Here is a 71,266-nt window from a genome sequence, read left to right as displayed (position 1 = left end):
TGGGCTGTGAAGCGCGTTCGAGCGTGCGCAATACCTCTCTAGGCCGAAAGATTGTACACTGAGTATGCGTTCACAGCTCAATGACTTTGGCATTTTTCGTCAGGATAGATGCTCCCACGAGAAGAGCGTAATGGATATGTGAATAGAATTGGAAATTTGAAATGTTCTTGTCCAATCGCATTTTTCTTTGGTTATCAACGCTTTTTAGCGTCATCACAAGACGTTCAACCCATAATACACTGGTGATTAAAAAATAAGCACCGAAAAACATACACCGATTTTCGCTCAAAAATAAACACCGGAAAAAAACATACCGTAATCATTACCCATGTCATCTTTTTGGGTGATATGTGAATTTCCAGAAGAACAGCGAGTTATCACCCTCCCCTAGGAATACCCTGACTACAGAGCAGGCGACCCGTTTTTCCCCGCGTTAGATTGTGGTGACCACGAACCGTACGGAGGTCACAGGACGTCCGTGAAAAATAAAAAGGAGGCAAACAACGATCTACTCTGTGCACGCTTCATCCCCAATTTCCACGACCCCAAGGCCGAAGGACGTTTGTGTGAAGGATAACGATAAAATAAAACTTTGCGTCAAAAAAAAAAGCCCGTTTTTAAGAGAAAAAAAAAAAAGTAGAAACAAGCACAACGCGTTGACGGACCGCGAGGTTGTGGAACACCTCGCGGTCCGCTTGCCACAGGACGGTTGTCTTCGACCCATAGCTCCAAGGTGAATTTGCCACTTGCGAAAACACGGAGACCTACCCAGCGAGAACCAGGAAAGCAAGACACGCACACTGACGCCTCGGCGTGCAGAATGAAACAGGATACGGGCGCGGAACACGGCCGCGGAAGAACACCTCGCACAGTGCCGATCCGGCCGATCTCCGAACGGACGATTTCGCATTTCGTGGACAGCGAGCGCCACCGCACGGGAGAGAGAGGTACCTTAAAAACGACGAAAACAAGCACCGACACCTTGGTTCTTTATATTTGCTGTAGTTACGGAACAAATTGACTTACATGAATAATTTGAATATTATTCGATTCCGTAATAAATTTAGAAGACATTAAGCGCAATTCTTCTTATGTTTGAATTTAGATAATTTTGTAAATTCGCTCCGAACGCAAGAGTGCCGAATTAGCCGATTTTGACCATTTTCATGATTTTTTTAAAGAATATAATTAAATTTATGACGAAACATCTGTTGCGTTTAGTGTCTCGATAATGACTCAATGTCTTTAAAGCCGAAATTTTCAAGAAGATCCGCGCAGCCGTTATTATGTGAGAATTTTTTTAATTTGGTGAAAAACCTCATGTATTCTCTATGGGGCTCTGAGGTGCGCCCCCTCTTAAGCGCGTTCGCAGATGATAGAGTTAGCGACTCTATTTGCTTGTGGCGCCATTCTCCCAATAGGCTTAGGAAGCAGACGACGCTTCTGTTGTCTGCTCGCTGCGCCTGGAGAGGGTGCCACAAGCAAAAAGTTTCGCTAACTCGGTCGTCTGCGAATGCGGAGACGACCTAACAGACGACCTAAGAGATGACCTAGTCGAGGTTGGGTGCATTTGCAGACGGCCGAGTTAGCGAGGTGGCGCCACATGCAAACAGAGTCGCTAGCTCGGTTGTCTGAGAACGCGCTCAACTTTGACTTTAGCTAGTTTTTTACTCTAATTTTTTTACAGGAAGAGAACTGCGCCTTGAAATTTCACACGGTAAAACTTGCCAGCTTATTGCACATTCGCAGAATGTTTCAGCTTCCGATGTCCAGTTTTCCAGTATTTCCGGCTCGTTTTACAGCTGAAGGTCCGCTTGGGACACCCTGTACATGTACCTTAGCGGGCAACGAGCTGAAAGAGCAATAAGAGCCAATACATAGGAATGGAACTCAAAGTTTAGGTCCCATACTTCGAACTATTCGCCAAATCGAGGCATAACAGAGCTTGTCGGAGCAGTAGATCGGGTGCTTCAGCTCATGTTGCCCGCGGTGGTAGTTAGCTGAATGCGGCAACAAGACTGCTTTAACACTGCGTGGCTTTCGGATGACCTCAACAACAAGCAGCTTTATGCTTACCAACGTTACTAGAACAACTCAGTTGGGAAACTGCTATAGAGCATGTTTTGAAAAAATGGCTCCGATCCGTACCCGAGAACCGAACTAATGGCGATCGCAACGCCGCCATTTCTCCCGCAGCGGCCATTCCGGGAACAGCACGGCTGCACGTATTAATTCAGGTCGGCTCGCGGGAGGGCCTGTGGCGCCATCTCGGAGTGCTATTTCGCAGAAGCTATATAAATCAACTTTCATGGTTTGACTCGCCGCTAAAGGGCGGCGCTCTTACCGTATTTAGTTAGGGCAACAGAAATGCAGCTGTAATGAAAAATAGAGCACTTTAGAATTACAATAGGTTTGAGGTGGTGAGAGAGATTTGGAAAGGGGTCTTGGTGCCTGGGTTGACTTTTGGAAACGCAGTGCTATGCATGAAATCCGAAGTGCATGCAAGACTAGAAATAAAACAGCGCGGAGCAGGTAGGCTGGCTTTGGGGGCACATTGCAAAACGCCAAACCAGGGAGTACAAGGAGACTTGGAATGGGCGTCATTTGAGGGCAGGGAAACTGTGAGCAAGATAGAATTTGAGGATCGGTTGAGGCAAATGGATGGGGAGCAATGGGCACGAAAGGTGTTCAGCTATTTATACATGAGGAGTATAGACAAAAAGTTGAGACAGCGCACTAGGAAATTAAGAGGAAAGTTTTTAGGCTATAGTGGAGTTACGGAAGAGCAGGTCTTAGTTAAGAAGAAAGTTAAGGCCACAGAAAGAGATCGGCGGCTAGAGGAAATGCAAACAAAGACGGCTCTGGAAAGCTATAGATTAAACAAAACAGTTATTGTCAAAGAAAGCATTTATGACAATTCTAGGAGAAGCTCATTGTTTTTTTGGGGCAAAGACAGGTGTTTTGCGAATTAGAACATACAGAGCGAAGTACCGGGAAATGGATACAATGTGCGCTGCTTGTGGAGAGGAGGACGAGACGGCTGAGCACTTGATACTCTACTGTAAAGGGCTTCACCCTATGCCTACCGAAGGCAACATAGATTTAATAAAGTCATTGGGTTTTGGAGACAGCGGAGGAAAAGTGGATTTCAAGACAGTAGAAATTACCAAGAAAAGATTAAGTGAATGGTGACAGAAAGCGAGAGAAAACGAGGTATTTTCTTATTAACTAATGGCAAGGAGGTTTTATAGCCTCACTTTCTTTTCAGTGCGGAGTGAATATAGTTTTCACATTCAAATATTCTAAGCTTAAATGGTAAAATAAATGGCTAGGTGGCGTAAGCCACCGCCCGATCCAAAGGGCTCAGCCGGATTCATCCATCCATCCATCCATCGATTAGAGTTCGCGTCTCCATCCCGTTGCTCGCCCTCCCGCGGCGGAAACAGGAAGCGCTCTAGGGAGGGTCCCCCGATCCTCCTGCTCGGCGGGCACGGCGGAACTGCTCGCGATCATGGTTCGCGAAATGTCATTATCGAATGCAAACAACACTCTTCACTGTCCCAACGTAGCGCTGCAGCCGGTGCGGGATTGTACCTGATTAGAGAGTTTTAGCAAGCGCTATGCGTTTACGTTAGAGTTGCACGTTCCACGTTACGCATTCGCGTCATTGCCATGCGTCAATCCAAGACCGTAATTTTGGGCTTTCTGGACGCGCTGTGTGGAAAACGAAAACCTAACGCAAACACACAGCGCTTGCGTTCGAACTGGAAAGGCTGAGTGTGGCAAAACGACGGCGCGTAAAAATGAAAGGAACTAAATGTTATAAAAAAAACTTAGAATTATTTTTTTCTTTTGTGTGTGTGTGTGTGTGGGGGGGGGGGGGGGGGCATTTGGTTTGGAAGGATATTGGGGCGACTTTGGAAAATTTGTCAATTGTCAAAAGTCGTGACTTCGATAGCACCGTATGCCTTACCCAGAATTAATGTAATTTTACGTGGATTTTTCACATTAGCTAGAAGGTTTTCATTGATTTTGGACTATTTTTATTTTATAACTTGGTAATTAAAAACGCTACCATTGGCACCAGTGGTGATAATTAGCACTTCTGATTGTCATACTTGTTCGCGCGTTTGAAATTAGATCATAAGCCACAAATTATATCAAAGCTTGAAAATTACGTATTAAATTACCTTTATTTTAATATTATTACTAATAATACAAATCGCCCGCAATGTATGCCCCCAATTAACGACACGATCACAAAAATACGCTATCTAACCATGATAGTCTTTCTAGAAATATATCGTTTTTTTTGAGCATATGATAAACTTTGACACCGTTATCAAGATCGACAAACAGTCAAACAATGGATGCAATATAAAGTCCTATGCGTCACACGTTCCTTTAAAAACACACACACACACTTCAGCTCTCTGACTCGGATTCCGTCTTTGGGTTTTTGTACTGAGGACACCGTTTCTTAATGTATACGTTTAGTGAACATATTGTAAAAATTGGATCTATTATGTTATTCTTGTGCTGGGAATAACGCTAAAGTAATTAATCATCTAAATACCCAAAAATTCATTAAAAGGTTCGCAGTTCATTATTTCCCATGACAATCATCTGAGCGCAAAAAGGCAGCAAGAACGCACAAATGTCAGCACTGACCGCGAACGAGTTCTTTAACTAAATTATTACGATGTGAGACACCTCTTTAGTTATGAAAGAATCAGAAATTACGACCTCTACTGAGAAATTAAATCCAAAATATAGATTAGTTTCGGTTTCCCTCCACAATTAAAACATGCCTCTTGGCGTAAATATTACGCTAAACACCCTTTTCGTTTTAAGAATAAATAGGTGACCTGCGGTCATAACACCATAGTTTCTTCATAATACCAGAAATAACTTGTGTCGCTCAGTGTAGCCAGCACACTAGACAGGCTCAGCAGCGGTACGCCTCTCCGACTTGGAGAATAGAAGGGTAGGAGAGGGCATGACGTCAGCCGCGTAGCCTCCACAAGCCATGCTCCCTTGACGCCTCGCCTCTCTCTTATTTTCCTCCTTGCTCTCACCACATCACGTGACCGTAGCTAGCCTTCGTCTAGCTATGGTGGCTAGAAGGGTGGCTAGAAGCCACCATAGTCTAGCCTTCGATCTGATAAAACCTACCGAACGGAGCGCGCGCAAGCCTGCAAGGAATCCTCCTACAATCAACCATCCATCTCGCACGTGACATGTCACGCGCACCAATCGCCAGACAGATCTGCGGTCACGCTGGGCACAAAATCGTTTAAACTTTTTATGACTAGGCTTCACCAATATTGCAACGTGCCCCCTCCTAGTACTTCTAACCTCCTTGCTCTCCGACCCTCACTATACCCGCCATTTTGGAAATCGAGTGGCGCCGCCTATTGTGAATCGGGGTCGCGCGGGAGCCTGAGTTGCGCGTCTGTTTTCCATGTGCCGCCGCGGCACTATTCGCCGAGATCCGATCACGTGAGGAGCCGGATCAAGTGCCGTGCAGGAAAGTAGACGTTGCACGCGCCCCGGCGTACGTTTCCCCGCTTTTGAGCGCGGCGCCGCTATTCGCCGAATTCAGTCACGTGAGGGGCAGGATCAACATGCCGTACAGGAAAGAGGGCACTACGGGGATGAATGCGCAACTCTGGCTCTCGTAGGGGGCCCTATACAAGACCTCTAATTTAGTTTAGTTTCGGTGGGCATGAGCGGCCCGGGTTTCGAGGGTGAGTTTCCCAACTGAGTGTTTTAGTAACTTTGCTACCTACACGAAGAAACGCGTTTGCAATCAGTGTTGCTAATGCTAGACACAACAACCGAACCAAGGCGTGTTTCGAATGCAGACACGAGGCACAGCTGATATGCTCGAATTACCCGTTTCACCTGTATACGCTCACCGAACTGTTCAAAACTACAAAGCGATACCGGAGCTCTGTGCTTGGACCCTGTCCCCGTTCCTACGAAACAATAGGGAATCGTAGTAGACCGTTTTTCTCCTCCGCTACGATATCCGTCAAGAAAACGCCGCAGCTGCGCATGCGCGGCGCCAGCCTTGTCTGCATAGTTCAAGGTCTTGTGGCGGATTGCGGAACGCTATCCGAGTGCTTAGCGGGCTGCGGAGACGGTCCACTACAATTCCCCTATGCAGGCTCTCTACACACACTCCGTCCCGAACTTTTGGGTCGCATTCTTGTCATCTCGTAGGCCCTCTCATGAAAATAGGGAGTTTTCGTAGATCGTTTTCCCCGTCCCGCAATGCAACCCGCTGCGATACCCGGAACTCCACCGTCAAGGCCATCGGCGCGCAGGCGCAGTAGCGGCTTCTTCGTTGCGGAGGGTTTAGCGGAGAGCGAAACGCGGTCTGCGAAAACTCCCTATTAACGGGACGATTAGTTGTGCCAGTGGACGAGTGCGCTCTGCCGTTTCGTTCGTGTGCATCATTCACATGCCACTGTTCGATGGGAATGATATCTCGCCATGGGGCGCGTCTCTTTGCCGTCTTTATGCTCTTGTACTGTAAAGGGCACGCATGTTGGTTGTACAACATTAAAAAAAGACAGTCTGAGGCGTGCCTTTTGCTTGTCATGTTCGAATGTTCAAAGCATGTGTATGAAGCAAACATGTTTCCAACATGAATGCGTGAAGCGTGTCTGCAGCAAACACCGCGTCTTTTGTATGATGTAGTACGAGCAGTGCGTCTTTACACTTCATCATTGCGCCCTGGTGCCACTTCTTCATCACTCATTATTTAGTAAGATGTATGGACGAGTTGGCTGATGAGGCGCCGTCATAGTGTGATGACTTTTCACAAAGAGGAGGCAGTGAGCGAGCTTTGAATAGTCTATGGGGAGAGCAAGTCGTCTACTTCTTGCGCAGGAGTTGTTGCCATGACGTCAGAACGACGCCGAGCTCTGATTGGCTCTGATAGAAAGGATAGTGGATCAATCGGAGCCAATCAGAGATTGGTGTTTTGACGTCACCGCAACCCCTGTGAAAGAAGGTGACGGACTTGCACTCCGTATGTAATCACTGACACCTTAAGAATTTTCAAGCATCTTATTATCACTCTGTAACCAATGAGAATGCGGCGATAGCGAACAAGGACGTCGAAGAACCAATCACGAAGCAAGAAGCGTGAGCATATGGGTGACGCTGGATTAGGCAACTGCGTATGTAATCAAGATAATACAATACGCGATAATTTGCGCTTCAATCTCGATTAATTGTTATCCTGGTGGCTTCATTTCATCGCTATGGTCGCACCAAAAGATGTTGCCTCTCTCGACCCCGGGGTGTGTGAAGACAAACCTAGCAAGCATTCCGAGCCGGTTTTTACGCACAATATAAGAACGGAGACGGGTATTAAATTATCTTTAACAACCACAACGTTTTGTTGTTTTTCTTTGTTTGTTTTTTTGTTTTTTTTTTTTTTTGTGCGCGAGGATTTTAGTGAAGTATTACCTCCAGGGACTGCCGCTAAAAAGTTAGCCAATCCCGTTATCTTGCACGATTTCTTCTCTTTTTCTTTCTCCTTGTGTCGGTGTGTGTGTGCGCGCGCGCGCGTTTATTTCTTTATTTGAGAATACTTCCGGTCAACTTTTGAGTACCGGCAGTATTTGGGTAAGTCTTACGAAAACAGACGTCGCCACCTAAATATCGCCGACAGCTGTTGCACGTAACGATGATGTAACAGTTAGCGACACACATAGCCCGATCTGGACATCAGCGCTTTGCCGCCCTTTATCTCCCACCAATTATGGTCGATCAAAAAAGTATACTAAGTCGATGCCGGAGACTTTGATGGCGACCGTTTATCAGCGTGGGAACAACAGGAGCAACGGACGAGGCTCGAGATTGGGGGCCAAGTGTGTGGAGCATCGAGCAACGCTGGAAAATGGCTCTGATCACCTCTCGTGACTCGTCAACATTCGACTAGTTCCACAAGCGGCAATGCGACTTTTGTCGTCTTGGTTCCTTCCAACAATGATGCACAGGGACATCCAAAAAGGCGCTTCGTGTAAGAGTTGCTCAGCGGTCTACAATAAAGTTCGTGTCCCACACAAGAGGAATGGCAGGTCCAAACACTTCAGAAAAAGGTTTGTCTCACTTTCACGCCAGCAGCGGTCTCAGCTCATCCTCGCAAGGTAGGTACTATTCTCGGCTCAGTATTATTATCTAAAGTATTCTACTATACTTCCTTTAATTATAAGTAAGAGCGCAGCCGACGCCACGAGCTGAGGGGGGTCAATCAAGCAGCCCCACACGCGCGACATCCCGGCGTCCGTCATTATTTTTTGTGTGCGCTCCCACCCGCCAATGAAGCACAGAAAACGCGCAGTGACCTCTGCTGCGCTGTCCTCGCGAAACGCAGCAGAGGCTGGTTGCACTATTTCTCCACGTGGTGCGGTGCGGTCGGAGCCGAGAAGCGCTCCGATTGCAAACCGAAACTTAAAAACCCGTCGAAGTTGCGCTGTTTTTCAGAAGGTCGTAAAATACCACGCGTGTCTTGTATCGTTCTGCAATTTGTTGATTTAGTGTTTTTCTATGATGCTCAGCAAGATTCTAATTGAAACCATGCCCTTAAACTCAATATTTAATTAAAAAATACATTTACACGAAAATAATTAATAACTGAATTACCCCGAACTTTAATAATTTTCCTACATAGGCCACTGGCCTACAACCAAAACGACGCAGACATTTTTTTTTTTTTTTGGTTCGATGCGTAGTTTTCGCAATATCGAATTTGTCCGCTTTTCGTGAAACACCCTCTATATCGACAAAACCAATGCTGCAGAGTAATTAGGTTAATTTATTTATTTATTTATTTATTTATTTATTGTACATACCCTCAAGCGCCGAAGCATTGTAGAAGAGAGGGGAAAAGCAAACAAAAATAAAACAAAATAACAAAACAAAAAACATGCGGCAAGAAATTCAAATATCAAAAAATGCACTGCGACTGGCAAAAGCTCTAAGTAACATCTGTTACGAACAAAATGAGCAAAATAAAATGACTCATGTCGGCTCATCAAACAGAAATGTAAACAAATATTGGCGAAAAAGAAAATAATCGGGTATGGTCGCGATATCTGCTGGAAGGTGGTTCCAGTCGTTTGATGTATGTGGGATAAATGAAGAAAAAAAAGTGTTTGTTTGGCAATGTGTTAGTCCAACTTTATTCTGATGGTCCAGAAGGAAAAAGTAATAGTTAGGCAATGTAAAGAAATGGTCTCGCAGCAACTGGTGATGATACACTTTATGGAACAGGCAAAGTCGAAAAAACGTTCTAGGCAATGACAAAGAGGGTAACAACAAACTGAACTTCATTGATGATATGCTGGCTGCTCGATTATAATTAGACAGAATGAAACGAACGGCGTTATTTTGGACTAGTTCGAGAGCTTTATGTAGATAGAGGCTGCGTATTCTAATTCTGACCGTACAAGAGTGTTATTAAGTAAATAATATTCTATAGCCTGATTGAAATTAGATGTTTGAGAAATAGCCTCCGGAAGTGAATTCCATTCAAAAACGGTACGAGGGAAAAAACAGTTGTTTTGGCGAATATGGGTTGCAAAGAGTTCCTTGGAATGTCTTGCCCTTGTGCTAAGAGGAGTTAAGTAAGTAGATGTTTCTAAGTTTACTTCTTTTGTTAATATGTTACGAAGAAATAATATGTGAGTAATTTTCCTACTTGATTCTAGCGTTGGTATGGTATTTTATCTCATATGTTTTGTGGGGGAGTCTGGTCTCTTGCATTTACCAGATATTAATCTGACCGATTTTCTTTAAACAATCTCAATTTGTTTAATATCTTTTTTAATATATGGGTCACAAATTGCTCATGCATACTCAAGTTTGGACTTAATTAATGTGTTATAATCAAGAAGCTTGATGTTACTAGGGACGTGTGTGAGTTTACGCCTTAGAAAACAGAGTTTCGAGAATGCTGCGGAGCAAATATTTGAGATATGTGTTGACCATGTTAAGGAGTTAGTAAAGGTGATGTTTAAATATTTATAGCTAGGAACTTCTGGAATAGCACAGCTAAGTAAGCGGTACTTAACTAAACGAATATTTCTTTTATTTTAATTTTGAAAAGCACAGTTTACTCGATATTCAAGTTCATGTCCCAATTTCACACCATCTCTCAATTTTGAGGATAGATTCTTAAAGTGCAACATGATTGCCAGCAAAGTTAATAAATTTAAATATAAAACAGCCGTCCGCGAACAATCCTATCGAAACCGAGTGCGGCACTACTTCAGCTAGATCATTAACGTATGTCAGGAAAATCAAGGGACCTAACAAACTCCTTTGAGGTACACCAGATGTGAGAACAAAAACCTCGGAAACATGACCATTAACATCCCCAAACTGAGTTCTGTTTCTTAATTATGCTGCAATCCAAACGATAACACAAGAAGGCAAACTTAAACAATCTAGCTTGTAAAGAAGTTTCCCATGTGATACCTTGTAAAAGGCCTTACAAAAACCTAACAAAAATTACATCAACTTGTCCCGAGTCATCGAGTATCGCGGAAGACTCATGAACTAACGTTACGAGTTGTGTGACAGTACACATTCCCTTCCTGAATCCATAGTGCTTTGGCGATAAGATACCCTTCTTAATTAAAACAATTTTTTTTTATATAGCTGCCCATTACGTGTTCTAGTAACTTGCAACAACTTCAAGTCATTGATACTGGCCGATAATTTGACACTAAAAATATATCACTTTGTTTGCGACTAACGGTATTACTCGAGCTCTGTTCCAGTCGTTGGTACGCCGGTGAGTAACAAAACTTAAAATATCTTAAATAAAAATTCAGCCAATTGCACGGCGTAGACTTGTTCGGTCCCTCTATAAGCTTGTAGGCGTCTGGGGACGGCAGCACTATGGTAGGACCTATTAACTGCAGCTGCAGGTCTGGCGCGCCGTGCTGTGCTTCTGGGTGCCGAGTCGTGGGCCTCCGAGGAAAGACTGGGCGACCGGAAAAAGAGCGGATGCCTTTTGTTAGCGCTTACGCATGAGGGTCCAGCGCGTGCGGAATGTTTCTGGAAGGGCATTCGGGGCATCCTGACTGGTCATAAACAGGGCTATGATAGTTAGTTCTGCTAAACCAGGCGCATGAACGCTCTAAAGAGTTTTTAGGTGAGGGAGGAGGCCCATAGTTTATTTCTGCCATAATGTCGGCTTGAATCTGACTTGCCGCCCGAGCCATGTCACCCAAATTTCGAACATTACGACCTCGGAGATAAAGTTTGAACTGTGGGTGAGGTTTTTGGAATCGCTCTGGCCACCTTTCTCCGGGGCGCAGGTCCGGAGAATAGTGTCCCTTCAATCGCTAAATAGAAAGAAAATGTAAAGAGGTCAATGTGCGCGGGAATTACGTCAATTCCTCGATTGTAGGCAAGGACGAGATGGGTAGGTGAAGTAGGGCCGGCAAATCGAGCTCTATACGTTCATGCGCCGATATCAGATGGGACCTCCGCTCTTATTCGCGCCTCGAACTATGCTCCGTTCAACCTTCAGCTGAGACCAGAAGCTCCGCGTTCGGCGCGAGCTCGCTGGCTTCCGCAGTGCTTTGGTTGCGCGTGCCTGCGCGTTCACACTTGCGTTAGAAAGGGCAGAAAGCTGGCGCTGTAGGCGGAGCTTCTAGTCTCAGCTTAAAGCCTGGTTCGAACAGCTGCGTTTGACTGCCTTTCGGCTGCGAGAAACCAAGACATCCCTGCTGCTTATATCGCGTGCCAAGATGATTCCTTGGGTTGGACTCCCCGTTTCATACGAAGCACAGATGTGCCGGTGACTAGCTTTCGGTTGTCGACGCAACACAGTCAAACGCACTCAAACGCAAGTGTCTGGACAGAGTATAGGAAGTATTCACTGGCGGCCATAGCTGTGTGCGCGACTGCTGAGCGCGTGCTGATGGCGAGCTTCCACAGTCCTTTTGTAACGTGCGTTCCGCACCCTCAAGATTGCCGGTCTTAGCAGCCTATTAATGAGGGCTCGTTCTGAGCATGCGCTCTAAACAGCACCCACAAATATGGCGCCCAGTGAATACTCCTTATAGTCGAACTGAGCCAGCGCCAAGCCACCGCACCGCATGCACACGTGCCCCCGGGATCGCTTCTTCTTTGTCCCCAACGACTGACTTCGACACGACCGGCTGCGCTGCTGCGGAGACGATACCTTTGACTGCGTTCTAACTTATGGCGAAACAAAAACTATGTACAGCGAATCAAAAAAAAAAAAAAAAAAAGTGGTGTATTTTGTTTGTTTCACCGCGAAAGCATTGCCCAGCGCTCATTCTTCGCCCAAATGTGGCACTATACGGTCCGAACCAGATGCCAAAGTTTCAGAACAAACCGTTGTCTCAATCAAAAGTTTTAAGAGAATTTCCGAAACTTTCAATGGGAACATGGAGCCTGTTTTCGCCCGTTTTCGATATCCGGCGCCATTCAACTCCACGTATTCCAGAGTCTGACGCCATTTTCCCATTGCCAATTTCAGAAAATCACTTATACCAATTTTGAATAAGATAACGGCTGAAACTTTGGCATCCGGTTCGGTCCTCTAAAGCTACATTTGGGCGGAGAATGAGCATTCGGCGATGCGTAGTTTATTTTAGAGCGCAGCTTTTAGGCGCCCGTTTCTTCCAGCTTGAGCGGCGTCGGCGTAACCGCGCGGAGCAATACGGGACGTTTCCCATGATGGCGTCACCGCGCATTGCATTATGGGTAAATTTCCCCGCAAAAGTAAGCGGAAAAATTTCCCCGCTAAATTTAGCGGGAAAGTTTTCCCCTAAATGGAAGGCGAGCAGAAGAGGAGGGGCATACCCTCCTCTCCGTACCTTCACCTCCTCCTCCTCAAGAGCTGCGCTCTAATCCGGCGTTATAGGGGATTGTAAACGTCTTTTTTTTTATTTTGCAATATTTTTTTTTTTTTTACATTTTGAGAAGTAAATTTTCATGAGGAAGAGTGATACTACGCCGTATCATCATCAGATGATGATACGGCGAGATGTCACTTTTCTTGACATTTGCACAAGCATCCGCCATTGTTCTTTCTTTTCTAATTTTAGTTCTCCGTCAAGCCCCCGAATTTCAGTCGTCATTCCGAAGCAAAGGTACTGAGTCCAGCGTTACGCAATTTAATGATGGGATAAGCATGCTGATGAGCTTGTAAAGTACTACAACGTCGCAGCGAAGCTTCCGATGTGGAACATGTGATTTCCAGCTGGTCGTTTTCGCTTTAGCCAAAAGCTGTCCTCAAAAAAAAAAAAAAAAAAATCGGTTTTGTCGCGGTTCTGTCAATTTATTCGTAGACTTTAAACGCAGCAGTCACGACAATGCCGAATACATGTGCACAATCTGAACCGAGCAGTTGGATTGTTTGCTCTCTTACTCCGACGCAGAAAACGAGCTTTTTCTCTTTTTAATACTCGGGCGCAACGTTTATCTGCAGCTGTTTCCTGCGCGCGTGCGCAGGAAAATGACCGTGACGGTCATTTTTATAAATAAAAGCGACACTGTATTCACAGCAGATCTGTTCCCCTCACGTACGAACGCCGTAGTCGCGATGAAGCCGGAAACCATGCAAACATCCAGGCCATACTTGGAGCACTTTAGGACTGCACTCGAGCAGCGCTGCCTTATTCAAGTGCTTGAGCAGAAAGTTATAGTCGCACCGAGAAGGTCGGTATACCTCAGCACGAGTGTCTGTCGCCGTACAACCACATTCGTTTTTTGTTTTTTTTTAGGCTTTCCATATTTGTTTTAAAAACATCCGTAAAAGCTACGCTAAAGTACTTTGTTCAGATGTGTTATTCAGCCAGCGGGACGTAATATACCGGGCTAATCTTCACGATAACTCGGCTAATTAATTTAGATAGCTTAATTAGTTTATTAGTGAAATAAACATGTGGTTCCGTTAGAAACTCGTGCAGCGTCACTGAAGACCACTGATTCAGCCGATATTAGAAAGAATCGGCACATGCTCCAAGTCTTTCTACTATCGACTGATTCAGTAATGATGGAAGCGGCATTTTTTTTGTTTTTTTGTTTAGGGTATTGTAACAGGAAAAAGGTTGGTTTGAAAGAAGCCATTGGCCCTTTTAGAGCAGATCCCAACCTGTGTTAGCACATCACTCAACAATTAAACAGTGATGGCATCATTAAATGAGTCAATCTTCGATAATAATCGAGGGTTCGTTTTTTTTATATTAAAGTATATAGGTTAGTACGTTTTGTAAATATAATACATAAAAATATTCATAAAATATACATGACATATCACAATCTTTTTAAAAATAAGACTGAGGTCATAGTAGATCCCGTTCACAAAAGAAATTAATAAGAAGGAAAAAGAGTGAAACATGAATTATAGCAAGATATACTTCAGTTGAGATAAAGTGTCTCTCCCACTCCATTACGCCCATAGTTAATGTAAACTGTTAATATCATTTATGAAATATTCCGGGAAAAAGATTACATGTGCTTTAAAAGGTCGATCAATGTTATTATGCTCTGCAAAGATTTATGAACATAAATAACTCAAGTTCCTAATATCATAAACTGCGACCCCCCTCCCAAATATTACTAACAATTAGTGTTTAGCTTTAAAAGAGACATTCATAATTCTGCAGGGGTTAGACGCATTGAAACCCGAATCGAGTCGGAGATCGACTGCTGCGCGGGAACTAGCTTGACGGCATGTTAAAATATAGGCCTGCGTTCTCTTTGTTTGTTTGTTTTCTTCGGCACCGCTGTCTAAAATGAGAGGTCGACCTACAATCAAGACCAAAAAAGGCATACCTGTAATAGTCCCGAGTATAATTTTCGAACCCATCGCGCTAACCCATGGGTGTCCCTCCACATAAGCCGCTACTCCTAACACACCGATGCGCGCGGTGAAGCTGCATACGAACAGACTTGTGCTCGTTACTTGAAAAATGTAATGGATCACAATTACAAATTACCGAGCCTCAAATGTAATGGATTACCGTTACAAATTACTTTCGCTGAAAAGTAACGGATTACTTTATTCGTTACGTTACAAATTAATTTCACGCTACTTTCTCCGTACACTTATCCAAAAAAACAATACGAAACAATTTTGATATTTTTCAAAAAATGTTCTACAACCACCACTTTTCATTTCTCATACGCCCGTATTATGGTAGTCCTTGTAAAATTGAAATATTGTATTTAAGAGAAAGAGTGTAGGTATACTCCGTTCACCTGTAAGCTGACAAGGCACCGAAAGCTGCTACCAAACCCTCCATCCCGCTAGCTTACGGCATGCGGAAATGACCCCTAGAATTGTGCAGACAAAGCTAGCGGTGCGCATGCTCAGTAGCAGCGTCTACCTCCGCTATGACATTTGGAGCTAAAGAAGCGGTCTACGAAAGCTCCCTTTTGACTCGGGTCTGTCGCCTAAGATTCACAAGAAAAGAAAAAACTTGATTCTAATGTTACGATGTATAGCCTAATGCAGAATGCAAGTGTCCCAGCTTACCTTGATGCGTTTCCGTAGAATAGAGTTTGTTGTTCTTGCTGATGACAATGTGTGTGTTTTTTGGCAAGCAAAGTATGCACTGAAACTCCGGGTTTCCGTTCTCCTTAATGCCCCGAATTTTGAATATCTCATTAAGAGATGGCCATGGAGACGACGGACACTCCACGGCCAAAAACTCGACCAGTCAGAGAAAAAGTGTCGGTTATGGGTTATCGATCGTTGATCGGTTCTCACTTTCATACCAATATTCGTGGAGGCCAGGGGAGGGGAGGGAATAGAGAGTGAGAGAAGCGGTGGGTGGGGGTCCTGACGATGATTTGGCAAGCGCAGTAGGCAAGCGTGAGTAGACACACCATGGAATACATATTTTTACCATGTTCCTTCTTTTCCACTTTTTTCAATATTATGCCGAACAAATATTAAATTATTTTTTGCTTTGTTTAACCTCATCCTGGCGCAGGCGTGGCACAATTCTGAGTAAAAATGGCGTCTTGGCGTGACATGTAGCAGACGCGCTCATCGCGCTATTTGGCGCAGCACCTCTATTACTGATGTGGGAGGCACGGCGGAGCGCTGAAGTAACCACTCGTACAGCACGAGCAAGGCGACTGTTGTGATAACCCGCCAGAGCTATTTTTCAGCCTCTCATCCGCGTTTTCTCCATGCCGGATTTGGGCCTGTCGCACGAGTGGCAACTTCAGCACATTACTGCGCTTCCCACGCGCTGAGTCTATCTAAAAATTACTGATTTAGTGGTTTTCGATTACGCACACCAAGTTTCTACTTGGAACGATGTTTATTTTCATTAATTGAAAAGTTACCGAAACAAATAGTGAATTAGCCAACTGGTCGTGACGACTAGCCCCCCATATTATGTCCCCCCTTGCCGTACAACTCACATGCACAGACTGCATCAGTGTAGATGTCACGGCTTTTTTTAAGACAAATCAGTAAAACCTATAATGAAAAAAAAAAATTTATATTTCAAAACAAATTTTGGGGACTGACATGCCAGAACCAACGGTGGGCATCTATTCAAAGGCACGGAGAATGGTTGAAATGTTAAGCCCTTCGGAAACAATTATGCAGTATATAAGAAACGTAGTTCTCCCTTGCACGCTCATTTATTTAGGAAATGTAATGGTGCAAACAAAAATGAGGAAGCAAAATGCATAACCGGTAATAAATGAGTAAACAAGGTTCATTTATACAACTCAAGGAAACCAACAGCGTCATAGTCTAGGGCGGGACCAAATATAGAAAAGAGGAAAAGTTGAATTGTAAAGGCCACAAGCATAGCTGTTAGTGGCCTATTTTGGAAATGAGAGATAGCAAATCTATCTTCGCGCATGACAAACGACGTCAGTCAGGCTTTTGTTGAGTTCACGGCGGGGATGTGCACACGAGGATCTCGTCAGCACTTTCAATATTACCACCAAACAGGAAAGAAAAATGGTCAACACAAATAACAATTTATTTCTGAATAAGTATAGTTGCCACTCACCCATATGCATCATGGTGGCGATATATGAATGAAAGAAGACTAGCGGGTAAAAGGCAACATTATTTAAAAAAAAAAAAAAAAAAGAGGCTACATCCCCAATACGTTAGCTACCACTGGTTGTAGTCGGTAGTTCTGTATGTGTCAAGTTGTGGCTGCTGCCGTCGTATGCGTAGTATATGAGGTGCTTCGCTTGTTCGTACGCTCCAAGGAATATGAATCCGCCCACAGAGAGGGAGACCACTCGGGGTAGGACGCCGCTGAACAATCTGGAAGGTGAAAATATGGCAAAGAATAAACCTTCCAAAAAAGGCACCAAGTGTTCAAAGTGGTGATTTACCTCTGCTTGGAACATGCTTCTAATAAACACCCACCTCTTGGTAACAACGGTAATGCTAATATTTATTTGTTCTCCAAGCGGCGACAGGAACAGTAGAGAGCACAAGGGCCCATTCCGATCGACTTCTACTCTTAAAAGCAAAACAAAAATTAAAATACAGTAAAACACATGCTGATTTACTCTAGACAGATGCTGTGCGGGGAGAACACCTTACCCGTTTGGTCTGCCAGGGCATTTTGGAATAAAAAAAAAAAACTGTATTTGTGGACAGGAAGGCTTTAACCTCCTTTTGTTTCTAGTGTGTTATTTTTTTTTTTCTCACAGACTGCTATCTCTCGGATAAATCTAGCCGTTCGCCTTGGTGGAGTGGGTTCATCTTGTTTTGATCTTGCCGGCCATCCTGGCTGCTTGCTCCCAAGCGCCTCATTCTTGCCACGCTGCTCTGCGGCAAAGACTTGGGAGGTCTTCAAACCACCTCGTGGCTCCTAAATGCTGGCAAGTGCTCCTGGAGAGTCCTTGCTATGTCTCAGTGGCACAAAAACCTTGTTTAGTGATAAGATAAATTGATTGGTGGTTCAATATCCAAAATCGGTCCACAAACGGGGAAGTTGAAGGCACGTGCTAAAAATGTGAAATGCTAGCTACGACCTACTCCACCGAGGACGGGTAGGCACTCGGTGGCGTGTGTATGCTGTCATATCGCTACTCAGTGTATCTATGCTGGCAGGCAATGATGTAGCATTGGTTCTTGGGTTTACTGTACTTCCAAAATTTCCCTCGTCGCTTAAAACGGTTAATCCCTTGCCTACTAATCACGAGTGTTACTCGTGCCACCCATTACGGACCATAAACCACGACCACGAGCAGTGGCATACCAACTTGTTTTTGAATGGGGGGCAAACCCCCCCTCCCTCCAGGCATGGGGGCGGTATCCTTCGTATCCCTTGGGCGCAGCTGGCCAGTGTTTGCCCTGCCCAGTTGTGGCTGTTTTAGAGGGGGCGAAACACTTGCCTTGCCCCCCACCCTGAAAACTGGGGGGGGGGGGGGGGGGAAGTGCCCCCCTTGCCCCCCGGTTGGTACGCCCATGGCCACGAGTGTGACTCGTGTTTCGGTTTTGCCGCTTGCTTAGCGTGCTCTCCGGCAGATGGCAAAACCATCTCTGTTGCTCCATTCACCTTGGGCCGTTTGCTCGTTTGTTTTGCTGTTTGACAGAGAAAGGACGCTCCATTTAGCAAAGAAAAAAAAAGCAGTCGCTTGAGGGAGTTCATGCTAAAACAACATGGCTTTGACAAGGACGTCCGCTTGAGCCGACAAAGAGATACGAAACCTTCATTTTTGAAAAGAATTGGTGCTCGTGCATATGTGATGACGAACCCTTCAGCCTTGCCGATTTTTAGGAATCTGACAATAGTTTGATAGGCATTTACAGGAGTGATGAAAACAATGTGAATCCTGCAAGCATTTAATTAACTCCGGCGTCTGCAAGTCAGTGGGACTCTGACCAGAAGTCCTGATTTTGAGCAAGATGTGACACCTGAAAGTCGAAGAAATGTTTTTGTCTATTTTAATGCAGATTTTCCATTTAAAATAAAATTTTGCTGTATGTTTCTTGAAGAAAAAAATGAGTAGGCAAGGCGTTAAAGACGCAGCACTGACACACATGTCCCTGCCACAAGTGCCCCAAGGAAAACAGCTTCCTTCTCTCCTTTGGAATTTCGATGTGGTGTTGTACTAAAACATTTATGTCAGGAAACAAAGGGGTTCACCCAACCCTACCTTAGGGGATCATGAGATGCCCCGAAAGATGACGCTCTTAACAAAAGGGAGTGATCCATAGATCTTACATTGATGCACCGACCTGTTTGCCCTATGTACACCTTTCCATTCGTCAATGAGCGGAAAGTTTTTATTTCATGTATTCCAGTTTCTCTGAGGATGGACAAACAGGGTGCAATGAAGAGCTAAAGTGTCACAACAGGCCCTGGTTAACAAGTGACACAAAAGTAGTGTTCTTAGGAACATCAGGAGAAAAACAGTGTGCTCTAGAAATCTAATAGTGTAAGCCATTCATTTGTCTCTAATAAAGATATTTTTAATGGAAAAACTGCAGTTGATATTAATGTACGTGCTGGTCGAGGGTAAGGCACTTCTTCTTTATTATAGGTGACCAGAAGACTCAGGTAATCTAACAAAGGTAAGTATGTAAACAGTGTTTTATTATCTGTGCTTAAGGTAATATCCTGCTTTTGTGCTGTGCCATTTTCTTTTTTATACAATCCTTTCAATGGCCTTGTGCATATAGTACAATAGAATGGCATCCGTGCAGACTACCGTATTTACTTGCATAATTAGCACACCTTTTCCCCAAAAATTGACACATATTTGGGGGGTGCATTCATTAAGTAGGGGGAAAATTCTTGCCTTTACACACTTTGTGTCAACGCCATTCGAGGTGCCAATATGACACAGCAATTGGTACTGCGGCACATCTCTACTGACAGAGGCGCACTCATGGCTGGTCGTGGGTCGTGGGCACGCCACAGTAACCATGCTCTATAAATTGCAAACCTTTTTAAGGGTGCTTTTGACATGCCTTCTGCTGAAGAAAAAGCGCCCTACGAAGCTCACTCAGCACGGAGAACGACGCGACAGTTCTTAGGCCTAACCACTTTCATGATATCACTGTCCAAAAGTGAATCACAGACGACAGCGTGTTCGTTGACGTCAATGCATTCGATGGACGAAGCACGTCCGGGGATGGGCAACTCCTCGACCCCAGCTTCACTCGTCGTGCGCGCCGCTCGATTTCACAGTTGATTTCTTCCGCAACCACGCAATCGCCGCCATTACAAGAGGTTCGGCTTGGCTTGACTTGGCCTGGCCACTTGGTGGCAAAAGAAAATTGGCTTGAAGAGTGGCGGAGCCGAAAATTGAAAGTGTGTTCATTACGCGAGAAAAAGAAAGAAGTCCAAATATTGATGCCCATTGTGGGGGGTGCGTTCATTATGTGAGTAACTACGGTAAATACCAAAAAACAACAAGGGTATCCTTGTGACAGTGGAATTAACACATATTTACTATGCACATGTCAAGACAAAGAACGAGAAAACTAGTATACTCCATTGTGCAGGTCCTGTGCAGCATTGAGGAAGCCATCAGCAAGATATAGAAGAAGCCCCACTTTGTACAAATTTCGAGGGATACAATAATCGCAGGGGGTACAAAAGCAACCCTCAGGGTATCTTTCATGCTTGTCAGCGACTACAGCCGCCGACTGACTTTTTGGACGCTGATAATCCGAACGTGTTCAAAATTTCGGACGAAAAGGAGCAACCGTGATTTACCCGATAGAAATAGTGCATATTCACGACCAATGCTTCGGACAGCTCCAAGTTCAAAAGTTTGATTTTTTTTTACAAAATCGATCAGTGGGAAACACAACGGAGTAGCCACCACTTTAGATTCTATGTTGGCTGTACATGGATTGGCTTGGTTTGGCAGCACTACATGAGTACTGTTAAGTCCTACCACTAGGTGATGCTATGCTACAGCTTTTGTTTCCTTTAGCTGTGCATCATTATCATCATCATTGTCACCATTTTGCTTTGTTCATTCACCATTCTGCAGTTGCGGACTTGTGCCCCTCATCTCGTCTCGGTTAATTGTGTTTCCGGACTACGCTGGCTTGAACGTCATGACCCCGTCCATTATTCTGCCGCCACGAAGTGTCCCTAAGAAGCGTGGAAAGTACTTGACCATAATGCTAGAAAAGGCAGCGATTTTCAATCTAATATCAAGTGATCGAACAAAGTGGAGGCGTAACCTGAATGAAGCAAGGCACTGTTGACGGCTTTCATTAGGCTGCTGAGACGTAATAAAGACAAGCTTTTTGGCCTGCTGATTTCCAGACTGCTCTAGTATACCGTTTTTTCAGTCCCTGCAAAGTCCAAAACATCAGTCGGCGACTGCACTGGGAGAGCGGGAAATTACATCCTTTTCAATAGCAGATGCTTCACTCTTGCACATGTACCTTTGATAGCACTGCACATAGTTTGTAAAATGGAGCCTGAAATTTTTAACTAGGGCAAACAGCTGCAAGCAGGCAGCTAAACTGCCAGAGCAATAGCTCAGCAGCGTCACAAAAACAAAGGATGCTACACGGTATCTTGCAGCCATCACAGCTTGCCAGTCCCAAACAGATGTTTCAGGAAAGCAGTTAACCATTACGTATTCTTTGCAATTTTAACTGTACTCCCTCATTGCTTTTTCAACATGTGGGATCCAGCTGCACTGCATAAGGTGGACTGACATCACATAGAGCGACGATTTCCCTTAGGCCTGGCTCGGACACTAGGTATTATAATGGCGAAGGTATGCGTCTGTACTTAAACAGGTTCAGCTGCACTGTGTAACCATCACGTAGGAGCAATTTGATAAAATGCCCAAGAATGTATGCTTTCAAGCTACATTGTGGCAGAGCTTAAGTGCAGAAAAGATACATTGACTGCTGCACTAGGCATGTGATCAATTAACCTTCAGATTAATCAATGAAAGCTTTAAGTGTGATCAATTGCTTAGAACTGGTTAAGCTTAGAGCAGACACCCTACTAAGTAATACAAAAAAAAAATTTAATGAAACTGCCAATGCATGCCCAGTCGGCAATATGGGTGTAAGATTACTAAACTGATTAATTAACACAGACTGGTTCGTTGGCATCTCAGGGAAATAGGGTACTCTACTTCATGAAGCATTTGGAGTCCTTACCCTTGTAATCCTCTTTGTTTCCATATTGTGGCAAGTGCTTCCCACATGTTTCCACTTGCAAGGTGACTCGATTTCTGGAATTACGAAGAAAGAGCATTTGCACAAATAAGGTTTTCTGAAATGTGTCTATACGGAGACTCTACAACTCCCCTCATTTATACAACTGACAATTGTGTGGTTGTAGGGAAGTGATCATGCCACTGCTAACAGGGAACTCTAGTCACACTTTGCCAAGTGTCAGCAATGTCACCCAAAAGTTTTATTCTGATCAGAGCAAAGAAACCTTCCCTTAGTGCTGCCAAAATCAATTGACTTTATGTAGCCTATCACGTGCCAACAATACCTCAGAGCGATTTAGAAAGTTCCGGCAGCACTTATCAAGTCGTACGTTGCTATGGTAAGAAATCGCTGCCTCTCGGCTCCTTTCAGAACTGAAAGGGAGGATATTTTCTATACAGGACGGTCTCACAAAACACTGTTCCACTTCTGGCTAGCAGTCTGCGGCCATGCTGGTGAATCGTTTCTGCTCTTGTTTGTCTTTATTTTCCTGCGACTCTTTGCATCAATTATAGTGTTGAGAGATAAAAAAATGTTGCAGGTTCTTCTGCTGAAGACGACTCAAAAGGTGTGGTCGGGAACATTTTTCGTTTGCACAAACACCCACTTCATGATTTTGTCAGTCGAAAAGTTATCTTAGCAAATTCGCCAGGGACATTTTGGCAGCCAACGAGCCAGCTGCTCAAGCGCTTGCTCGTCTTAACTATGAGTAACGACCAGCATGTGTGAAAATCTGAACACCAGCCAAAGCTCTTTTATGTTGCCAACCACTCTAGCTACATAGTGTAGTCGGCAACAACACAAAATAGCTCGCACACCAGTATGAATTCTCATGGGGTGTGCAGGGAAATACCCGTGCAGTTTCTATCATTCTTTGAGCATGTGAATCATAATGGCACCTAAAATGACCAAGCCGGACAGCTCTGTAATGCAACTTGAAGCAGACCTTACTTTCATCAAGTGACTGAACAACTACTGGTTTGGTTAAGGTACAAAAATTACTCGGATATAAAAAACACATAAGTGCTGGTAATCACAAGTTTTTGACACAGAAGCCAATTCAAAAACTGGTTGTGGCAATAATTATTTAGCACGATGGTGTCAGCCTTCCTTATAATAGGGAGTATTCACTGGCGGCCATAGCTGTGTGCACTACTGCTGAGCACATGCTGACAGCGAGCTTCCACAGTTCTTTCGCAACGGGCATTCCGCACCATCAAGATTACCAGTTTTAGCAGACCGGTAATGTGAGCTCATCCTGAGCATGCGCTCTGAACATCGCCCTCAAACATGGCGTCCAGTGAATACCCCCATAAAAAGGCTTTCCTTCCCTACTGCAGAGAAGCAATGTGCACAGAGCAATACTACTCCTAGGCTCAAGCCAAGCGGCTACATCGGCCAACTAAATTCTAGCCATTACATTGGTCCATACTTCCCCGCTTACACCATTAGAGTTTAATGTCTCGTCTGATTTGCAGTCACAGCCCCATACCAACAGAAGTGAAATAAGCCCTACCTCAGCCAACATGATCCTCGTCTTGGCAGCATCAAAAGGAGTCGTCAGGCCAGCTGCTATGCCGCCTACAAAGAGAACCAAGTGTGCACTTAAAACTCCAAGAACTTTTGAAAGCACTACTGCAAGACAGTACCTGCAACTGCCCCACTGACAGCTGCTTGCCAGGAGGGTTGATGGCCACTTGCTCCAACTGGCCAGGCTGCCTGCAACGTTAGGAACACAGCACTGAAAACACTTTCGCAGCTCACTTAGTGTAGTTAATGTACACAACGAAGAAGCCTTACGACACAAAGAATGCACTGCCAGTTCACATAACTCTAGGTCACACCACACTGAGTGACCTATTACATCTGACTAGAAGAAGCCCACACATCAAAGTTAAATATCTGCATTTTCCAAAGTCAATTTCCTTATTTCATGCTGAACACCATCCTGAGGAGTTAGCCTATTCTGTTCAAAACACTAATGAAGACGTCCAAAATGCGATCTTATTTTTATTAAGTCATGCCAAAATCCAAGCTGATGAAAGTAGCCACGTCACAGTCCGTAGCCATTTCCAGTCGTTTTCTGCCTGGAGACCCTGTAGTTATTTATCGAGGTCTCGTTTCTAACACTGTACACAGAGTTGGTCTAAGCAGAAACAGAAATGCAGAATGACATGAATGGTGTTTCAAGCAGTTTTTAGAAAAATAACTGATGCACCCCCGATTACCCCTGCGGCAATGCATACCAGTTAAAAAAGACACACACACAGTATAGGGGAGTGAAAGGGCATCATGAAAGATTGTGTTAAAAGTATTTGTACATTACTTTGAAAGTACATTGTATTTAAAGTACTTTGCTCCAAGTACACTGTGCCCAGTTTATAGTATGTTACTGAAGTACATAACCTCTCATTTCTTTGTACGTTACCTCAAGCACTTTTTAGATGTATTTTACCCAACACTGCATTTGCAAAACACATTGTTTTCTCACAAGACACAAAAATTAGTATTATCTTGAGATAAGAACAGCTGCCATGTAACAACAGTTTTATTTAGACTGGAACTTTCCGATATCTAAAACTGCACCCTTGACTAAAAGATATCTTGATAAGCTTCCCAATCTCGAAAAGCATGTCAGCCAGAGTATGGGCAAGAGAAAATTAAATAGCAGGAAGTCAGCGATTGTGACTGCCCTAATGTTCTCAAGCCCGTTAAAAAAAAGTCAGGTCTCAGCTAGGACAATGTTAGTGGATGCGAAGTTTAAAGCAGCTGCGGTAAATTAGCAATGACTCCTCAATCACAATCGTTCTATCCCAGACACCCAATCATTCGAGACGACAGTGATTAAATAAACACAGCTTTAAGCCATATCAACAAACCAAGTCTGGGCTCCTTAACGCAGAGACACTTTAATGGCAAGTGGGAAGACAAATGTTCAGAGAAACTGACCACAAAATGAAAATGTAACTATTCGCAACAAAGCAATCCTGCACTGAGTGCACAAAGTAAACGAGAACCATATGTGAGGATTGCTTCTCCACTAAGCTGTGTCTGCACTTTTACTATCTGTGTGCAGAAAGAAAGGAATCCATGACTTGAGCTAGTTCACACTCAGTGCTGCCACAAAATGTTTAGGGCGCACAATGGAAGGCCAGTGAACTGAACTTCATTAAAGCATAATCTACACCCTACTTTAGGGATCGTCATTCAATCAACAGGACAACTGAGTGGCCTGAACGGCAACACTGCCGATCAAGGACAGGTCTGAACTCAGTTGGCAGTGCAGAACGGGAATTCCTCCAGAAGATTGTCTGTTTACAGATTGCATACCTGCCAAGTGCGGAGAAACCAAATCCGGGAGAATTTCTAAGCCAAGGGGGGGGGGAGAAGGGGGGAGTTGCGGTTTTTAAAAATAAATATTGATAACGAATTTCCATGAAATTTCATTACATTTATATTGCACTGCTCATGCTGGCGAGATACAGCTGGGCCTCGTTATCATTGCAGCCGTTTGTTGCAACGGCAGAGACTCCTTGTTTAAGTAATTTGAGTTCTCCGGAAATTTTTCTGTCAATCGTACAACCATACAAATTGGTCAAAATTCGGGAGTCTCCCGGGTAATACGAAAGACTTCGCAGGTATGTAGACTGACAAGCTCTCTTATGCCCCATGTAGCACAAATTTGGCCTTCGGGTGCAGCAAAGTTCAAGGAATCAGCTAGGGTTTAAAACCTGGTAGACTAGAGGGAAATGCTGAGCCATGCCTCCAACGGATGATGCACACTTCATTTTATCGTGATCGCAGTGTAGTGATGAACATATACGTGAAACAAAAGAAGTGCTACAGGTGAGTTCCCAAGATTTTGTAGCGTGAGCCACACTGGCCGAGGTTGAGCAGTTTCGTGTGGCTCGCATAATGAGCCGTGCTCCGTGCTACGCATGCGTGAGGAGCAGCGACGTCACACGGCGCACAGCTGGCGCGCTGGAGCCGCCGCCGCCACGCGCTCCACCGCCGCTGCGCCCGCTTCGCCGGTCTGCGTATTCCAGAGGAGTGACGTCCTAGTCGCGGCAGACACACTGGCGCTGCCGCGTGCCCAGCTGTGCACCTCCATTGCACAGTAGCCAAGTCTGACGCTGCACCAAAGCCGCTTGATAGCCCCTCTCATTTTTGTATACCACTTCAACCATCAGGCCATTGTGATGAAATAAAATAAAAAAAATATAGAGGTGCGTGCATGAGAACGAGCCCACACAGCTGCTTGCGTGCACCACTGAATCGGGCCACAGCTTGTGCCACACAGACGACAGTGGCAACGACAAGGCTGCTGACACAAGTGTTTGCAAACATATATGTGGCTTGCTCGTGGCATCATTCATACTTGTTCTTGTCTAAGAGAATAAATACACAGGTGCAAAATGTATGCTACAGGGGGTGCATGCTCACCAGCAAGATAACTACAATGATAGGTGATGTGACGTCAATGACAGCCATCTATAGCAACTACTGTGTGAGCCAACCACGAAGAGATCACAATTGTTGCTAGACACACAGAAAATTACTTTCTGCATCAATTGATAGAATCGCTTGCAATAACAATCACAAGCACCACCACCGAATGCGAGTTTGCTGTGTTCATGATCTGTAAGATGTTTTGTTCCAGTGCCCCCAAAAATTAGCAAAAGCATATCTGTCATCTTTTATCTCTTCATCAAGGACGGGCATTCATAAGAGAATTTAGGGTACTCTACTGGCACATGCGCTTAAAGGGACACTGACAGGGTATTTATGCTCGCCAAGGATTTTATTCGTACAAGACATATGAGAGCCCAACTACCCAGAAAACAATTTGCAGCTCACAATCCGCCCAAAAACCGCCAATCAAGAACTGGCCGGTTTGAGTCGCACTAACTCTCTTCTCTGTGATCATGTGCCATTCTCTATTGTTTAGATACACAAACCAAATATAATTGAAGTCATAAGTCATCGAAAGCACACACTCAATATTAAAAATAGAAAAAATATGACACCTGCGGTATTTTTTCTGGCACCTAAAATGCTGCAAATATGTTGATTGAAGAAAAGGTTGCGGAGAGAATCAGAAGCACTCTGTGCCTTCTCCGCATAAGTCTCAACCTGGCGTCGTATCGCAGGATGGGCGGCTGAACGAAGCGGTCTAAGCAATGGTGGAGGACGACGGGCGCGGAACCTTTACTTTTAGAACTGGTGTTTGCGGTGCTGGAGAATCTGTCAAGCTCTTGAAAGAGGGATCTGTTACTGATCAAAACAATTAGGATTTATTCCGTACGACACACCCAACCACCAAGCTGATTTGCACGAAGACGTCGCCGAGTCGTCGCCCCTTCTCCTGGCTGAAGACATCAGTCGTCTTACAAACACGAATTGGTAAGAGATAGAAGAGTGCACGGGCGTCAAGCACAAAGTGTTTAACTTTTCAGTTTTCTATGTAAAGTGTGAAGGTGCACGTTTTTGTCTGCTTCGCACAACCAGAAACCAAAGAGAAAAAAACAAAAAAAAAAAACAATGTGGTTAGGTGTAGCCACGTGACTTCTGGCAACTCTCTCCTCCTCTAGATTTCTTTTTCCTCCCCAGTCCAGTTTTGGTTTCAAGCATTTTTTTTATTGCTTTATTAAAAATGTATGCGACACTGTAGCAAAATATTTATTGGGTAGTCTTCTGACACAATAATAAATCGCCTGGCAAAAAAATATTTTTTTTAAAGGGCATCAGTATTTTTTTAAGACTTATCAACACTTTTACATTTGAATTGCCTAGAATTGAGCAGTCGTATGTCTACAATTACCTCGTGTGCTGCCTACTACCACAACATAATTTCTTACTAAAAAGGACTCCTTCACCAAACATGCTTCCACCTCCCCACAGCAAACTGAACTGCCCCTGCCAGATAAATAAGCGCATACCTTCATCAAGTAGCCCTTCATCAGGCATGTTGATACTGCACATGGCCAATCATTGAATTCCCTCTTTGTGCCCCGCTTTTTACCTTGAAAATCTCCCACAAGGGAAACTGGATGAATGCGAAGGGGATCTCTCGAGCCACGGTGGTGAGGTAGCCACGATAGAATCCTGGTATTCCCTGGGTGCAAGAGTTCAGCATATAACGCACCACTTCTCGCCAAGACCTTTCGAAGAACAAGAAAAAAGGAACCGCGACTTCCATACCTCGGATTTGAAGACTTTTCTAAAAGTCTGCCAGCTGCTGACACTCTGGTTTGCTTGCGTTCGCTGTTTGACTATTTCCACCGGAACTCTTATGATACAGGCAGCCTGGGCAGTGAAAGGACTCAGTCATGTTTTTCAAGCATTTTAGACTTCTGGGAGGGTTTGCGGGTAGAGAATCCTACCCACCACTTCTCCAAAGCCGGCGGCAACGCTGTGAACAACCGGTTGCATGAGGTCCGCTGAGCTTGGGGAGAGCAACTTCTTCACGCCTTCGTATGTGCAGAAGAACACGGCAGCTGAAACAAATTCAGTAGTGATCGATATATAGTGCAAAAGCAGCCAGCAATAAAGAGACGTAAAATCCCCAATTTATTGTGTCACTGCTCATTTTATTGGTTTACTTAACATATCCTCAGCAAGCCGAGGCGAAAACAGGAGTGGTGCAAGCTCTGAATGAAAACAAGTAGGAAATACAATTTTGACATCGACCCTGGAACTATTTGAGTGCTTTTATTAACCAGAGTCAAAAATAAACTTCTAAAGTTCATCAAGCCAGTATCTATATTTCTTTACACAGGTTAAATGCTACAAACAAACAAAAAAACGTTCAAATAACCTTTTTTTTTAGCTAAACATGAAAGGGTTGTATGTTGAACAGAGCAACAAAAGTCAAAATAAAGTTACTGTCAGCTCTAGGTGCGGGACCTCGATTTGTCAGCGCGGTGCAAAGGTTGATCCGAGATCCTTCAACGCACCTTCAATCCACGAAAGACAGCCGGACACACAAGGTTCGTGTACAGCCGACAGTACAAAGGTTTGTCACAAATTCTTACCGGTAGGCGCCGATCCCAGGGCAGCTGATGCGAGTCCGGAGTAAATTTTCGCAAAGCCACCCGCTTTCCAGAAGCCCTGCTGACTCTGTAGCCGCGTTTTGAACGTGTCCAGTGGGAAAAGCACCAGATCCACCGTGGTGCCGGCAGCGGCTCCGGCCTACAAAAATTCAAAACAACGACAAGGTGAGTGGTCCGAGAATTTGGGGAGGCGTGACCGAATGCGAGCATACCAGAAGAGAAACGACGAACGATGGCTTTGTCACGTCTCCCATCCTGGTTACCGGTCGGTTGCTTTCGCATATCTGTCTGAGCAAAGGTATTGCCCAGCGTTTTACTGGGTTTCCTGTTGCGGCGGCGTTAAAAGCTAGCCGGGAAAAATATTTTTAAAACACATGTGCGTACATGGATGCGTGCACGTGCGCGGGAGCTGCGGCCGGAAACAAAAGTCACGTGATACTATGTGACGCCTTATGGCTGTGTTCCTAAGTACGCTCGATATGAGATCAAAATAAACCTTCCGCACCTTGGCGTTCGAAAAGCACGAAAACTTATCCACCGGGTTTGTCCATAAAACTAAAGTTCGTCCCAACGTTGGTTCGTCCTGCTGGTACTATCACGTGCTACAACCCATTGAAGCAACTCGAATAACCCTGGTCCACTCGAGCCAACGAGGTAGAGCCCCTCTACCTCGTTGACTCGAGCGCACTTCAGCAAGTTTAAAATGCAAAGGAACACAGTGTTTGGTAGATGCACCATCTGGCGAAAAACAGTTGTACTTGTTGTATATACAAATTCCACAAACAGCGTGCATTACTAAATGGTAACAATATTGTTTTAGGTGTTTGTATTTAAATATGATTCTAATTAGTCAGCGTGACTTAATGCAATTTATGGAGTTTACGGATTTTACGAGTTTATACCCGTTGTGGCTTGATTTGTCTTGGCTACAGCAAGTACGCGATCCTGGAGTCAATTTATCTCCGCGTCCCCCCATTGTTTTGATGGATACGAAGGGTTTATAAATTTTAAAGCTCTGTTGCTTCGCTATACAGTAATTTTACTGCATTTCGCTGACAATTAGTGCACCATTCACCATCGTGTAAAGTCGGCTCTCAGTAAGTACAAGAGTAGAACTCTCGGCTTTTTGCCGCTGCTGCTGTTCGCATTTGTTCTGAGCATTAGCTGAAGTGTTTGTGTTTATTTCCCGCAATTTCCTACCCTTAATACTGCTTAACCATCCTCTGCTTAATTTTATTGTAACGTGCTTTTAAACGGGTGCATTTGGCGAGGGCCTGAGTGGTCAGGCGGCGCCAGCGCAGTGCGAGCCCACGGCTACACCCTGTCTCATTGTAACTTGGCAAAGGGTGAACGCTACGCCCTACTTTGCGTTCTGACGGCTTCGATGAAGCATAACGCAGCGAACAGCCTTTCACTTCGCAGTAAAAGTGCACTTCGGTGATACGTCATAACCTGCCTTACTCCATTTTGATAGGCCCGCAAGGGCCGTAGCTTCCGCCGTACTGGCATGTTATGTGCCCACGGCCTCCTGGCCTACCCGACATTTCTTGCTTCAGACACTACGCAAGCGACGCGACCAAAGTAATAGATTACGTTTGAACAGTGCAGCTACTACTTTGAGGCATACCCAATAGTTCTTGCTTCAGTCGCTAGATGACGCCATACCAAACAGCATTGCAAATTTCCTGTCCAACAATCGTAAAAAAAAAAAAAAAAAAAAAAAAAAAATTTGAAAGAAAGTTGATTAGCATTTGCTGTCACATACACATTGCCGGCTATCGTCACCATAAGCATTCCCTCAATGTAAACATTCTTACAATCAGATAATTGCATTAATCCATCTAGTCTTGCACTCCAGAGTGTTTCTCTCAAATATATGCTTTTAACAACATATTGTAGACACTGAAATAAAAAACAATAAAAAAAAGAAAAAAAAATCTTAAACGCAGCTTAAATTTATTAATTTGAGCACATCAATAAATAGACTTCCAAACACATGGAAAAAGGGAAAGGAAAAAAGAACTTAAACAGAAACAAGACAATCAACGAGTTCTGCCCAGATATCATAAGCCACTCCCCGGTTTCACACTTTGAAAAGGGAACCGCCACTCGAACAGCAACAACCCCAAGGTCCAACACACAAGGTGACCTCCGAGCCACGAAAGCCTAAGCTCGTTCTCCTACTTCCAAGCAACCGCTTCCCGTTTCCCCCCCTCACCCCAAGTTTTCAAGCCCCCCTCACACAAGCAAAAACTCTTTCATACGATCACTGATAACCAAAGACGGCTGGCTTACACGATTCCCCCGCTCACAGATGCACAAAGTCTTCTTAATTGGCCTTCTAAACAGACCTTTTTCGTTCCACAGAACGGAAGTTTCATCCCAAAGAGGGGAACAAAAATTACAGGAACCAACGTGATTTGCCGATTCAGAACTCTGCGCCTCATTCTTTACACTTCTTTGTGTTCTGTAAGACGGTCATTTAAACACCGCCTTGTCTGTCCAACATAACATTACCCGCAGTCAAAAGGGATCTTATAGACCACCTCTGTGACACAGGTGACGGAGAGATCTCTATGTTTTTTCCCGCAACATCCCTCACGTCCGAAGGTAAACGGGGTAAGCTCGTTCAAACAAAAGTCCGTTTTAAAAACCACATTTACATTAAGTTTGGCCCTTTAAATTCCTTATTTTCATGGTATTCTTCATAGCCTAAAAGCTTTGGGGGCTTTTAGTTTTTGTTTGTGTGAGGGGTGCTGAGAAACTTGGGGCGGTGGAGGGAAATGGAAAGCGGTTGCTTGGAAGTAGGAAATTGAGCTTAGGCTTTAGCGGTTTGGAGGTCACCTTGTGTGTTGGACCTTGGGGTTGTTATGTTTCAGGTGGCGGTTCCCTTTCCAAAAGGGTGGAGCCGGGGAATAGCTTACGCTGTCCGGGTAGAACTCGTTGACCATCTTGTTTATGCGTTTGAGTTCCTTCTTTCCCTTTCTCTTTCTCCATGTATTCGGAAGTTTATCTATCGGTGTGCTCAAATCAATAAATTTCAGCTGCGTTTGAGATTTTGTTGTCTTTGTTCGTTTTTTTTATTGTTCCCCATCTCAGGGTCTACAAGATATTGATTCATTGCCAGCTCGCCTGCACTCTATCACTGCTTACTTTTAACAATGTTGATAAATTGGGACATGTATATTTTGTAGTCTTCTCTCAAAGAGGTCGTACCGTGCAATATGTATACGTACAGTGTAACAAATCGCCAAACACTGTGTCTCGAGTGTTGTCCGATGGTGTTAGAACTCGAGTCAGACTGTTATTCTGATGCATCCCAACAGTTCTTGGCTGCCGGTTTGCTTAATCAGTCGAGGGAAGCCAATGCCACAGGAGTGAGCAGCATGCTTTCTTGCCAATGCTTATGCCTGCGACAAAAACATGCGCTCGGTCTCGTCGTGCTTGCCATTGTGGCACGCTCTCAAGGATTACAACTGTGTTTTACTCATGACTTAAAGGGGCACTGACACCCCAAAGGTCGTATTTATTTTTATTGTCTAAAACGATGCAAGTTGCAGTCATAGACACGCAAAAAAAACCGCATCGCGAAAAAAATTTTTCTTGCGCGCGCGCGCGCCTTTTTATTTTTGGCGTTTGATTTTCCCGCCTCTCGCCTCCTCGCTTCTTTTGATCGGTGACGTCAAAAATCAGGAAATTTAGAAGCTTTGCAGGCGACATCTCTATAACATTTAATTACGGCAATCCTAAAACATGTTTTTTAACGCAATTGCGAACGCACTACGGCCCTTCTTTTTGAAATACCAAAAATCGGGAGTTCGTTGTGGTGCCGTCTCCTGGATTTGTATCCTCTAACGGAAAACAGGCGACACCGCTCAAAACCGGTCCGCCGTAACGCCGCCACTCACTCCTTTCCTCCTCGCTTTGGGTCGCCATGGCAACAACAGGGAGTGGTGAAAAAAAGTCGACTCTCAGGTCTCCGCGATTTTTGACGTCAAGGCACCGGCGCCGATCGCGCGGGAACTTCGAATTCGGCATTTGGAAATTGTTTTTTTACTTCACAAATACTGAACTCCCAAATTTCAAATTTTGAGGGTAATGTCCCGGCATCGTTTTCAATCGTTTCGGATAATAAAAAAAAATATGATTTTGATGTGTCAGTGCCCCTTTAAGAGATGCCAGAACCACAACCTTTGTTTATTAGATGCCTTACATCTACCACATTCAAAGCAGTCTTTCGGAGCTAATTACGTTCTTTCTCACCTTTAACTTTTTTCTTTCTTTTTTTAATTTGCAGTGACGGCTTCGAAATGAGGCGAGGAAAAGCACTTCCCCAAAAGGTTGAAACCACGCCATCTGGAAACGACGTCACACATTACGTCCTCCTGCCAGCCGACGCAGTGGTCCAACAGCCCGAGCAGGCATCCACCAGTGGCACACCCAGCGAAGGGGGCGCCTACGTGATCACCTACCCTTACAGCACGAGCACGAGCACATCCGCGTCCACGGAGTGGCTTCCGGCCATGGCCAACGCGGAAGAACCCGCCGACGACGCCCCCTCCGAGGAGAAGAAAAAGGCAAAACAGCCGAAGCAGCCAAAGCACGCCAAGAAGAAGAGGACTTCGTCGGTCGTGTGGCAACACTTTGAGCATCATGCGTGGGACAAGCTGACGGTCGTCTGCAATCACTGCCGGATGAATGTGCGGCTCGGGAAAGAAGGAGGGTCCGGGAGAATTGGCACCACGGCCATGCACAAGCATGTGCGCATCCATCACCCGCACCTCTCCGCGGATAATTCTGCGGGGGCTGTGGCTGTACCCGCTTCGGAGGCAGAGTCTGCCGTCTGGCACCTCCAAGCGGACGGCACCTCGGAAGAGTACTCGGACACCTCCACCGCGTCCCAGCACAGGGGCAGAAAGAGGGCGTACTCCTCCGTGTGGGAACACTTTGAATATCACGAAAGCAACAAACTACTGGTGGTCTGCAAGCATTGCAAGGTGAACGTCCGGCTCGGGAAGGAAGGGGGCTGCAACCGGCCTGGCACGACGGCAATGCACAAGCACGTGCTCGTTCACCACCACTTGCTTCTGCAGAAGAAATCTGCGAGCAAGCTGGGCTTGGAGGCGGCGGGGAAGGGAGCGCAAGGCGCGACACGTGCCAAGTGGTCCTCGAAACCCACTTTTAAGATACAGGCTTCTGCCGGTCGATCGAAGAGCGGAGAGTCTACCGAGCCTCACCAGCAGTGGGATCTGACGCACCACAGCGCGATGGTGCTGAACCAACGGCTGGCCGAATACATCGCCAAAAGCATGAAGCCTTTCCACGCCGTGGAAGAGCCGGCTTTTGTCGAGCTCATGCAGGTTTGCGTGCCCCAGTGGAAAATTCCGGGTAGGGACTACTTTGCCGGTGCAGCGGTCCCAACCCTCGCTGCGAGCATCAAACATTCGCTGAAAGAATGTCTCAAACCGTGTGTTGGAGGAGCCGTTCACCTTACAGTGGACATATGGTCTAGCCGTCAAGCGAAGGACTACATGTCTGTCTGCGCGCACTGGATGATTCACGAAGACTCGGACGGACAACTGTCCAGGCACAAAGCGGTCCTGAACATGTCCGGCTTCAATCAGACTCACACCGACGGGAGCGTGGCCCACAAGCTAGGCACCGTGATTGCAGACTGGTTCCCTTCCCTGGGCCTGACAGCGCGATACGTCGTCGCGGAAAATGCGCTCACCATCCAGCAGGCGCTCAGTCACGTCCAGCTGAAGCACATCCCGTGCGCCGCACATTCTATGGGACTCGTTGTGAAGGGATTCCTTGCCAGATTTGGGGGAGACTTGGAAGCGACCCTCGAAACCGCACGCTCCGTCTGCTCTCACTTCAGCAATTTCGAGGGCGCGTGGGCTAAGCTCAGTGAAGCACAACGCCGCAACGACCAACCGGTCCGCCGTTTGTTTGAGGATGATCCCTCTTGTTGGGAGAGCACCTTCTCCATGGTGGAGCGCCTGTGCGACCAGCAGGTGGCCGTGACAGAGTGCATGGAGGGGTCGAGCGACGGCTGCCTGACTCCCGAACGGTGGGAGTTGCTTCGGCAAGTGAAGGCCGTGCTGCGGCCGTTCAAGGAGGTGACTTCTCTTCTCACCATGGATTCAGCGACGTTGGGACAAGTGTTACCCCTTTTACGGTTTACAGAGAAGATCCTACAGACCACCATTGAGCGGGCCCAGGAGGGAACCGCTTCCGCATTGTTGTCTCGTCACTTGCTTGGAGAGTTGCGTGCGAGCAGGCACCTACGGGCGGTGAGGGCAGATGTTACCTTCTGGGCCGCCAGTTTCCTGGACCCACGCTTCAGAGACACGTTTGGGACGTACGTCGGCGGCGCTGAAGGTCCCGTGGAGAACAAGTTGGAAGACGTGAAGCAACATCTCCTGGGTCAAATCCTCGAAGCGTATCTTCAAGACAAACGGAGCGGTGACGTCAGAAGCGTAGAGACACCCGCGCTCGAGGCACCGTCGGGTAGCAGCGCGTCCCAGCCGGCTGCAGTCGGCGGAGAATTCTCTTTGTGGCTGTCCAACGCCGAAGAGATGGGACTTACCGTGCCGAGAGCGCAGCAGTCCCCTGACCAGATGAGGATCGAGGCGGCTGCCGTCGCCAGGTCCCAACTGGAGGCCTACATTCAAGACAGCATCATAGACTTCTCAGCACCAATGAGCGACCCTGCACGTTACTGGGAGAGGAAGCGGAACCATTGGCCGTCGCTGTATGCCGTTGCGGTGGCGTACCTTGCGTGCCCCCCCACCAGCGTGCATTCGGAGAAAGTCTTCAAGAAGTATGGGCCGATAGCTGCTGAAGGAAGGAACGGACTGAGCCCAGAGGATGTGAGTGCGTTTTGTTTCATACGCACAAATGCGGCGTGGATACCAAAGGACCCCTTGGCCGCACCACGGGATATCCTCGACGCACTCTTTAAGGCAGCGGAAGAGACACGGTCAGAAGAGAGGGAAGTTCTGGAAGGAAATGAGGATGTACCACTGCTACATAGGGTTGTTTTTGAAGACACGGAATGTTGCTGAACACTCTTGCTAGACGTGTTTGTGCAAAATGTGATTTACGTAGTAAATGTTTTCCTGTAGCTTTCATACCCTACGATGCCAGGCTTCGTTGTGTTCTTTCACAATGCATGCCAGATTGGGGAGGCAGTATGCATGTTGCTTTCCTGCTGGTGTTTTAGTGGGGGTCTTTTGGAAGTGTAGCGAAAGCAGCTTCGGTCACCGAGTTTCATTTTCCTTTTGTGGCATAGGCTCAGTCAAGGTTGCAGCCTGCAGCTGTGGTGACAGGAAAATTAATGCAATTACTCATTATCCAAAGCAACACAGAGCATTGCATTGCAAGGCAGTAAAAGTGTATCAGAAGGACCAAGGAATTGTAACAAAGACACAATATCGTTTTTTTTTTTTTTTTTCTTTCTTTCTTAAAACAAAGAGAACACCAAAATGCACACTTGACTGCAAAACCGATCGATATTGTTTGAGTTAGTGGCTCATAAAAAAAACAACCTAATTTTTTTTTTTTTTTTACATTGTCAATAAATAAAACAGGAAAAAAGGGGGATTCATGTTTTGCAGCAGCTTTTCCCTTCTCCCATTACCCTTGTCAAGCGGCACTCGTTGGGAAGGCTTCCATAATTCTAGAACTATAATTCTTGCAGTGTCACTTCCAAGTTATGCCCGTGACTTTTTGGGGACTAAGCTGGATAGCTCAATATTTATTAATAAAGAGACAAAGCGTCTCTTTAATAGTGCTGAGCGTGAATGCTCCTACCGAAGAAAGCAAACAAGCAAGTCGAATAATAATATCCCGAGAGAGAGAAACAACTTTATTGGAACACCACAACAAGAAGCCGCAGGATAGACGTTCACCTACCGCGGCCTCTTCCTTCCTCCTTCCCCCCCCCCCCCCCCCCCCCCCTCCAAAAAAAAAAAAAAATTGTGTTTCTGAAAAAAGAAGGAATGCAGCGAGGCGGCTTTTCTCAGTTCTGGAAGGGGTGCACATGCGCCGATGTTCACGCCAAGTCGAACGTCGGACGTTCGTTCGCTTTTTGTGGGTCTTCGCGATTTCCGTCTTCTCGTCCGTCCGAACTTTTTCGAATTCACCCGCCATAGCTGGATAGTCTTGGATTCGAGTCGAGATGACCTAAATCAGTCAACAAATTAAACGTTTTTCAGCTTAATTGAAATTACATGTGTAGATCAATATTTTAAAAAAAAAATTATTTGAACAAGTGTTTAGAGCGCTTGATTTGGGTCTTTTATCATAAAATTCTCAACGTTACAAGGATTTCTTTCAGGCTGTCTGCCAGACAAGGCAGTCAGTGACGAAGTCAAGTCAAGCCGCTTCTGGAGCGATCGTCGTTCGGTGGTGATTGTTGTTTTTTTGCCTAGGTGTTTCTAGACCTACTAACCAGTAACAAAAACATGGAAATAGCAAAAACGGCCGAGTCTGAAGTTCGATCGTGGCTTACAGAACTTTATCCAGAAAAGGGAGAGCTTGTTTCACCTGCTTCATCGCCCATCGTCGAAGATGTTCCCACGTAAGGTTCTACTAATAAATTCTACCAAGGCTTTCGGGCTTCGGGCCGGAAGGCAAATATAATTTCCCGAAATTCTACGGGCAGTCGCCTCCCATCAATAACAGAACCAGATTATTATTATTATAATTTTTTTTTTTTTTTTTAAAGGGGGGGGGGGGGGGTAATTTGCATGTGTACATTTTGAGGTCGGTTGGATTTCGGAGGGACGGGGCTGGGGCTAGGGCCTATAGCCTGTTTTACTGAAAGAGGGCGAGAGAGAAGAGAGGAAAGGGCTACCGGTGCTTTCCCCCTTGCTGGTGCGTTAGAGAGAGTGAAAGACCCGGATGAGAGGCTTCGCCTGTGTTGCTTTCTTCTCTGTTTTAAACTCCCAAACTTAATTAGAGCCACAGGCTTCTATGGTGACAGTCCCCCGGTCATTGGGACACCATTGCTTGGTTATAGGGTGCACAAATAACGACAGAAAGCATTGAATACTGTCCAAGAACCTATGTAGCTTACACGGAATCCGGTAAGGTGAGTACGGCTGCAGTGTCTTTAAGCTCCTTCGCTGAACGAACAAGCGAATTTGCGTCATTGCTTCCACAGCAGTGTCGTGCCCCGACTCTACATGGAACATTTTGTGAATGGAGAGTGCACGGAACTTAACACTGTACCGTCGATGAACATGGGGTACACTCGCAAGGTGCGTGCAAGTTTTCTTGTGATAATTGCTGTTTCAGCTTGTAACTTTGTAACTGAATTTATCTTAATATTGACAGTTTGAAGTGGTGACACTGACTCAATTTTATCATCTACAACACTTAGTTGAAGGCAAATTTTTGCTGTCGGGTGTGGCTGGAACTTGTCGAAAAGTTAGTTCTATCGGTTTTCCTGAATCACTATCTTTTGAGTGATACCAGGGAGCCGTGAACCGTCGCAGCGCGACTAGCTGGAAAGAAACCTTCAATTTCTGTTTGCTGAAAGTGGAGTCATGCTCCATGCATCAATGTTGAATCATTGATCGACTCGGTCCAGCAATAGGCGCATCTCGACTTTGCTGTTTCCACTTCTCAACAAAAGACACTCGTCGACACAGGATCCTCAAATAAAACATTTATAAACAACCTTCAAGCCGGAGTGAGCTGCTGTCAATCATTCCACGATAAAACGGTAGACTGTTTCAGGTTCATCAGCGTCAGGTTCCGTGGCCATGCTGAGTGGTTGGAAACGTTGGCGAAAGTGCTCTTCTGGGCACTGCTCCTGCATTGGGTCTGTTAGTTGGGTGCTCCAAAGTTCTGGGTATCTGACTTAGGGCATGTCTTGTGTTCTTGTGTGCCACAAATGGCGTTTTTCAACTCATTCATAACGTTTGCTGCCCTGCATGATATTCGCAACTGCAGCGACGCCAGAAGTGTGGCACTGAACGCACGACCAATAGAAATTGGAGGCGAGTACTCCAAATATTGTATCATTTGACAGCGATTGAATTTCCCTTCTGGTTTGTTGTCGTTTTAGATTCAGTACACTGAGAATGTTTTTGGCATTTTGTGTGGTCCACAACAATGAAATATAATGTGAACAAGGACGCGTAAAATAAGAATATTCCAGGGAACAATCAAAGGCAGCTCACTCCGGCTTGAAGGTGTTTATAAATGTTTTATTTGAGGATCCCATGTCGACGAGTGTGCCTTTTGTCGAGAACTGAAAACAGCAATGTCGAGATGGGCCTATTGCCGAAGCGAGTCGATCAATGATTCAACGATTCGAAATCGAAGCATGAGCATGTTTCAACTTTGAGCAACAAAAATTGAAGCATCTCTTTACAGCTACATTATGTACTAATTTTGAAAAAAGAAGAATCTACGGTAGTCGCGTTGTGACGGTCAACATAGGTTCACGGCTCTCTGGTATCGCGCAGGAGCTCGCGATTCAGGAAAACCAACAGAACTAACTTTTCCACAATTTCCAGCCACACCCGGTGGCGAAAATGAGCCTTCAACTAAGTGTTGTAGATGATAAAATCGAGTCAGTTTGACCACTTCAAAGTATCAGTATTAAAATAAATTCCTTTACAAAAAGTTACAAGCTGAAACAGCAATTATCACAAGAAAACTTGCATGCACATTGCGAGCGTACCACATGTTCATCGGTGCTACAGCGTTCGGTGCGCGCTCCATTCCCAAAATGTTCAGAGCACGGTCGAGAGAATGGAGTTGAGGGACAGTTTTTTTAGTTTATGGACGCAACCCACTGTTGACGGAGATCGGGGTAATCTGGAAAGCGATGGATCTTAAAGACATTGCAGCCGCACTTGCTAGATTCTGTGCAAGCTACATAGGTCCCCGGACAGTACTAGATGCTTTCTGTCGTTATTCCTGCACTCTGTAGCCGAACAATGGTGTCCCGATGACCGGGGGACAGCACATTTCATAGACAACCTTTCGTGGATGCAAGTTTCATGGACACATTTCGGCGACCCTCGTTACGCGAATTGCACGCTGTAGGGACATTTCGTCCCGCATGTGTCACTGGGGCACGTGTTTAATTAATCTACCAAAGTAAATTAGAGATATACTTCAAGTAAAGTAGTAAGTACCCCAGGCAGAATGTACTTCAAGTGAAGCAGTAAGTACCCCAGGCACAATGTACTTGAAGTAAAGTACTGTAAATATAATGTACTTTCAAAGTAAAGCACAAGTACTTTTAAACACAATTTTTCATTGTGCCCTTTCATTCCATAATCAGTAATTTGGGATTTTCGAGAATGGCAGCGAATATTGGATGAAGTCAGGTGGAAGAGTATTTTTACTCTCGCTGACAAACTATTTTAACACAATCAACTTATAAGGCACTTATTTGTATTGGTAAGGATGCACCGTCTCCTTGCGATTTTGGTGAGTAGAATATCCCTCCCAGTATTGCTTCAGAGTTGACAAAGCATCATATTGTTATACAAACCTAACAAGAAAAATCGGGCAATGTACTTTAAAGTTGGGAGAAAAAAAAAAAAAACTTTATATAAGGTACAAGTATTACATGCTCAGAGTATGCACTTGAAGCAAAGTACAAATTTTCTAAACCTACTTAAAGTAGTACTTTAGGTACAATGTACATAAAGTACTCCCCCAACACTGGTTCCTGTATATAGCTACTTACAGAGCCGTGTATACAGAGAGTTTGGTCAATGAGAGGCGCAGTTAGAGCCAGGGCATATACCAGATGCAGAGGGCTTGACATGCTCTCTTTACGAACCAGAAGCCGAAAAGAATCCCCTAGCGGCGGTAGCGAGAAACAGTTTTAATTGTTTTAATAAGCCCATAAGAGTTAAATGTAGTAAACCTTTATGGTTGAAAGTAGAGTGCATGTGATGTTTCGATCATGATCATGCAGAAAGATGTAAGAAACGAATGTGCCGCTCGGACAGGGTGCGACTTGAGTGTGACCCATCGGACGGCTGATTTCCGGCCCTCGGCGCCTAGCGTACGGATTATGTCAATAGTTCCGCTAGTCACACTCTTCCACCAAGATTTTGGATGACCGTAATTGAAACATCACGTGCCCCACATTTTCAGTCACCGAGAGTTACTCCGACGCATTACAAAGTTTGTTTCTTGCGACCACCGCCAGGGTATTATTTCCGACTCCTGGTTAGCCACATTCGAATTTGTGAAGACGCCCTGGAACACGCCCAGCCCGCTTTCGGCCAATGGCGCCTCCTCATTTGTCTCCTATACTTCCCAATGAATGGCCGAACTCTCTGCATATACGGCTTTGGCTACTTACGGTGGCAGAGTTGCGCATTCAGCCTCGGGGGTGGGCATATTGCTGGCTTTCCTGCACAGCCCTGGATAGTTTGCTCGTCATGCGAGGGATTTCGGCGAATAATGGCGGCGCGGATGGCAAACAGAAAAGGACTAAAAGGGGTCGGAAGCAGTGCAACGTCGGCAGAGTGACCGTAATGGTGGCTTCCCTGCCTGGCGCTGGATGCTTTGTTCCTCATGTGCCTGACCTCGGCGAATAGCCGCATGGCAGCTCGAGGAAATCAAATGCGCAACTCTTCTTTCAGGAACTCTAACCCAACCCACCTGTTCACTCTGCTTGCATGGGAGCCGAGAGTTATCAAACTAATCACATGGCAATCACGGTTGCCATGCAGTGACCGTCGGACCCACTGTGATGCACGCTTATGACCTAGTGGCGGGGTTGGGCACTGAAGGGCTCTTCATTGCTGATTTTCCTATACTCTGTTTCACCTTGTGCTGTACTGCAGAAAGGCTACAAGCGCAAGCTCCTTGCTCTATGGCACACCTCGGCGGCACAAGCTCTCGTGCACCAAGGGCAGCTGCCAACGCTATGAGCTCGCGCTTCTAGCCTTGTCTGCGGTACAACATAAGGTGAAACGGAGTATCGGCTATTCCTTTGGCCAGTCCCGGTTTTTTTTTCCCTTCTCAAATTGGCTTTATTGTGGAATTTTCATTTGATCCTAATCCAATTCATTTTTATTGAATTTGCTTTAAATCAGCTGTGCCCATTGAGGCTTTTTATTTTTCAATATTTTTACAAGCCTCACCTTATCAAATGTCCATGCTACTTCGGGGCGAGTCTGCGGCGGCTCGTTACAAAAATGTTAACTTACATGGCCCACCCATACACGCTGCTCCGTGGCCAGTCTGGGGCGGCTCATTACAGAAGAAAAGCGCATCTGAGCTGTCATTGGGCCAATGGGAGGCAACTGCCGGTAGAATTTCGGGAAATTATTTTCCCGGCTGCCAAGAGAATAGACACTAGTACCTTTTTTGTGACTTCTATGAGCTATGGCACATGTGCACTCATATTTTGATGCTTGGATTTTCAGATCTCACGACACTGTCTACGCCAAGCATCCGGTCTGCACATCAGCATCAAAAATAGACGATGCTTTGAGGCGAAAATTGAAGAAAAAGAAACAGTTCGACGGAGTGCGTCACTTCAAGCACACTGGATCACTGCTGGTTCATGCTGCCTCAGGGCAAGTGAACATAGCCCACCCTCATGTAGACACTGCTGACGACTGCGATAGCAAAGTGGGAGCCATCAAGAAGCCTCAGAAACTGACAACCTCTGTGTTAAAAAATTATAAAATTGCCGATATAAAACACTTGTCGAAATCAGCCAAGAAGAGGTTAAAAAAGAGACTACAAAAAAAGACTGACACATGAATGCAAGGCACCATATGTTTCAACCTTTCACATGAAAAAAGAAGTTCTCACATTTCATGTTACTTTCAACAGCATTGATTGTTTCTCTTTCCAGTTTTTCAAGACTGATTGGTGGCCGAGCATGTTAGTGCACCACAGTCCAAAAAAGTGTGAAGGCTCGCACCACAAAACCCAGACACCCTGGGCTCCATTCCTGCCCCTGCCTGTTTCAATATGGATGAGTGTCGTATCGGTGTAATCCCTAGCTGCTACAACGTGATGTACTCTGTTCTAAGGAGCCCTTAACTTTTGCTGTTGAAATCTGTGGACAAAAGTTGAAACACTACAAAAAGCTTAGACTTTTCTTTCTGCTGAAGATTGGATGCATTGTAAGAATCCTGTGGTGCCTTTCCAATGACTTCATCACATCTTGTTATTTGTAGAGGCACCGTATAATAGATTGCATAGACCCGCAAACAATGGGAAGTTGCTGTCTCAATAACCTGGGATCTTTATCGTGTATCAGGCAGTCTGATTACACAGATGCAAGAAGATGCAAGGCTGGTCCATATCAGAACCAGGAGTAACATTTAATGACAATTTTAATAATAATTTTTACATCTATGTAAAGTTATGATCCTGGCGACGTGTGGGGCTAGTGTAGAAAGGTGAAAACGCATACGCTTAACTGTCTGTAAGATGATCATGTCGTGCAGGGTTGATAACAAAGACAGTAGAGCGAGAAAACAAGTTAATTGCGAGACATATGCTGTCTTAAAATTAAGAATGCAAGTGACCAACACAGCACTACATCAAGACAGGTGCAGTGGCCACGTCGGCTCACAAAATGAGTTTTGAGTCGGTTCTGTCCGTGGGGAGTGACAAAAAGATGTTCAGAGGGTTGGAGAGGAAGTCCCCAATGGAAAGAAACTAAAAAGGCTGTACTTGTAGCATAGCTTACGGATATAAAGCATGTTGGGCCAACCTGTACCCCTGTTCACGTGATGCACCCGGGAGAGAGATTCGCACAAAAGGTACAACCCGTCAATATCTTGCAAAATGAGGCAAGCAAGTCGCTGCTTTTCTGTGCTCAAGGGCCAGCCAGATGTACAGCTGAATTCTCCTGGCCTATGGAGGCACAGTAAAACAAATGACTTCAGCATGCAGGGTGCAGGTGACATGAAACAAAACAATTTCCATCTGATCTATGAAATGGGCTTGGGAGGATGACGAAATAGACGTGCAGAACTCGAACTGGGCAAGACTAAAGTGCTGTGAGGAGCATGGAATGCGTTGGAGCAACAAAGTTTAGAGATCCCAGCCATGAAATCTGCGTGCTGCATGAAGGTAACACTTAAGATTAGCAGGGAGCTTGCAGTTTGCAGGGCAGATAGTGTGGGCTTACTTTGAGGCAACAAAATGCACAACAATGGTTTTCGAAGTTTTGGATCTTTAGATTTGGAGTGAGCAGACCTCTGCTAGATGATCTTAAAACCGACTAGTGTAAGAGGGAGAAAAGATCCAGAACATTGGGGTAGAGGATTGGGCATATCCTGTTGCAGCTAGGCATGCCATTTGTAATGAATAGGAGTGTTGATCCATGCTCCAATCTTTGGGAGACTCGATTTAACTCTTTCCTGACCCTGGGAAAAATAGCAATTTTCAAAGGTTCTGTGCAAACGCTTTTATTTTCCTAGCTAATTTGCATATGAAGCAAAATGACTCATAAAAATGTGGCCAATTAGTTGTTCTTTTAAGAGAAACAGGTTGATAAACTGTGAAAAGAAAAAAAGATTTTAAAATTTTGTTTGAAAATACAATGTGTGAAGGCGTATAAATGCCGACACTTCTACAGCTAATTAAATGACATAAGAAAAATGCAGAATATACAAAGTGTACCCCGCACCCACGGCTATTACTTCCGAAGGTTGGTGTACTCCGACATCGTCTATATTTGATTCGTCGGAGAGTTAGCTTCTGTGACACATACAGTCAAACCCGTTTATAACAAACAGCAGGAAACGCACCGATCAGTTCGATATAGCAAAAAAACATTTACAACGAACTTCCACGATGCGTTCGTTGTAAGGCAAGAGCTTCTTTTTCTCTCATCTCTTCGCTTCCACCTTGTATTGTAAGAAAGCGCTAAAATGTTTTTTTCTTTTTTTGCATGCTTGCAGTTTGTTGTTTTAGCTTATCTCCCCTTCTGAATCACTTCTCTTCGTAGGCGACCGCTTTGGGATAAAGTTCTTTTTTTTTTTTATTATTATTAGTGGTGAGAGGGAAGAGAGAAATCCTGGTGCATGTTGCCACACCTTCTGTGGGGTCTTTTTGTTTTCTTCTTTGCGTGCATGCAGCGTTTTTTTGTTTTTTTTTAGCTTTTTTTCCCACTGAATCGTTGCTCTATGTTAACTTTGTTCGCGGCTTGAGCTTTTAGAATTTTCTTTCTTTCCTAGATTATTTTTGGGGGAAGGGACAGGCTAGAAGACGATTGTTTGCACGTTTTTGTAAGCCTTCCGGGGGAAAAAAAGTTAGATATAGCCAATATGTTGTTCGTTATAAAAAGTACTTTTTACGTGCATTTTCATTTAAATTTTCCGAGAGTTCGATATCAACAATTCGCGCTGTACATGGGTTTGTTCTAAACGGGTTTCACTGTACACTTTTCAACGAAGGAATGCTTATATTGGTGAAACACTACACCTCACATCCCCAGCAGAATGCTTTTAGAGCGCAGCTCTTAGGGGCCCGTTCCCGGCTTGAGCGGCGTCGCCGTCGGCGTCGGCGTCGCCGTCGCCGTCGGCGTAACCGCAACCCTCGTAACCCTCGTGAGGGTTACGAGGGTTAATCTCATGAGGGTTACCCTCACGAGGATCACGAGGGCCACGAGGGTTACTTACCCTCGTAACCCTCACGAGGGTTACGAGGGTTAGTTACCCTCAAAAGGGTTACCTTCACGAGGGTTACCCTCACGAGGGTTACTTACCCTTGTAACCCTCACGAGGGTTACGAGGGTTAGTAACCCTCGTGAGGGTAACCCTCGTGGTTACAAGGGTAAGTAACCCTCGTGAGGGTAACCCTCGTGAAGGTAACCCTTTTGAGGGTTACGAGGGTTAGTAACCCTCGTGAGGGTAACCTTCACGAGGGTTACCCTCACGAGGGTCACGAGTACCCTTCCCTCCTCCTCCTCAAGAGCTGCGCTCTAATTCGGCGTTACAGGGAGTTGTAAACGGCTTTCATTTTTGTGTTCTACCTTGGTTTCATCATAGCCTTGATTGCAGTTCCTTCATATTTAGCATTTTTGTCTGCCTTGTTGGGAACATAAAACGTGCACATTGGCTCAGGACAGCATTGGAAATTAGTGATGCTTCCTGACAACCATCTGTTAAGCAACACCTATAAGTTAAACTGGGGTCCATATCACATGAGCGAATGACATTTTAGCGAACAGCGACATTTGAGCGAATGGTCGTTTTAGCGAATAAAGGGGGCGCGCGTTAACCCATCCGCCGCGCTGCGCTTTACGCCGCTTCGCGGCGACAGTCTGCGGCGGCTCATTACAAAAATGTGAACCCATTTGGCCCACCCGAAAACGCCGCTTCGCGGCGTCCGACTATTCGCTAAAGTGTCATTCGGTGAAATGTGGGCGTTCGCTAAAATGTCATTCGATCAAGTGAGTGCCTCCTGTTAAACTGTCCCCAGAGCTTTCGAGGTCTAAAATGCGTGTCAAAATAGAGTCGAATTATATGAATAATGCCATGTTCGTTACGAAGACTGATGCAAGCAGTTAGCTGTGTTAGACACGTGCAACCCCGACTATTTTTGACAGCCCGCCAGCCTGTGATAAGGCTCAAACCCACGTTGAAATTGAAACCTTTTTTCGGCTATCCACGAGATTGCAGAACACAATTCTCCGCATTAAATTTAATTTCTTGACAGTGCTTGGAAACCACCGATCAGTGGCGATCGATGTCCTATGGGCAGTCAGGAACGTGTTAGACTGAACAAGCGTATTGGTAGGAGAATAACAAATTGCAGAAGAAAATAAGGAACGAGATGAAACAAACATCTTCCACGTTCGTTTTGCGTCATGTTTATTGCCACGATTCGAGACAATGTGATGCAGGTTGATTAATGTGGCACCATAATACAGCACTCTGTATTTGACTGGAGAAAAGCTTGGCCATCCCAGCAAAAGGGTTACCTAAATACGAGTCTTTGCTTAATTAAGTAAGTCAACCGGACTACCAGTGTGGCCAGAGAATCACAAGCAGTCTTGCAGCTTCTGTTTTTTTTTTTTTTTTTTTTTTTTAAAGTTGTGCTGGGTGGGGCAGAAGATACCATTCTGGTTGAAGAGACTGGATGCCATGGTATGGTGGAAAACTTGCCTTCATGTGTCTGGGATAGTGGAATATTGAGTCTTATGAGAATGTCGTCTGAAGCCAAACCAATGCCATTAGTTTCGTACAAGTGTTGCAAGAGGGCATGACTTGGTGGATTGCATCTTGCATGTGCTTGGGCGATTAAGGCAGGTCAGAATGGTTTCATGTAGGGTGGGGTAGGGAGTCGAGGAACGGTGCAAGCTGCCTTCCAACCCGTGAATGCTTGGTCCAACGGTGGTGAAGCAGGCAGGGTAGACTATCGTCACTTCTCTGTACTCTATATAACAAATATGTGGCACAATAAATAATTTCATGTGGCATCATCAGTTACTAATGTCCCGCCGATGACTGGGTTGTTCCACAGTCAACCCAGTCGAGCCCAAGTAAATACCTGGTTTTTATCATGCAAGTGTGATGGGCTTAGAATGCTGGACATGCAGGAAATATATCGATCGAGTCGTGGCGTATACACACCAACAAACTGGCCTGCAATATAGCGGCCCCACCAGGCATTCATGCAGACCAGGATAGATTGGCCGAGCCGTGGCCCGAGCATCAGCCTGACACCATTGACTGAAGACACTTTTCATATGAGAAACAAAACTTCCCAACAAGTTTCACTGTTCCTGTGCACATCACATTTCTTGGAACTATAGTCTTATTCCAAGCTTCTTTCCTTTATAAATGGCTTATTTTGTTGGAGTCCTTCATGTAACCACAAAATCATACCAAAATGCAGAACTTGGTGCACAAAGAATTTGAAAAGTAATACTGTGCTGTCTGTATTGCGGTAAAGCTGAGCTCTGGTTGGATCACACCAGTATACACCAACAGTGTTTACAAACAAGCCCACTTTTCCTACAACAGGTGTGGGCACTGCACATGCTCAAAACCCAAATTCGGGTGGAGTGAAGCGTTTGCGCAGTACCAACAACAGCGCCACCGCAGGAGCGTGACGTCAGTAAGTTGAGTTGGTCTATAGCACAAAAAATTGTCAGGTTTTATTGAACTATCGAAACCATATACACAAGAAACGTGTAGGGAACCCGTGGCAGCAGCAGCAAAAGTGCGCCCATTCACAGCAAGTCCTGCATATCAGGACAGCCTCGTGTCGCACTTTCTGCCACAACGTGGAAAAGCCAAATACAAGAGTCGACGAATCGGTTTCATTGCAGCCTGCTCGGAATGTCTTAAATATTATGTCGGCACATTTCTCTTTGCCTCAAGCTTCCGTGGCATCAATGACGCTAAGTTGAACATCTGTGACGGCACCGCGACACTGTATTTAGTAGTCTTCCAATAATTATGAAGTGTTGGATGCAGCAGAGAAACATGAGGTTACATGGAAAACAAAGAGATGCATACACTGATGTCTTTGTAGGATAAACCGTGTACAGTATCCAATAAATAGGCCCTCCGAGACATACAAGTCAGTTTCAAATTCCTAAGCTGCACTTTTGGCATAGACTCCCTTGCCGCACATCCACGGCTGGTCCACCCATGTATCCAAGACTACCAGGTGCCCAGACTAACCGGTTGCGAGTGCACCTCTTGGTGCAGTATGTGCCGCAAACGGTGGTCAAGCCACGCCTCCTTCAACTGGTTAAAGAAAAAAAAGCCATTTGAGTCTCCGACAGCAGCTCTGCAAGATGTGATGTGTTACACGAGTTACTGAGGGATCAAATAAAGTACAGGCTTATGTACAGAACGGAGGTAGTAGGTAGCACTTTGTTCTCTCCTGCAGTAAAAAAAAAAAAAAAAAAAAAAAAGCAACAATGATGACAAATCTGCAGACCATAAATACAACCTGCTGCCTACCTTCATTGCCTCCGTACAGCCCACAACTGTTGCATCGATTTCTCCCCTACTCTCAGCACGAGGGGAACAAACAAATAAAATGCACCTCATTTGCTCCCTGGAAATTTTGCGAACGTTGTCTTTTCTTTGGTGCCCGAGGTAGCCCGGTGCCTCGTGCGAGACTGTCGTTTCGACGTCGCCACATTTCTCGCCCTCCGCAGCTCCGATCCCACACTCGTCAGCTCTAAGCAGGCAAATTCCGACTTCCCAGTTTGCTCCGCCGCTACTATCTCCCATCCCCCGGCACAAAGGAAACTTCTCTCCACACACTCAAATAAAAAAAAAAAGAAATGAACCGACATTGAAAAGCAACGAGAAGAAAAAGTGATGCGGGGTCAAGAGGTTCGCACATCCCAGGCAGAGCTCTCGTCGCCGTCCCTCTTCTACCTGTTGTTGCCCGTCCTGACGCCACTTAGCCGACGACGACGACAAACGCTGCACCGTTTGGTTTCCCGTCCAGAGTTTGCCAAAATGATTCTCTCCGTTCCAAGCGGCGTCGCAAAACGGTAGGCGCAACAACTGCCTTGACGGCCGACGGCCTTCGCAGGCCAATGAATGCAAAAGCGGCGGCGCGCCGAATCAGGACGGGGCTTCCTCGGTTGTCCGACGAGGAAAACGTGAAGACTGTAATATATATATTTCTTCTTTTTTTAGGAGGAGGAATATGGGAGGTGGTGGAACGGGAAAGCATTCTCGTTAGGAAGCGGCACTGTCCTCGCTGTTGACCACGAGCATACCGACCGCGCCGTCACTCTCCCGCCCGGGAGGTCGGGTGGGCGCGCCGCCGGTTGCTGACGTGGTTGAGGTGGTGGTGTCGAGACCGGCGCTTGCCAGTCTCTCGATGTCGTCCAGGCTCAGGCTGGCGGCCGCTCGGGAAAAGTCCTGCGGGTGCAAAGAGCAGACTTATGGCTGGTTCGTACATTTGCCACTGCTTAGAACCAGGTGCCTTGAAGGGACACTGACTGGGTATTTATGCTCGCCAAGGTTTTTATTTGATCATGACCGACAAGAGCTTAACCACCAAGAACACAATTTGCGGCTCGAAATTCGTATTCTTTCTGCCCGAAAACCACCAGTTGAGAATTGGCCGGCTTCAGGCGCGCTCACTCTTTCCCACGGTCACTTGCTGTTCAAACCGACGCGCACCAAATATATTCGAAATCCTGAATCATCAAGGCACACATTCAATGTTAAAAATAGAAAAGAATATGAACCCCATTTTTTGTGGCTTTCAAGAAGTTGCCTATATGTTGGTCGAAAAAAATTGTTGGAGAGATCACAAAAAGTAGATGTACAGTCACTGACCGTTTTTTCGGACGGCGATAATTCTGACCTCGTTGCGAATCGTTGCGAGCGTTCAGCGGGAAACACCACTGAGAAGCGGCCATTTTGGATTCTGTGTTTGCTACACATGGATTGGCTTGCCTTGGCAGCACTACTTGAATACTGCAAGGTCCTACTGCTAGGTGACGCCGTACGACTTTTTTTTCTTCTCCACCTGCGTGTCATTATCATCATCATTGTTGTTGTTTTCCATTTTGCTTTGTTGATTCGCCATTGCAGTCGTGGACTTGCGCCTCTCATCTCGATCTTGTCTCAAAGAATCGTGTTTTTGGACTATGCTGGCTTGGACGTCATTGCCCAATCTGTTTTTCCGCCGCCGCGATGTGTCGCTAAGAAGTGCACAAAGTACTCAAATACATAGCGCTAGAAAAGAAGGCAGTGATTCTCAGCTAACAGAAAGTTGCCGAATGTAAATGGAGGCATCACCTAAAACAAGGTGTGCAGGCGTAACCTGAAGCAAGGCACTATTTACTACTTTTTGAGCCTGCTTAGATGTAATAAAGGCAAGTTATTTAATATGCTTATTTTCCGACTGCTCTATTATACGGACGTTTTTTCGGTCCCTGCGAAGACCGAAAAATCGGTCGGCGACTGTACACGCTCAATAAGGCCCCGTACCGCAGGCTGGACAACGCGTTGGCGGCGCTCGACAGACTAACATTGCAACGGACGTAGGACAGCTACTTTGGAACTGTGGTTCGTGGTACTGGTCAATCGATCTTCAAGCACTGAACAGCGAGGGGAAGGGATATAAGTGCTGAACAATCACGCGACAAGCGGTTCAAGCAATGTCTTTGTTGTCGTCGTCTACTTCACATGCCCAAAAAGCGGAGGAACGGAAAAAAAGCTGGGTAAAAAGCGATAGCCATGTGACATTTGGCAACTCTCGCCTCCGTGCAGGCGTGCTTGTTTCGGTTTCAAGCAGTTGCAGTTTTTGACTTCACTAAAAATATATGCGACTCTGTAACGAAATATTGATTGGGTAGTCTTCTAACACCATACTAAATCGCCTGGAAAGAAATAAAAAAATTTAGGGGGGGTTGTCAGCGGCTTTTAAAAATGAAACGGTGGCGCTATCTATCGGCTGACTGTGGAGCACTTGCAGTTTCCGTATACTCCCTTCTTTTTGCACACATTTTTTCTTTTTTTTTTGCCTCAAAATTTTTTTTACAAGGTTTGATGACAACTTTTTTTTAGATGGTGCGTACATTTAATCTTACAAATCCTTGGCTCTAATGCTACAGGAGACTGCCCTTTGGGGTAACCTCGGCCCATGAAGTTTTGCAGAGAAAGACGACAGATTTTGGACAGACTTCAAAGTATCCAGAACTTGATGAACGACGTCTTGGTTTACGGAGCCATGCAAGTAGAACACAACAATGGACTGAGCAGCCCTGCAGCGACTCGCCCAGTCCGGTGTGACGCTCAACCCCAAGTGTCAACTTGGCGTCGCTGAGGTGTCGTTTCTAGGAGTGATCCTCGACAAGGATGGCATCCGTGCAGATCCGAAGAAGGTCACGGCAATCCAGCTTGTGCCTGCCCCTACGGATGTATCTGGACTCAGACGGGTTTTGGGTATGGTGAATCATGTTGCACGTTTTCTGCCCACCCTGTCACAAGTGACAGCACCACTTTGTGAACTACTTCTGAAGAACGACGAATGAACTTGGGGATTGGAGCAACGAGCCCTTGACAAGGTCAAGCAAATGGTCATGTTGAAGAGATGCCTTGCAAAGTACAACAGTTCTGCTCATACCATCGTCTCAGCCAACTCCTCGTCCCATGGTTAAAGGGACCATGAAATGACTTTTTTACTTTTTCCAGATAACTTTTACATTAAACCGTCAATGTTCACTGAATGCCGAACAGGCATCCGTTTTCGTCTCGGTTTATTAACTTCTACACAAAAAATTAACGAAATATTGACTTTTTCTTGACCGCAAAAGAAGCCGTGACGTACGCTGCTTCCGGAACCGGAAGTTCTCTCGGCGGTAGGAGATGGGAGCGTTAGCGGCGACGAGTTGGGGTGCGCCGGTAGGTTTTACTGCGCCGATGTCACCGACGTATTTTCTGAATCGGCGCCTCTCATCGCCGCATCGCAGCTGAGCGAAATTCAATGAGATATGTTGCGCTACAGCGACAGCATGGGACTAGTCCCATACACCGGTATGCCTGTTGGGAAGTGCAGCGAGTCTTCCGGTGAAGACTTCAGAAGTCAACCCAACTGTCATTGTTGGTAAAAGGCGGCCAGTGTCAGTCGTTTGCAAAGCGGCGTAGATGGAAACAAATTGCCGCGGCATTTTTCGCGGTCTCGGAGATGCAGGAGCGAGCCGACGTTAAAAAAGATACGTTTGAACTACGAGTGTCAGCAAGAGCCACGTAAATACCTGTTCACACTCGGATCGGACGCGCGCGTTTGATGGAAGTGCTGTATTCGCGCTGTTGGTAAGCGCTTCGGGACCGATCTTTTACGATTGCAACTCGATACTGACGCGACACTCGGCAAAGAAAGGTTGGACCGGTATTGCACGTATACCTCCCACGAACTGTTACAGCTCGACAGTGACGTGCAGTCTGTCAGAGTAAAAATGGCATACCAATAACAAAGAGTACATACCGTGTTACGAAGGTAATCCATACAGCGTTTATTTCAGCTCTATATCACACAAAACAAGAAGAGAGAATCGACGAGGGTCTCTTTTCGACGAGTGTTCGTCAACACTGCCTCGGAAAACAAGGGGAAGAGATTGACCTCACCTCTTAACCTAAAATTGAGGTCAGCGATCAAACTATAATACGGGAAGGGTCCACAAGGGTAGCACGGGCATATTCCATTCAGCACGCCAGCCGGTCGTAGGCAGGCAGACGGTCTTGCGACGAAGCAACGCTGCGCCGAGTCGGAGTGCCTGCTAGGCTTATATTCTGAGAGCTTCGTCGGAGCGGGATTCGCGGCTGTTGTCGCTCTTCTCGGGTGTTTGTGGATCCAGCGTTCTTGTTCGTCGTGGTCTGTTTTAAGTACATTTTTTTTTCTTGCTGCTTGAAGTCGGCATGCGCGAGATGAACACATCGAAAAATAAACGTTCAGTCAGTCAGAGTTTTGAGAGGAAGGAAGCCAAAGGAAATAACCGTTCTAAGTCGGCCCTGCCCTACTGCGCACGTGCAGTAGTTGCTTCGTTTACCACACGATAGATGGCGCTTGGCTCTCAGCATTATCAAATTTGGCAATTTTCTCCACACATCTCTAATTATGCTACAAAATGTGGATCTGAATATTATTTAACAAAACTTTTAGGAAACATTCGCCGGCTATTTATTGTTTACGATTGCGGTGCTGGTGAGGTAGGCTCTTACCCAATAGGCGACCTGGATTTGGCTGACGTGCTCCATTTCCGCGCATGCATCGTAGTGAACAGGCGAAGGAAGGAAGGCGCAAAAGAGTCCAGTTTTCTTTTAAAAGTTCTATAGCAAATAATTTTTTTTGGCTCCCTAGTTTTGTGTTTTTGTGTTTCTTTTCACACCTTTTACGACGTGCGGTGGATGAAATTCGATTTTAAAATCATTTCATGGTCCCTTTAAGGGAGCGGTGCTCCTTCAAGAACGACGAGATGGTGGACTCCACGCAGTTGCGTTTGCTTTTCGATCCCTTACTCCAACAGAGCAGCACTACGTGCAGATTGAAAAGGAAGCGCTTGCACTTACTGGGGCAGCTGAGAGATTTGAAGAGTATCTCTGAGGACTGAAGTTTGTTCTACAGACAGACCATAAGCCCCTGGTCCCACTAGTGGGCCAGCATAACCTGGAAAAGCTGCTCCCACGGGTGCAACGGTTTCGAATGAGCCTGATGCGATATTCATACAAAATCGAATACACCCCAGGAAAGAACATGGCCACAGCTGACACGCCGTCGAGAGCGCCCTGCAAAGACGTGTCATCTGAGGGCATGCACACCCCTGTCGAGGTTTTGTCACTTGTTTTGGGGGCAATCAGCACATTGCCTGCGTTGTAAGATCTTCAAAGGATCCGGAAGCTTCAGAAGGATGACCAAGACTGTGCAAGCTTTGCTCAAGTACTGTAAGGAGGGCTGGCCATTGAAAAACAAACTTCCATGGAGCCTGAAGCCGTTCTTTGGAGAGCAGGGCGACATAACAGTGTGCCAGGGCCTTACTGCTAAAAGGACCCCGGCTTATCACTCCCAAGTGTCTTCGAGCAGAGATGCTCACGCAAATCCACGAGGGAAATCAAGGGATTGTGCGCTGTCAAGCATACGCAAGGGAGTTTCTTTTGTGCAGGGTGTCGAACTGGAACCGAACCGAACCGAAAACTGGAACCGAACCGGTATTTTTTCCGGAACTGAACCCGAACCCGAACAGTTATATTGTTATCGCGATGAACCCGAACCGGAACTGAACCGGAAAAAAAATAACGGTTACCGGCTCATGTCAAAACGGTTCGGCCACGCGCTGTTGACAATGAATGTGCTATCAATGCCATTTGTTTTTTAAGTGCCGTCAACTGACACACACCTCGCTTACATATTTTTCTTCTCCAATCAGTCTTAGGAATATAAACGCTGCATCCATGAATCTTGACAAACGCTGCATCCATGAATCTTCTTCTTTAAGGGTCTAATTTGAGTTACCGAAGGCTAGTTCAAATAAAGAAAGCTGTATTTTCTCCCCACTGTTCCTTTAACTGCTTACACGCCGAGGTGGCGGGATAGTTAGCGAGTTCTACTTGTAAGTGGGTTTGTAAGGAGGTCGTGGATTTTACAGCTACTGCGTCGGACCCAATGAGATGAAGTCCGAATGCGTAAACGTCGGTGAGGTAACCTTTGAGTGCACATAAAGAAACCATTCCTGGTAGAAATCCCTGAGTCTTACACTACGATGTATCCCGTTTCGTATGTGCTGATTTCAGATGTTTTATTTGTAATTTATTTTGATGCAATTTGTCATTTATAATTTCCGAACCGGTTCAGCGCCCCGAACCGGTTCGCGGATCGAATTAATCGAACCGGAACTGAACCGGAACAAAATAAATTTACCTGAACCTGAACCGTAACCGAACCCGTATTTTTTTCGGTTCGACACACTGCTTTTGTGGCCGAGAATTAGCAGTGCCCTATTAGACATCGTAAGCAAGTGCGCAGAGTGTGCGATGTACAAGAGTCAACTCGAGAACCGATGTTGCTGCCTCAGACGCAAAAATTGCCCTGGCAGAAAGTTGCCGCTGACTTGTCCCAGATCGATGGTGTGAACTATCTTCTAGTTGATTATCGTTCCAGGTATCCTGAAGTCAACATTCTTCAGTCCTCCACTTCAGCAAAGGCTGTTATTGAGCGAATTAAGAGTATCTTCGCCCGACATGGGATACAAGGGGTCCTGATTACGGACAATGGTCCGCAGTTTTCCGCGGCAGAGTTCAAGAACCTCGCCCAGCATTACCGGTTTTAACACATCACAAGAAGCCCGAAGTACCCCCAAGCCAATGGGGGAGTAGAGCAAACGGTGAAGACAATCAAGAGCTTTGGGAAGAAGAGTGGAGATGCTTACCTGGCGCTGCTTAACTACCGCAACACGCCAGGCCTTACAAGACTCAGTCCCGCCCCACTGCTCATGGGAAGAACACTCTGCAACAGAATTCTCATGTATCCTGATCAACTGAAGCCCCGAACCTCCAACCAGTTAGAATGGAAAAGGAAGGATCAAAGACAGAGACAAAGGCAGAAGCAGAATTATGACAGGCGCCACAGAGCAAGACCACTGGCACCACCTAAAAAGGACAGTCCGGTTCAGCATCCCGACCTTGCATGTGGCTATGGGCCATGCTCAAACACCCAGATCCTTGTACGTCGACACCAGTTCTGGAACCCTGAGAAGAAACTGCAGCCAGGCGATTCCCCTGCCGCAGGACTTGCCCCAGGAGGCCTCTAGTGAAACGTCACAGCCGGAAAAAGAACCTGCCTACAAGCCGCTCGTGCAGTGGCAACCAGAACACAGTGAGATCTCCTGTCGACTCCAACATGCTATGCAGTCGGGTCGAATTGTGAGACTGCCTAAAACACTGAGATTTGATGACTGAACGTTGAGTTGATTAGCTCAGTTGTGCATTAAGGCCAGAGAACTTAAAAGGGGGGAAAATGTAGTGTTACTGAACCATTATTGGTTTTAAGAGGTTCAGCGTACTTCCGTCAGTGGGCGCGGCGGCACCCTTGTTCCGAGCGCTGCGATTGTACCGTTCGCGCTGGAGAATAAAGCGTCTAGGGAGTGCTGTCTGAGACGCGGCGAAGTACGGCCGGTCGTACCCTCTATTCTACAAAAAGAAAGCAAAAGTTTCCCCTCAGGTGGTGCCAGGGGGGCAGAATACATGAGTTAACCAAGAAGTTGTGCAGATTACTACACTACTTCATAGTATAGTGACAAATACAAAAGATTACCTTCTAAAGTGAAGCCCTGGACAAGTGCTGTAATACCATACTAATAGTCTAGAACAGGGGTTTCCAAACCAAGGCCTGCACGTTTCGACAGGCGCACAATCTGTGCTTACCAGGCTTTGTCAGCATGGTCAAGTTTGTATAATTTTAAACTTATACCCTAACCTGAATTTCTGTCTTTAAATGGTTATCTAGGCTTACCTATTTAGTTTTAACTCGTTTACACAGTCCTCGGCCAATTTTTCGGACACCGAAAATTCAAACTAGCTAGTTATTCTTAACATTGACGAGCAACCGTGACTCATTTCATTGAAATGGTATATATTAAAAATTTTTGCATTCCGAAAGTTTGACTTTTCGGGCTAAACTACAGTGGAACCCACTTATAACAATGCCACATATAACGATGTATCGCTTATAACAACCAGTTTCTGGAGTTTCTAAACTGATAATTATCAGTTTCTAGTCCAGATACAACGATAATCGGTTATAACGACTGAAATTTCAGGCTCTCTCGTCATCGTTATAAGTGGGTTGCACTCTAGTCACGAGTGGCAGCCATAGAGAGGCTGCCATCTTGGATTTTTTGCTGGCTTGACCGTGGGCTTGACTTGAAGGCTGAAATGGATTGGATAGGTTTGACAGCACTATTTTAGCGCTACTAAACCAGCCGCTAGGCGTGCTACGCCATGCAATTCGTTTTTGCTACGCATCATCATCATGATCGTCTAGGTTTCTTTGTTTGATTGATTTTCTATCTCCAACCAACTTTTTGTTCTGTTTTCACGCCAGTCTCCATCCATCAAGTGTGAAGAGCACTGTCGATTAAAGGTCTGCACGGGCTGATATTTAGGGGCCCTGCCCACGGTCTCTTCGGCCCGGCCGCGGCCCACTATTTATTTTCGACAGCCAACCCGGCCCGGCCCGATGCTGACTTTCAGGGGCCCGCTGAGGCTCGCTCTATTTTCGCCCAGTATGAATAGCTCACAAATTGTGCGGCATGGCAGCTGGCTTGCCACCGCTCCACGACTATGGTACCCTATGGTCAATGCAGTAATTGTAATTTTTTTTTTCTTTTTTTGCTGCTATAATTAGTCAGATTAATCTGCGGGCCTATGCAGCTTGTTAAGAAAAATCACCAGATAGTCCTTTTTGCGACCAAACCCGCGCAACGAAAAGGTTTAAAAACTAAAAGGGCAAGCAGCAGCAAACAAAACCATGTGTCCAAGTTGAAAAGGAAGAGAAACATTGCGACGGGTTCAGACAAAACACAAAAAATGGCCTAACTGCCCACTCCAGTTGCATGCAACCGAAAAAAAAAAAAATACCCCCGTTTTTTTGCGGTGGTTTGCGAGAAATGGTTTAGGAAAAGCACCCCTCGGGGGAACCCCTTCACCCATATTATGGATACACGCACTCATACCCACAGATGGTCTACGCCTGCGAGGGTGCACATTGTGTAGGCGGGTATGTGTGCGTGTTGATGGGAAGAAGCGGCTGTACGGCGGCGCCGCCGCTGGCGACGAAAATTAACGCCGCACCGCTAGTTCTCTGGAAGAGCATTCGCTGAACAAACACAGAACCATACAAAAACATATAAAAGCACACACATGCTTTCAGCATTTGGGTCTCCCCCATATAGTCCTTCTCTAAAAAAAAAAACCCCAAAAAACATAAAAAAAAAAAAAAATATTGCCGGCTTGGTTTGCTTTGTTGACTTGAATGCAAGGCTCATGCCTGGCCCGAGCCCTTGATGAATGTAGCCGTGAAGCTTGAGCCCATCTCGTGTGCCGGGCTGGCCCGTGGCTTGCGGGCTGGCCCGCACCAGTGCAGACCTCTACTGTTGACAGCTTCTAAATTTTGCACCTAAATAAATGTCTCACAGTTTCAGCGTTTTGCCCAGCGTTGATACATGCTATGGATTTCATGGCCTCTCCTGCACCTCTGCTGGGTGAAGACACGACGCTGACGCGAATATGATCGCCTGCAAGCGTAATGTGACACAGGTGCCCTCAGCGACTTTTTTAAGCCCACTTAGGCTTAATAAAGTCAAAGTTTTGTAATCTGCTGATTTTTCCGACTGCTTTATTATTCAAACGCTTTTTCAGCCCCAAACGAAGTCCAAAAAAATCAGTCGGCGACTGTAGTTACTTATTAATTTTCCAACCCTTGAGACTGCGACAAATCCTCAATCCGGTCCCTGAGCCAAAAAGCTTGGAGATCCCTAGTCTAGAAGACAACTTTTCAATTGTAAGAGTAAACAAGAAAAAAAACACAAATGAATGTCTCGACAATTTGTATTGTGGTCTGTATACATGGCTTGCACTGACGTCACATTGCATACTTTTGGCCACTACGAAACAGAAAGAAGCTGCTTTTGTGGAAATTTTCAGTGATGGGTTAATCTTCCATAATCTTCTGGAAGAATAGCGACATCTGGGCCAATCTGGAAGACGCGAAAGAGGGTCCTGGTAAGAGGGCAGCTCATTCTTACCGTCTTTCTCTGGTGGCCATGGGAGAGCACTTTGGGTGACGTCATGTGCAAGTCATGTATAAGAGAGAGACACCTTGTATTGTATGAGCCACACTACAAGGTGAACAAAAGGACATTCCAAACAGTCAATGTTTACGTTAGTTTTCGCCACCCCCACCTCATGTGTTTACATGAGCAGTCAAAAAGATGAGGCACAAAGGAACATTAAAACGAGACAAGACGCATCACTTCCGACCATTCTGTAGTCACGCACATCAGCTTACCCGGATACCATTCATCACTACACAAAGCACTTTGAAGGCCTTTTTGCACTTCGAATGTCCAAGACAGTTACCCAGTTCATAGAAAAGGTGTTCCACTTCATTGTGGCACCACAGTCGCCGATGCTCGGCCTCGAGCACGTGCATTGTTGCCTTCCGCCACATTTTGGTCGCATGGGCGTGCTCAAGGCTCGTGCAACGTCGTCAAAAGTAGGAAGCCTCCACCGGAGGCAAAACAACCGAAGCCCCCCCCCTGTGGTTCTAGGCCCGTTGGTGACTACAGTCTCAATGTCAACCAGGCAGCTCGCCAACCTCGGCTGAAAACACAGAAATACCCTCAACTTGAGAACAGCCTACTCGCCTTCTTGTATTCTTCTAACACTTTCTCTGCGTCCTCTGGGGAGAACTGGGAGAGCAGGAACTTCCGCATCTGGTCCCAGGCGAGGGCGGCGTCCTCGGCCGTCTTTAGAACAAACAGGTGCAGCCGGTTGCCTTCCTCAATGTTGTAGTCTTCGAGGGAGAGGCCATCTGCAGGGAGAACGGGCACAGGCAGACGGCAGTGAGAAAAAACTATGAGATTACCGGTACCTGAGGGCCCGTGGGGATAACAAATTTACTCAAATGACTGCCACCCCACTTACTTACAGAGCCTAGCCATCTGCTTTCCCGGAAGGAATGTACAGCCATTACACATGACGCATGCTCAATTCTTCTTGTGCTAAGAGGAAGGCTTTGACCGATTTGACCCTTTCACCATCAAGCCTTTCGTTAATGCCAATGCAAGGGGAGTTGCAGCGAATCAATGGTCTACATCCCGGCCCACGTAGAGCACATGCTTGACGTTTTTACAACTGCCTTGGTAGTCGTAATTCTGGACTGCACCTAGAAGACAAGGCCAGTGCATGATCTGGCGTGCATGACATAACGCATCTGCTTCGAGTGACAAACACCTTGAAGCAAACGAAATCGCCGCAAAGAGGCAGACACGTCCGACTTGGCGCCTTCCCGTGCTAGCGACGCGCTCGTTGCGAGACTGTGCAGGATGAGCTGGCAGCAACAGTGACGCAGGGTGGGCAATGCCACGTGGATCCACCAACGAGGATGTTTGGGGGAGGAACTTTTTTTCACCACCTTAGTCCATTCGCTGCTAAGCTAACGAGACAGTGGAAGCTACATGCCTTTTGGACGAGTCGTACGACAACCTTCCGTCACGTGGTGACGCACCCGCTCATACCCATGCACAGAGGGCGAGGTCAGCCAATCGTGTGCAGGTGGTCGGTCAGTCGGTCTGACGGGCGTGCGGCTTCCACCACCTAGTCGACTTAGAAGTGGGCAAAGTATAGTGGACACGTAAACAGATACTTTGGGGAGGGCATGCCAAGTTTTAGCTCGAACAGACTCAAAGAGGTGTGTGTAAAAACACCAACCTTGGACAGCGCCAGTGTTGTCACCGCGAAAGCGCATGCCTTGAAGCCTGCTAGACATCGGGAGTAAGCCCATTGAAGCGCGTGTAAATACACAGAGAATATGCTCTGTGAGGGCTGGGCATTAATGAAATAGTACAATTTTATATCAATGCCAATGAAGGCATAACTCTTTCAGGAGACAATAATCATGTGTGCATGGGTAGGGTTAGAAAAGACAATCATGCCCAGGAGTGTGAGTGAAAGGTTTTGGAATGTGCTTTTCATACGCGAGTATGCAAGCAAATAACATATCTCGCAAAGATCCTCGTTTTAGTCTTTCTTTTTGACAATCCTGCACTCAATGTGTGGAATGTGCTATAGGAATAGTATTTTGACATCCCACATCTTTTTTCTTCAGTGTCATAAAAACAGCACGCTGCATGTTTTGGAGAACACTCTGGTACAAAACTGACACTAATTCTGAAAATACCTCACTTAGAATGAACTCTGCCAGCTGATGGTGAGCATCCACAGATCTTTTGTAATGTGCATTCCATACCATTAAGGTTACCAGTCTTAGCAGTGTATAAATGTGAGCTTGTCCTGAGCATGTGAAATGAACAATGCACTCAAATATGGCGTCCAGTGAATGCCCCCGCTGGTGAGCCAGCGAACAGTTCATAGCTTAAAATATTAGTTGGATAATGCAGGAAGAGAGAAAAAGCATTCAATAGTGGAGTGCACAACACTACTAGCTGGAATGCTCGTTCAGTGATTTCTTGCACTTTTTCCAGACAGGTCGAGAAAATAAGAACTTGGCATGTAAGAAAGCTGAAAAACCCCAGTGACAAGGGAACAAAACTGTTAGTGTAGTAAAATGTGCTGCATAAACTAAGGCAGCAGAATTTGGTAGCTCACAGAAATAACTTGAGAAAGGCTTAAAGATGACACCAGTACTGACCTAGGGCCTTAATCTACATGGCAAGACCAAAAGACCAAGACATTGCCGCCTGCTGTGGTTGGCCAGCTCTGCACTGCTGACGAATGGACCTATTGCTAAATTACCCAAGCATCAAGGAGAATGCTGGAAATGAAGGTACACGTGCAACATGTGCTCGCCTTCCCAGTACAAAAGATTTGAAGTAAATAACCTAAATAAGGCGTTGACAACGCACGTGCAAGATGCCATTTGTTTTAGGCTTTTGCTTTAAAACAGTTACTTATGCAGACGCCAGCGGGTGCGGCGCGTGTGACTAGACTCGCAACATGCTCCTTGGTGCTTAAGTAATTTAGCAAAAGGTCTATTGCAGCAGGCGGCGATGTCCTGGTCCCGCTCGGTCTCGCCATGTAGATTAGGGCCCCTGGTCTCAGCAATCTGGGATGAAATGAAATGTGAGCACCCACAACAAGCACAGAGCGATGGCCCATGGCTTAAGCAAGATTTGAATGCTGGCTCACAAGGTGTCTTACAGCCTACCCTCACTAGTTCAACCAACGTCGATATTTGTTCGGCGACAAAACAAAACTAGCTCTTTGGTAACCCGGGCAGTTTTCAGCAGTACCATTTGTTCATAAACATATTCCTTTGTGGAGAATCGGTGATGTTCAAGCATAAGAAAGGGCTGCCAGCAAGGCATATTTTGCATGCCCCTCAGCAGTTTGGCATTAGTTTCTCTAGAGTCAATGAAAGGCTAAGAATGCAGTGGCAAATTCCCCTCAAAGGGATTCATGTCACTTTGCCAGTTAATTGCTCCCACTCTTTTCCTCCGTCACCGATGTCACAGCTTTACAAACTTTTTCTTTTAACAGTGCAGCATGCGAAGCTGGGGACACAGAGATACTGACGTCTCGCAGCGACTTTTCTGCACTTGACCTACAAAGGGTTATGTCGCATATCTGCTTTTGTCCGCAATAGTTTCCATGTGACGTGTGATTCCAATGGCGGTGTTGCTGTTGAAGTGTTCACAGTGCCCACTGAAGTGTTCACAGTACCCAGGCTCTGCGACCGTTAAGACAGTGGTCAACACCAACACGGTTCGTCAGCACCGCTAGCTTCCCTTCGTTCGCTTACCGCTCGCCCTCAACACAAAGTATGTCACAAAATTGTGACGGTATGGTGACCTTTCATGACACATTACACAGCATGAGATGTTTGACTGATGCCACTGCCGTGCTGCCTCACTTGGCTCCGTCCGCTTCTCTGCTGGTTTTAATAAACGACGTAGGGCTATTGAAATGGTACCTTCAAGGCAGTACTTACTTATTTGTGAAACGTAGTGCTCTTGCCAAATTTCATTGTTATGCTCAGTCACACAGTAAGTCAAGTAAACAACAGTCGTTTCATTTTACCACTGTCGTATAGAAAAGAGCCGTCGAACTAAGTGACCATCGTGTTTTGCCGTCACCCTCAACGTGAGGTTGAAAATTTTTCAGCCCTCTGATTTGTACTGTGCGAAGTAGCGCAGATCGCCGCGTCGCAACGATATCGTCCCGCTCGATCAGCAGCGAGTTTTGCTCCCTCCATCCGTGCCTGAAACTGGTGGCGTCAATGACGACGCACTATTTTCTAGACAGTGGAAGTGCAGATGGACTCGAACAGGGCACACAATGCCTGTGGGTAAAGCATTCTCTGCGTTCTTAACCTATAACTGACCCTAGTGGGGGCCACGGCGTAAGATATATACAGGTGTGGGCACCGCATGCGTAGCAGCTGCCAGAAAAAATCCTCTCCTCGCCTTGGTTGTAGGCAGCACCACCAGAAGACTCTTCTATAAGTCGTAGCTTGTCGCGGGCCCAATTTCCCGTGCTTCTCTATGGGAGACAAGTTTGTTTTTCAGGTCCTTTTCTTGGTGTGCCGCGTCACGCAGAGCTTGGCACTTGAGCTATACGCTTCGTGCGGGAACTATAGAGGGCGCTTTGAAAAACGCGCATAGCGCCGCTAGCGGAGGAGCCAGCGTTCGACAGTGAGGCGCGCTCAGCAGCCTGCGGCGCCTTTTCGCATGCGAAGCTGTGGCGGCGGAAGCGCGCACGGACGGAACTTTTGCTTTTTGAGCCGATAAGTTGAGGGTGACGTTGCACGAGTGCTGGGGCAGATTTAAGAAGGGCATTTAGCTGTTTTCCGCTTCTTACATATTGAGTTTCAGTCGTCAATAGGGATAATTTCTCTAGTTGCGGTCGAAAAAGGGGTTTGGGCAATTTTCCGAAAACAAGATGGCCACCACCATAATTGCTCTCGGTGGAAAATTTGTTTCGCTCATCGCTGCAAAGTTGGTGGGACAATGATATTTGGAGGTGAGCGAGATGTTCACTAAATTTGTGCACTAAGTGGGCCAAGTTTTATTAAGACAGCAAGTGTGAAAGTTATGGTTCGAACAAATAAAGTAATAAAGCTGTCAGGAATATCCCATATTGGACCCAAAATGTTGTGTTATAACCGGGCTGTGCAAAATGCAGATTTAGACACGCAGGTTCTTGGACATAACCGAACTTGACACAACAGTTATAATAGCAAAAATAGGTGGCATAGGGAAACCAGGTGGAAATTTGGTTTGGGCGGCGTAACTAAATGGGAAACGGTTTTGGCCGTGAAAGAACTGTCAAGAGAATACCACTCGTCGTAGGAGATGGAGACTTTACAGGTAGGAAGGGTCTAGTGCACTGTACTTCCAATTGAAACAACTTTATGGAAGGTAACTTCAAAACCGAGAAAACCAAGCTGCCGGCCAACACACGGTTTGGCCGTCAAAGGCTTTTGCGGTCAGCTGTTGTGTAGTAATCTGGTTGTGCGAGGTGCTGATTTTCGGCACACAGGTACTTGGACAACCGTAACTTGACAAAACACTTATTATACCTAAAAGAGGTGGCATAGTTTAACCAGGTGGAAATATTTTTGGGCAGCGTAACTAAATGGGAACCGTTTTTAAACGTCATAGACTGTCAAGAGAATACCACTCATCATGGTCGGGAGGTGCACACTTTACAGTTAGGAAGGGACCAGTGGACGGTACTTCCAGTTCGAATAACTTTGCGATAGGTGGCTCTAAAGCCGAGAAAAAAAATTGTTGTCTACAAGACTCGGGGTGTCAGCGTTTCCACATCCAAAAGGAGGCTGATCAAAAAGAAAGCACACCACATAAACTTCCATAGTCAAACATTGATTGTCCAGTGATTCCAAGTTTCATTGTAGTTTTCCTTAGATTCATATTTGTCACTTTTTGTACCGTCCGAATCTTTCTTCATGAAGTACAGACTGCGTCCCATACTGGTCCGGAAATATCATTGACACGTACGATGGGGACGAAACTTCTTTGGAGGGCATTCCTTCAACGAAATTCGCACTGCATACCCGCGAGTGTGGGATGGCATTTCAGTTCGAGCTGAGATATGTAGGCGTTACTGGTACGAAAACAAACGCAGAGTGCAAAGCGGCAGTGTAGAATGTCAGCAGTGCCGACACAGTGGCACATATGATCGGGAGACCAAATTTCTCGCGTCGTACGGCATGGGTCCATCGCGGTCGTTGTCCCACAAAACATCGTCGAGGTGAAAAACTGTGAAACTTCGTCCCCACGGGGTACGAAGCATAACTATTGGAGCACTTAACGACGCAGCAGTCCATGCTGTCAACCCAGCGCCACCGCAGCGCTCCGACTTCAATGCGTACCAAGGTACGCGACGTGGTTTCGTTTCGCTGGGGCTCTCACTGCCTACCTTCGGTAACGGCCGTGCGGCAATGCGCCGGTCGCGTCACACGGAGTGTATAGGTGTTGCTTAGACACAGCTTCGCTATCAAACCTATTTTCATACCGCAATGCCAGCAAGAACAGCAGGGGTGGGACAACTAGAACAGGTTCTGTGGTATTTTTTAGAGCAGAAAATTTGGTGCCTTGGAGCAGCTTAGGAGCAAAACGATCCGGATGTTTTAGCAGCTTAGAAGCAGAAAAATTCACATCTTAGAGCAACCCCAGGGAAAAGAAATATTTGGAGCAGAGTGCTAAGTAAAAACCGGAGGCATGCAGTTTAAGGAAACTTGTTTTAGCAAACGCAGTCTTACCGACCCCAGTTTATTGAATCGCCTCACAGAGAAGCTCAGTTTAGAGAAAATGGTGATGAGCCTTTTTTTAGCGAATTTGGCCATGGTTAACATTTTGGTAATGAGCTGCCGCAGCTAGCCTCAAACAAAACCGTAACTAAAAGTCGTAACCAAATTATTTTTTTTTTTTTTTTTTTTGCTAAATATAGTTGTTTTGCTTATTTCAGTAGGTTTTGAGGTATTTTGGTACAATTTGGCGCAATTTTGAACGATCCACTGTTTCTGGCGCAACTAGGCTCAGAATATTCCTTTCGTGTATCAAAATTTGCACAATTGGCGCAGCTATCCCACCCCTGGAACAGTTTTATGAGCACATTAAAGCAAAGAAACCTCCAGCACAATGTTTAGCCAGCGTCCAACAAGGCTGACGGGGATGCCGGCCTAGGCTACTTGGACGTGCGCCTGGTCGATTGCGTTGCAGCAGTCGTGCTCCGTGTCCTCACATGAAGATTATCTTACACCATGGTTGAGGCAAAGCCCTTAGAGGTACAGCTTAATTGATCATATAAATAAATCTAGTCTGGATCATCCATTCACACAATTTTGAGCAAACGAACAACTCATACTTAGAGGTTGTCTGCCAGCGCTTCCCAATACTTGTAAACAACGGTTACCAGTTCCAACTGGCACCAGCAGGCACGGCAAATCAAGCCTATGCACTCCATTTTATTTCCAATCCGACTGCACGAAATAGGAGGCAAGTGTTGTGTGTGGACTGAAAGACCATACAGTCCCTGGTATAGATCTATGGTTCAACGGTATGTTAGAGAAGGATGCTCACCAGACAGGGTCTTTCCTCTGAACACAAGGCGCTGCTGGTCCACCGGAATTTGCAATTCTTGGGCTACTAGCTGCTTGACGGCGCTTATGGAAGAACTGGCAGATACCTTGAAGTAAACAAACAAAACATTGAGGTCCCCGCAGTTCACCGTGTTTTATACGCTACGGAGGCTTTCTTCAGAAAGAATGAACGACGCTGCTATTCCTCTGTCTCGAGCTGCAGAAACGTGCTAAAGCACGGCGCCCACCCAGCCGATGACTCGATTGCATAATCAGTTCCCGTACGCGAACCAAGAGGTAAACCGACGCGCCTAAAAAGAATAAGAAAAAAAAAAAAAAAGCTATTGAGCTTTTTCGGCCTCCACGTTAATCAGAGTAACACCTACGCGGACCTACATCGGTCTAATATCTTCTTAATCGGTGGATTACTCGAAATCTAGAAAGAGAAGAAAAAGATGCGGCACTCGTTTATTGGGCTGCGTTCTTTCTTACCTCTATTGTGCATTCTTGGCCCTGGAGAATCTTTACGGATATAAACATATTGTCCTCGTCCAGATGTGTCCGTGACTTGCGAAGGCGTGCCTAGTGACGTATCATGACACTTCCGTGGTAATTAAAAACGCACACGCTAGTAATTTTACGTCGAATTTCAATGCGAACAGAGAAGCCACCGGAGACACTCAGCGTAGGCCTAATCCAGTGAACGCGGAGCAACACTTGAAACACGTCAGGACAGATGCTTGGTGATTGCGCGCTAGAGAAGAAACCGATCTGATTCACCAATATGTGTCATAAAACTTATTTATTACGAGTTTTTTCATGATACTATTTGTAAACTGTATTTGTTTTGCGGTATTGCAATAATATCTGTGATTCGTGTAGACATATTATATTATATGGAAGTAGGCGGATGTTTACGCCATCTATCTGTTGTGGTATTCAAGACTGTGGGTGTCCGACGAGGCCAGTGAATGAGGCGCAGCATAGATAAACGAGGTCGCGGTGCCAAAATTGTACGATCGCTTAATTACTTTACCCCAATTGATAGTGAGAAGATGAGAGTAGCCAATGACTAGCAAGGTATTGCATTATTGGTAATACCCAAAGAGAAGAGAAATCTTGATGCTGCGCTCAGTCGGTTAGGACCACACATTTAGTAGCTTTGACTTGTGTGACTTTTTGTCGTTCCGTCGAAACACGTTTTCTGGAAACACGTTTCGTGGTCAATTTTTTTTGTAGGGTTCGTCGACGCTTTACGTTTCGTAGAAGCTCGTTTCGTGGACACATGCCCCTGTGACGTTTCGTCAACAACTTTTTATTATTATTAATATTATTATTAAGCTGCTAAGTTGATTGCTTTACGCTTTCTGAACTGTTATTGGTATTGTTTTGTTGTTTTTTTCGTGCCAGGCGCACCAGCGCACGGGCCCTTGCCTCTCTGTCTTAATCTCGCAGGCCACCCGGGGTAACGTTTCAGCTGCAAATTATTATTATTATTATTCGAAAAAGCTAGCGCGCGGTACACTTGGGCCTCTTTACCAGGGTGGAGAATAAAACTAAGATTTTATTCATGATTGAAATCGTTATTTAAATAAAACCTTACCCACAAAAATATTTCCGAAAGCTTTTATTTTCAGTTTGTCTACCATTTAATTTTTTCTATGCGTTTTTGTTTCGCACTAAAACAAAACAAAAGAAAATCATTAAGCAAGTCAGATTTACATAAGGCTGAAACGAGCAAAAAACAGCGCTCTTCTGGGGGCGGGGGGGGGGGGGGGGGGGGGGGGGGGGGGGGGCGCCCATGACAAAATTCTGTATGAGAGGGAGTGGGGAGAGGAGGGTCCCAGCAGAAGGGAAGATTTCGGGGGGAGGGGGGGCCTTGCGTCCCCCCCCCCCCCCCCTCCTACCTGCCTGAATTGAGCTGTACTTGATTAATTTCTTCCGTATTATTATCAGTGATCGGACGGATTTATAAATCAATCTGTCATGTTTAGAATTACTTGTAATGATAAAGAGTCATTATTTCCTGCTACAGCGATTGAAATCAACCTAATTTTATTGAAATCAAATAAACTTTCTTTATAATGAGGATATACGCCAAAAACGAGGACAAAAAGACAAATAATGCACAGGACAAAAAAAAAAAAAAGAAAGAAAGAAAGCAGTCCCGTGTGCTACTGGTCTTTTTGGTCTCGTGTTTTGGCGTATATCCCCATTATGAATCAGAACCAACTAGCCCAACTCGCAGTTTTAAATCTCATTTGTTGAACGATGACGCGACACGAAGTCATGAGACGTCATTTTACCCGCTAAATTTAGCGGGAAAACTGAATTGGTGTTGAGGTCACGTGGCGTCAATCATCCAGCTAAATTTAGCGGGTAAGCTGTGGGAGGAGGGGAGGGTATGGAGGAGGAGGAGGGGAGGGTACGAAGGAGGAAGAGGTGAGGGTACGGAGGAGGAGGAGGGGAGGGTACGAAGGAGGAAGAGGGCACGGAAGAGGAGGGTGCAGAACCAGTATGGGAGGTGAGGGATCTATATTTGTAATATATATCTCTTTCTCAAATTGTTTAGCACGGTATATGGTAAAATCAAAATACCTCAAGAACTGCACTCTAATTTCGCATTACAGAGGTTTGTAGACGTCCTTCATTTTTTAGAGCACAGCTCTTAGGCGCCCGTTTCCGGCTTGAGCGGCGCCGTCGTCGCCGTCGGCATAACCGCGCGGTGCATTATGGGTAAATTTCCCCGCTGAATTTAGCGGAAAAATTTCCCCGCTAAATCTAGCGGAAAAATTTCCCCGCTAAATCTAGCGGAAAAAATTTACCCGCTAAATTTAGTGGAAAAATTTCCCCGCTAAATCTGGTGGAAAAATTTCCCCGCTAAATCTAGCGGAAAAAATTTCCCCGCTAAATTTAGTGGAAAAATTTCCCCGCTAAATCTAGCGGAAAAAATTTCCCCGCTAAATCTAGCGGAAAAATTTCCCCGCTAAATCTAGCGGAAAAATTTCCCCGCTAAATCTAGCGGGGAAATCTTGGTCACGTAACCGGGGGGGGGGGGAGTTACGTGACCTGGGGAGTCACGTGACCGCACTCCCTAGGTCACGTGACCCCCTCCGAGATCGGTCACGTGACCTCGGAGGGGGGCACGTGACTCTCCCCCACGTGACCCCATCAAGGTCACGTGCCCTCGGGGGGGTCACGTGACCCTTTCCCCTATGTCCCTATGTCACGTCCCCCCCCCCCCCCCCGAACACGTGGCCCTTAGTACCCTTTCCTCCTCCTCGTCAAGAGCTGCGCTCCAATTCGGCGTTACAGGGAGTTGTAAACGGCTTTCATTTTTTCTAATTTCGCATTATGGTACGTTTACACCTGAGAAGAAATCCGCTGCCGCGGGAGCGGATCCGATCCCGGCGGCGGCGGCGACGAGCGGATTGTGTTTACATTTCCTTCGAGCGGCTGCGGCAGCTATTCTCGTAACATCCCGTCAAATATGACGAGAAGGTGCGAGAGTTCCCTCCTCGGCTGTCTCTCCCGGGCTCTGCTACTCCCGGAAGTTGTGACGTAGGCAGCGTCGCTCAGTGCAAGAATGTCACTTCCGGTCAGCGAAACGCCTCGTTCGGTGGCAGAAATAGATCCCGGACCTAGACGGCTCGCCGCCGTGTTTTCCGCCCAGCGTTTCGCCCCAGCGGCAAAAGCTGGGCGGATTCGCTGGTGGATCCTCAAGTGTAAACGTGCCATTACAGAGGTTTGTAAACGTCCTTCATTTTTTTTTCTACCTTCAGTTGTAAAGGCTGGTTTCACACACACTTGGGTTTGCTTACGACCGGGTTCTTGTGATGGCAAGAGAATACACTCGCACGCTGACTCCGTCTACAAGGTGGCTCTGGAACTGTACTAGTACTTCACAAGATAGAAGGTTTGGCAGTATTTGCAAGGTCAAATGTGCCTAGCATCTATGAGGAACAGTGGTGTAAACGCTGCCAAAAGTTTTCAAGCAAATACACAAAAGAATAATGCGCGAAAGTCTAGGAAATATACAAAAAATCGCAAGTGTTCCGCGGCCACCCGATAGATGGCGCCAGTCTTCTCTCCCGTCGTCAGAGATCACTAGGGGTTTTAACGCACTCGGTCGTAAGCGGTCGCAAGTGTCTGAACCCGAGTACCCACTTCCGCCTGCGCCTTCCTGGACGCTGCGCAAAATTTCCGGAGATAG

The 71,266-nt window shown here is 45.9% G+C and overlaps 3 protein-coding genes and 1 long non-coding RNA gene across 4 annotated transcripts; 2 read left to right on the top strand and 2 right to left on the bottom strand.

Moving 5' to 3' along the window:
• Positions 1-17,126: 17,126 nt before the first annotated feature.
• On the bottom strand, positions 17,127-29,977 carry LOC8024608 (S-adenosylmethionine mitochondrial carrier protein). The gene is made up of 9 exons (XM_002406318.5): positions 29,475-29,977; positions 29,245-29,401; positions 28,598-28,707; positions 28,412-28,516; positions 28,233-28,325; positions 23,860-23,929; positions 23,727-23,791; positions 22,154-22,227; positions 17,127-17,317 (listed from the first exon to the last, which is right to left on the bottom strand). The coding sequence occupies exons 1-9, from the start codon at positions 29,514-29,516 to the stop codon at positions 17,155-17,157; spliced, it is 879 nt and encodes a 292-aa protein (XP_002406362.4). The 5' UTR covers positions 29,517-29,977; the 3' UTR covers positions 17,127-17,154.
• A 204-nt stretch (positions 29,978-30,181) lies between these two features.
• Positions 30,182-36,408, top strand: LOC8024609 (zinc finger BED domain-containing protein 4). Its single transcript, XM_029980683.4, has 2 exons — positions 30,182-30,359; positions 33,560-36,408. The coding sequence occupies exon 2, from the start codon at positions 33,573-33,575 to the stop codon at positions 36,330-36,332; it is 2,760 nt and encodes a 919-aa protein (XP_029836543.2). The 5' UTR covers positions 30,182-30,359; positions 33,560-33,572; the 3' UTR covers positions 36,333-36,408.
• A 1,208-nt stretch (positions 36,409-37,616) lies between these two features.
• Positions 37,617-44,820, top strand: LOC115320482. Its single transcript, XR_005797960.2, has 2 exons — positions 37,617-37,849; positions 42,684-44,820. It is a non-coding gene; the product is annotated as an uncharacterized LOC115320482 (long non-coding RNA).
• Positions 44,821-48,364: 3,544 nt separating this feature from the next.
• Positions 48,365-67,776, bottom strand: LOC8024611 (ubiquitin-like protein 4A). Its single transcript, XM_029980686.4, has 4 exons — positions 67,546-67,776; positions 67,055-67,160; positions 60,137-60,303; positions 48,365-50,126 (listed from the first exon to the last, which is right to left on the bottom strand). The coding sequence occupies exons 1-4, from the start codon at positions 67,591-67,593 to the stop codon at positions 49,941-49,943; spliced, it is 507 nt and encodes a 168-aa protein (XP_029836546.2). The 5' UTR covers positions 67,594-67,776; the 3' UTR covers positions 48,365-49,940.
• Positions 67,777-71,266: the final 3,490 nt, after the last annotated feature.

The sequence above is a fragment of the Ixodes scapularis genome, unplaced genomic scaffold, assembly GCF_016920785.2.
Source record: "Ixodes scapularis isolate PalLabHiFi unplaced genomic scaffold, ASM1692078v2 PGA_scaffold2__306_contigs__length_199485367, whole genome shotgun sequence".
Taxonomy (NCBI): domain Eukaryota; kingdom Metazoa; phylum Arthropoda; class Arachnida; order Ixodida; family Ixodidae; genus Ixodes; species Ixodes scapularis.
Note: the sequence above shows the minus strand (reverse complement) of the source record. Positions and strands in the feature narration are given on the sequence as shown.

Bases quoted from the DNA above. Each gene is read 5' to 3' on its own strand.
- LOC8024608 (XM_002406318.5), bottom strand. From the start codon at position 29,516: ATGGGAGACGTGACAAAGCCATCGTTCGTCGTTTCTCTTCTG. The intron at 28,326-28,411 runs GTATGGAAGTCG...TCTTGCACCCAG, and splicing joins GAAAAGTCTTCAAATCCGAG to GGAATACCAGGATTCTATCG. The intron at 23,930-28,232 runs GTAAAAAGCGGG...CTAACGTTGCAG, and splicing joins CCTTGTGGGAGATTTTCAAG to GCAGCCTGGCCAGTTGGAGC.
- LOC8024609 (XM_029980683.4), top strand. From the start codon at position 33,573: ATGAGGCGAGGAAAAGCACTTCCCCAAAAGGTTGAAACCACGCCATCT.
- LOC8024611 (XM_029980686.4), bottom strand. From the start codon at position 67,593: ATGTTTATATCCGTAAAGATTCTCCAGGGCCAAGAATGCACAATAGAG. The intron at 60,304-67,054 runs GTGAGCATCCTT...TTCTCCCTGCAG, and splicing joins CAGAGGAAAGACCCTGTCTG to ATGGCCTCTCCCTCGAAGAC. The intron at 50,127-60,136 runs GCGAGTAGGCTG...TTGCACCCGCAG, and splicing joins TGTTAGAAGAATACAAGAAG to GACTTTTCCCGAGCGGCCGC.